Source organism: Lepisosteus oculatus, chromosome 11 (genome assembly GCF_040954835.1).
Source record: "Lepisosteus oculatus isolate fLepOcu1 chromosome 11, fLepOcu1.hap2, whole genome shotgun sequence".
Taxonomy (NCBI): Eukaryota; Metazoa; Chordata; class Actinopteri; order Semionotiformes; family Lepisosteidae; genus Lepisosteus; species Lepisosteus oculatus.
In genome coordinates this window covers 26,044,600-26,116,688 of record NC_090706.1, presented here as the reverse complement: position 1 = coordinate 26,116,688, position 72,089 = coordinate 26,044,600, and the positions used below count along the sequence as shown (strand labels likewise).

Below are 72,089 nucleotides of genomic sequence, written 5' to 3'. Positions count from 1 at the left end.
TATTGTAAAAGGGTGCCGTCCTTCAGATGAGACATAAAACCAAGATCCTGACTCTCTGTGGTCATTTAAAATCCCAGGGTGTCTCTTGAAAAGAATAAAGATGTTACCCAGCCGTCCTGGCCAAATTTCCCATTAGCCTTTACCAGTCAAGTCCTCTTAATAATCCCCATCTATGAACTGGCTTCATCACTCTGTTCTCCTCCCCACTGATAGCTGATGTGTGGTGAGCAAACTGGCGCACTCTGGCTGCTATCACATCATCCAGGTGAGGCCACACATTAGTGGTGGTGGAGGAGAGTCCCCATTACCTGTAAAGCATTTTGAGTGGAATGTCCAGACAAGTGCTATATAAGTGTAAGGAATTATTCTTTTATATTGTTAAACAACATTAATATTGTTATCTTATACTATACACTGTGCAATAAAACAGCATCATTTTTGTCTTGATTCAACTAGGTTAACGTTTTTTTGGGTCTTGACACCATTTCAGTTTGGAGTGAGTTTGTTCTGTTATTTGGCAGGACTCCCAGATACATGTACTGTATATTTAGTACTGTACAGAGAGATACACCTTTCAGTAATAGTATCAGTTATGGTAAGGGTTCTGCATTCTAACACTGAGAAACAGCAATAGTTTTGATTTTAGAGAATAGGTTATGTTTCCTCATAATAATCTCAGCATTATTGTTGCTCTCCTTTGTCACAATTTAATTCTGTTTTATGTTGCGTTCATTTTAAAATATAATACTGTATACCCTTAAACAAGCTTCATTTTTGAAGACTGAAATCCTCGTATTTATGACATATATCATGGGTGTCCTCATCTTCTATGTTTAGCCTCAGATGCACAGAGTTTATTTAGCAAATGCAAAGTCCCCAAGCCACACGACAAATTCTGGTCCGGCAGTGTTGAGAGAGAGTATTCCCCCACTGAGCCTGTGGAGTGGCAGTCCTGTGGGGAGGAACAAACTATGCAGCACATCTCACACAGAGGTCTTTTACTGATCCTCCATCTGTAGAGGCTGGCAAGATATCAGCCAAGACCAGTCCTAAAATGTTACAGATTGGACTACTATTTTCTTAGACAGTGAAAGCTGGGGGTTGTTGGGTAGGGCATGCTGTTGGGTGATGAGATGCTTGTTTATTAAGTCTAGTGATTCCCATTCCCATCTTGAGCCCAGGTGGAGTCTGATTTAACTTCTTGATGGTGAGACTTTTTCCAGACTGGTTTTCTTGAAGGCAGACATGTCCTTTTTGGGTTAAATGTGCCCTCATGTAATGGCAGGTGAGAAGTGTTTTGCACCTTTTTGAGCATTTTGTGGGTTATTGTGAGTCACTGGATGTCTTTCAGAGTGATGTTTGCTAGGTCAAGGAGCCAGGGGAGCGGGGTGGAATGTACAGTAGGGTTCCAGTGATGATACTGTTCGTATTGTGGTTCTCAACTGGATGTGAGTATGAGATGATCTTGATCAGATAGAGGCACAGTGATCTTCTACTGACAAAGACAGTGTGAATATTGAATTCTGAAGCATCATTCCAAGGTAAGTTGGAAAATGATGGTGCTGCAATTTCTGCTTGTTTATCTGTATGTTGAGCGTTTTTGTAGCTTTTGCATTGTGGAAGTGGAATAGACTGGATACTGTTTTGGTGGGACTTGATTTGATTTTCCATATGTTATAATACTGTTCAGATTCTGATACATCCTTATTTAGGACCGGGTCCAAGGTGTTAAATTGGGGTCTTGTGTTGCCAGACAGATGTCTAGCTTCAATATGCCTTAAGAAGGGTTGTGGTCTCTTCATCCAGGCATGGGTTGTAGACAGGTTGGTAGGCTCTTGGGATTGCAGAGCAGGTGACTTTGTACATAGCATCACAGAGCCTGCTGTATGCTACAATAGATCCACATTGATATTTTGCATTGGAATTGTTGGAATGCTGCATTTAAGGGTCTCAATCTACTTTCTCCAATCTGCTAATCTTAGGTTACACCTCATCTTTTTTGGACTGTTGACTATTGGGATGCATAGGCCTGTGTGGATGAGTAAAGAAGAGTGCTGTCTGTGTGGGAAACAATCTAGGACAAGGCTCTGTGTAGCAAAGTGTATTCCATTCGCAGAGCTCACCCAAGACAGGTCAGGAGAATAGTCCCTGTTCTATCTGGCTAAGTAGAATGTCCCCTGTTGTTTGGGGTCATGAGTAAGATCCAGGTCATTTCTTGATGTCCAGTCCAAAAGTACCTCACCATCAGTGTCTGGTGCTGGGTATCCCCAGTCTGGATGATAAGTGTAAAAGTCTCCAACATAGACGGCTGGGAAGGAAAGGCAGCACTTGATATTCCTAGTCTGTAACGGGTTGTTTATAAACGTTGGCTATGTGGAAACCAGCAACCGATATTGTGTCATGGCCATGTTTTGCATGTGGATCTTAGCTTAAGTGGTCATAACCTTTGACTGAGTATCTGCCTGCCTCTTCTGGTCCAATGTGGGTTTCCTGCAGACAGATGATATCAGCAGTGTGTTGGGGAGCAATACATTAAGGTTGCGCTTAGCTGCTGACAAGCCCTTAATATTTAGCTGGAATTCTCAGAAAGCTGGTCCGTTGAGCTTTTTGTTTATCTTCTTGGCCTGGGACTTGGACTAGGATTCTTTGAGACTTCTCTCCTAAAGCTTTTATTAGAATTTAATCTGCTAGTCGGATCACAAGCTTCCCCAGATATGCAGTGTACTGACTGGGGGTTGTAACGAGAACCTGACCCATTGCTCCCCTTTTTAGAGTTATATACAGTATTCTATAATATACAGTATAATTATAAACCAACCGAAATAAAAGCCCTTAACCACTTTGCAAGACTCTAAACAAAAATGTTTCCAACTTCTAGTCTTCTAGCTTTCACTGTAACCAACCTCTCAATGAACCTATTTCTCTGTTAATCAGTCTGATTATTTTCATCTTTATCTGCTGTTGCATGGTGCCTAACATTTTTAAGGCCACTGCCCTATATCTTATTATCCAGATATATATATATAGTTACATATATAATATATAATACAAAACATGATTATAATGAATGAAATATTACCTGAATATACAGAAGTAGAGTTTCAGTTATATAAAGAGTAATTCGAATCTCTTAGAAGCAGGTTTTATTTCAAATTGATACCTGTGCCACTCAAGGCATTGCAACATTCTGGGCAAAATTAATAACAGGATAGCAATCACCCTTTCAAAGCTTTTCTTTCTCATTATATACCACAGAGTTATTGGTCTGTCATATTTTGCAGTCATCCTCTGATTCCATCTTAACACCCCATTACCTCATTATGTCAACAAAACAAATTAAGCTGCCTTTTTAGTGCTGTCATTGCACCTCTTATGAAAATACTTATGCAAGGGTGTATGAAGAGCATAATCGGCAATTGTTAGCATAACCAAGTAACCTTGTTTTAAAGCTACTGTATGTCAGCCCAGGTGGTTTGATTCTCATTTCCATATTCACTGTTAATAAGTATGTCAGACTTACAATAATGGAATATCTTAGCAAGTACGGTATCAGCATTTTATCAAGGCACTTAACAGCAGAACAAAATGCTGTGAAAATAAAAATAAATAGGACTAATAGTGGAATGTTTAACCAGATAACAGAAAAAGCTATATTTTGCAGTGAAAAAGATAAAGAATTTATGAAGAGACATTTTTTCATTGCTCCTTAACCTGACATCTGTCATGGAGGTCGGATTTTGGTTTCCTTTTTCAATCTGAGTTCCCATGTGCATAAGCCAGGAATATCTGCAAAAGCAGCAAAGAAAGAAATAGAGCAAAGTAGATGTATGTGCAATTTCTTGTGTTTGAATCTGATGCTTTAGCAGTAATCCACAGCAGAACAACTGCCCTGAATAATAAACAGTAGCACCCATTATTAAGAATCTCACTAAAGAGAACATGTGTGAATTCAGATGCACTCTTGGATATTTAATCTATAGATTTAGATGTTTATTATTTTTTTTTAAATGTTTCTTCATTTTGCATTTCAACAAGCACTCCTTTTCAGCTATCTATCTGTTTAATATGTTCTGATTCACAAATTAAAAAGCACAAATCTAAGTTCCAGTCAATAGTGTAAATTACTTGTTAGGTACAGTACATTATATATTTGCATTTTAAATAGAGAGCAGGTTTTTTAACTAATTGAGTAGCATTGTTCCAACAAAATACTGTACCAAGTTCAAGCCATGTTATTTCCTTTAAAACACCAGATGCTCTGTTTTTAGTTAGAACTGCTCTGAGTTAGAACTGCCAAAAGTCTGATACAAAAATGTTTTAAAAGTCTACCTACTAGTTCTGACAAACCAGGTAAATGCCTCATCCTGATCCTGTGAAGCAGTGCATTCCCAAACGTGCCAAGGAATAATAACATCCAGCTGTATACAGTAAGCAGGCAGCAGTATGGAGCAGTGGTTAAGGTTCTAGACTTGTACCTGGAAGGTTGTAATTTGTAAGTCCAGCTAAGACACTGCTGTTATACCATTGTGTAAGGTACTGGGTACACCCAGATTGCTCCATTAAAATTCCCAACTGGATACAAATTTCAGCCATATAAATTAATACAGGTGAGTAGCTGTGTCAGCATGCGCAGGCTGCAAAGGAACAAATAATACGTTTATTCCATGCTAAAAAGAGAAGAAAGAAAACACAACGTTTTGGCCGTAGAGCCTTCTTCAGGTGTGAGGGAAATATAAAATAATATACTTGCTTTCAGACTGCAACAGCTACAGTATACCATAAGAAAATCTATAAAAAATTAACCTGTGCATTTATACCATACTAAATGAATGGAAATTATCTGACAGCTTATAGGCCATTGGGGGGGACATGTAGGTAGCTTAAAGATGAAATCATCATCATTATTTGTGGGCCGGGGAATACAGTATCTGAGCAGGCAGAAGAGTGCATAATGGAATTTCTGTAATGGTTTTTCTTCTCCTCGATAGACATGATTGAAGATGACTTGAATGGAGCCACTGTAGTGATCACTAAGAAGACTTAACTGTTTTGTTCAAATCAATTGGCAGGGAAGTCTTTAACACAAGAGTGCTTTAGATGCAGATTGGGGGAAGCCCTATTGCTCAGCAATGCAATGGTGATGTCTTTGAGACACCAGTTTGTTTTTTTTTATTTGCAGACCATCTGGTCTGGTCTGATGATTTGTATTCCTGTGGCCAGTTTAATCACCTGACATGAGTCCAACAGAACATGTGTGGGACCAACTCACTAATGCCATGAATATGAGGCCAGCCAGCCTTTACCAGCTACTGTAGATGCAGTTTCCCATTAAGAACAGCTGGAATATCCCCAAGCAGATGTTGATCAGATCTATACTTTAACAACACCAACACTATGCTAATGTACAGGGAGATCATACCCAATAACATCTTTTTAATGTTTAAAATTGTGAGAGTGTGCAACAGGTAGTTGCTTCATTTTAGTGGTAAAATTAAGAAATTATATCAACATATGATTTACAAAATAATCTATTCATTGAATACTAATTTCAACACTATGAAAATTGTTACAATCGAGCCATCTGTTATGTGTTTAATTCAAAATCACACAAGAGTTCCTTTCAGAGTTAGTAGGTTTATGTAACCTTAATATTCATAGTCTCCTCTAGCTAGAAATGGTTCGTGCCAGTCTGGATTACATTGATCAAATTAAACCCATAATGTACATAGTAATGATTTAATTTAATATTTCACCACAAAAAGATTGTTGAGGTATTTTCACTACTTTGTAGCAGGAGTGATTCACATCTGGCTGAGCATACAATTTCCCTGATGACTGTAATGGCATAAGGGTACTACATAGAAGTAAGCAAGGAATTTATTCTTCATTCTGATTAATACACAATCAACAAGAGACATTTGCTTGTTTTGCTAGTAGTAATACTGTTATGAAAAGTACCAACCTTGTCCCCAGAGCCTGTTTAAGTAGAATATGTATACAATGGATGAAAGCTTATTATGATATGACCAGAATCAGCTGGGGGAAATACTACAGCCAAACAAAATGACTCAGCAGCCTCTGGTAATCATAAGCCTGGTGCATCTGTCAGTCAGCTGCATGCAACACATGGCAGGAAACTAACAACTGTTTACTGGATGCCAATCTTTATAAAATAGAAACTATGGCACACAGTGTGTTAATTCCACTGAATCACAGAAAATAACAGCACCCTGAGTGATGGGTTCATCCAGAGATGTATATTTAGCTGAATTTAGATTACTTCTAAGGAAACATACTGTAATAGCACTGCGACTTTTTGTCATAGTTTTGTTAAAAAAATATTTAAGGACTGGGCAAATCTCTGGTAGATTAAATTTGATAAAGACAAGTGCAGAGAATTACATACAGGGAAATCTAAATAAACTACAATTACAAAATGGGAAATCTTGAAACTTGAAGAGGCTACTTGTGTTTATATTGGCTCACCTAGACAATTAAGGCAAGCAAATAAAAAAGGCAAACAATGTGTTATATCCCCTGTCCCCTGCTCCCGCCTCTCACTCCTCCTCCCTCCCAACCTTTGTTCTCCCGCTACTTTACCTTTGCCTACTGCCCTGTCTCTCTCACACCTGAAGAAGGCTCCACGGCCGAAACGTTGTGTTCTCTTTCTTCTTTTTTTCAGCATGGAATAAACCTATTACTTGTTCCTTTGCAGCCTACGCATGCTGACGCAGCTACCCACCTGAACTACTAATGTGTTACTGTATATAGATTTTAACATATACGACATAATATATATATACACAGTATATAGTTTAAAATAATTTAAATCTAGGGATGTTATGTTAGAATTATATTGCTATTCTGGAATCAGTCCAGAGAAGAGGGACCAGATACTTTCTGCAATTTAAAGGAATGCCCTACACTGACAGGCTGAAGGAACTGAATCTTTTTAGTCTTGAACTGAAAACACTACAAGGAGACTTGATTCAACTATTTAAGTTCCCGCAAAACAATAGCAAACTGGGCCCGGTGGACTTCTTAAAAAACATTTTGGGCCTGTTATGATCTTGTCACTTAGTTGCAGCATGAGTGATACAGTACATATTTTGCAAATGATAGAACGTTATTTGATACTTACAGTATTTGACTTCATGCTACTATTGTAAATATATAGTATTACTACTGGCAAAAGATCCAAATACTTTATAGTCCTATACTATATACTGTAGTACTAAATACATTCTGAGATGTAACCAATTTTGTGTTTTCTGGCCTACAAAATCATACATTAGATAAATGCTGAAAACCATGTAATTATCACATTTTCCCTTTCAGCATGACGGAAAAAATACAATGGAACCAGTTTTGTGCTTTCAGATTTTATTTGTTTTCTGTTGCACCTTACATTTATTCTATGACTGGCTTCATACGGTATATTTCTAATATAAATCAATAGTTATTTCAATAGTTATGTCTTTCAATTATCTCTTTAACTGGGGGAGATGCCAAGGTTTGCAAATTCATAGTATAAATAATGTCATAATAAATACAATCATAAAACAACAATGTAAGACAATAAATACATATCTATTACTCATATAATGATGCTGTGAAAGTTAATAGCCATGTGATATTTACTGTACCTTTATGGTTATGCGTGATACAAAGACCACACAGCTACTGTATGAAGGTATTTTACCAGATTGGTACCAACATAAGAACCAATCTCTTGCAATATCCTTCAAGCAATCATAACAATGTGTTCCAATGCTCTTTGTTTATCATTTTAATCTGCACTTGGGGACTCCGAGTGCCATAGCACTTATGCAATACTGAACTGAATGGAAAAAAAAAATCTCATTAATCTCCCGACAACACTTAATAAACACAGGAGCAGAAGTAATCTGCACAGACCATGTGCTTTAACTTGGAATTTGTCCCAAATATTGTCATTCTTAATAGATTGTGAACAATAAACCTTGATATTGTTTTGGCACTGATTTACCACTGTACATTGAGAATTTACTTTTAAAAAAGTTGCTTTTTCAGAAACATTTCTTCATCGAGGAGGATACATTTTGTCCAAGGGATTAGGTAAACGATGTGCCCTTGATTGGCAGAAGCAGAATAGGTCCCACCTCCCATGTGACAACTCTGGGAACTCATTAAGGAAGAGCACATTCAATAAGATTAGTACTAAGGTTTACCTAAAAGTCAGTCAATAAGTCTGCAGCCACTCTTAACCCTTCATTTAATTAAAATGTCTTTTTTTTTCAAATGTACTCTTTGGTGTGTTTTTTTTTCAGTTCAATATGCTTTGCAGGTTACCATTTTTTTTTAAAAGAAAGTGTAAATAGTACACCTTTATCTTTTTTATTAGACACTTATTTCCTACCTCATATACTGTATCTGTGTGGTTGAAAATGACTTAACATTCTTGTAGTGCAACTTCAATGCTTGTTAAACTGCCATTGCAAACAAACCTCCAAGCAAGATGAATTGACTTGTGTATTCCAAGAATTTGAAGCTTTAGAGAAAACAACGATAGTTTTTTTAATGGATAAGAAACATATATGATCTGTAATGCAAGGCAATGTGAAGTAGAACACTAAAAGCTGATATATTTAAAAGTTTCCAAGTATAGGAATGGTCTGGCATGTACTCTCACTATTGAACCCCCATTATATTGTTTCCATCTTGGAGAATATGACGTGTGCTTGTAATTAAAGATTGAGAGTACAGTAAAATATTGTTGTATTGAAAGACCTCTGAATACAGAAAACATCAATTTAGCAATTCGGTTTTACAACTGCCTTAATCTTTATAATTCTCATACTGTACTACCTTTAAAATGCAACACTTGGAAAATACTGTACCATATGAATGATTTCCTTGTATCAGATACTGTATGTGTCCCAGAGAGATCTGAAGAAAATTGAGCATATGGGGTGTGGGAGGTGACAGGGAGGCTATTCTTATGTGGGGATACACAGTTTTTGTGTACATTTTTAAAAAATGAGGAGAATGTGTATGAGACTTTGAATTTGTGAGAACAGAGTGCCCTTGTGGGTATTGCATCTCATTTTAGCACATAACATATCTCGTTACACATATGACATTTTTTAAATTGCCTCCTTACAATAACTGCCAAGTTATAACTGACTTCGGATAGATAAGTATACATTTTAATTAACTTAACATTTAAGTGGGCTATATTTTCTGAAAATTACAAATTGAACATGGTCCATCAATAACATAGATGCAACAATGCCAATCTGTGCTCCACTAAGTCCACAAAAGCATTTTAAAAAGAAGTTTGAATGCTAATGAGACTTAAAAAAAACAAATCTGTAGCATACCAGGCATAGAAAAAAATAATGTGGAAGCATGACAAAGAAATGAAAATGTATAGTAATATTAGTAATATCTGAATGGAAAGCAATTTTCTCTCTCATTTCTATTGTTTCTTTGCTTCTGGACTAAGTCTCACTCCCTAACAGCACTTAAAATTTTTGGCACATGAAATACACAGCATGCAGCACCTATTTGCTGAATTATTCTGTTTAATCACAGCACCGGTATGTTTTAGATTAGTATCTCTGTATGAAAGAGATATCTGTATATTTTGACTAGAACTGTATATCAGGGCCGATGGCTGCTCAGCTTTAATATAATTGGGCTGAACTATTATTATCTTCTCAAAAGCTTTCCTACTCATTCTTTTGAAGCATAACGATATCCATAACTACAGTATGTTAATTTATTTTTGACATCTGTGGTCTACTGTACATTGCCATGAAATATATTTCTTATTTATGAAACCTATTTATTCAACTGCATAATGCATTTCAGTCCCAATGGGAAGAGCCAAAAGAAACCACTTATTGCTGGAAATGTACATTTTAAATTCTAAATCAAAACTGCCATTGGTTTGTCGTGAATAGTAGTGTTGCCCAGAGACTGGATTTAGCACCCTGTGTGGTATTTGTGTGTGGGGTTCTCTCCAAACACTCCAGTTTCCATCCACTTCATGAAAACATGGCAAGGTTAACATGTGTCTCTAAATTGTTTACTGTATGTGTGCTTATGTGTGTGTGCCCTGCAACAGGCTAACATCTTTTTCAAAGTCTAGTATCTTGAGCCCCTGTGTTTCTAGGAAAGGCTTGGGGTAGCCACAACACTTTACAGGCATACGGAATTTTCTGATAATTAAATAATGTATTGAAAACATATACAGTAAGACATCTTAAAATATCTTATTTTCTAGTTATATCAAATCAGTGATGCAGGTGTTAACATTTTTGTTCCATACATGTTTTATACAGTAAGATGGGAACACTTACTTCCACCAAGCACTGAACAGAAAGTTGGTTGAATGGCACTATCAAATGGGTTCAGGTTATTTACTGTAGGCATTGGCCAAAGTGAGGAAAATTGGCAAAGCTCATTTGTGTGACAACTATAAGACTCATATTAAAGGAAACAACAAACAGGCTCTCTGACCCATGGGTAATCCTCCAACTGCACTGAACATCATTATCGGCTTCAGTCAACAACTCTACTGTATGTGAAGCCAATAATAATAATAATAAAAATAATAATTGCTTACACTTATATAGCACTTTTCTGGACACTCCACTCAAAGCACTTTACAGGTAATGGGGACTCCCCTCCACCACCACCAATGTGCAGCATCCACCTGGATGATGCGACGGCAGCCATAGTGCGCCACAACGCTTACCACACATCAGCTATTAGTGGGGAGGAGAACTAGGAGAACTAGAAGGGGATTATTATTAGGCCAAGATTGGTAAGGGCCAATGGGAAAAAGGTTATACCCCTACTCTTTTCGAGAAATGCTCTGGGATTTTTAATGACCACAGAGAGTCAGGACCTCTGTTTTATGTCTCATCCGAAGGACGGTGCCTGTTTACAGTATGGTGTCCCTGTCACTATACTGGGGTATTAGGACCCACACAGACTGCAGGGTGAGCACTCCCTGCTGGCTCCACTAACACCTCTTCCAATAACAGGTGTACTGGTCAGTCAGATGCTGGGGGTGATCTTTATTTTATGGTGTGGGGAGGTATCTCTAGCAAGTGTATCTATAGCACTTTCGATGGTGATTAAGGACAATCTCATTGTCAGGATCTACATAGACAGTATTCAGTAACCTCATCCCCTTCATTCCTTCTGCAACACTGAGGCATTTCAATTTCCTAGTTCTGTCTGCATGCTGTACAAGGACTGACTTTTTTGTGAGACTGCTGCTGTGTACTGTATGTCCCTGATCTGTGCTCTGCTGAATATCTGAGGGGGCCACCAGACAGATCACCACCATACAGTAATCCTGGTCTTCCTACAACAAATAGGTTTGTGATTCCAAGATGAATGGAATCACATTTCACTGCACCCTGTCCAGAATCTGATATATAAAGGGACAGCATGAGGTCATGATGTACTAGCTGCATCCCTGCATGTGGTTGTCATATATCCTACTACAAAAACATCACTCTGATATTCTCAGTATGTGTCTTCAGAAGTCAGGACTGTTAGAATGATCCAGCATTTAGAACATTAATCTTGATTTTATGTTACCAGGTTTATGTGCTGTGATTCTGTTGCCATTTATTACATTTTATAGTTAATCACATTACAAATTACATATATATTTATGACAATTAATAAGATATACATTCTTTCCCTGCCCGTTTCTCTCCTTCTGACACTACACCTATTGTACACTCCATCTCTGTTTATTAATTCATTCTTCTCCTTCACACCTGGAATTAAACTGCCCCTGGAATTCAGAATTCTTTAGTCTCTGAACACCTCACAGTAACTTCTCAGCTCTCAACTACTTTTTCTTTAATCTCAATAACTCTAATACTGTATGCACTATAAAGTATATCTTTAATTCTCAGTTGGATAATAACATTTGCCTGTTGTACTTATTCTCAAGTAATATGGAACACATGCCAATGTGTTTTTACATTGCTGTTGTTCATCTCTAGTATCTATGTACTGTTTGCTTCATAGTTTTTTGGACTTCTGATTTGTTTGTGTTTTTGTGCACCATTTTGATTGCACTTTCTGTGTCATTGTTATTGTGCTTACCTTTATTATGGGTTTAACGTAATTTTATTATTGCCTGCACTTGCGATTTGTATTTATTTTTCCCCTTTTACCCATATTTACTGCAGAATACTGTTCTGCATCTTCTAAGTAAGCTAGTAAACATAGAAATGCATAAATAATAGCAGATTGGCTGACACAACAGACATTTTCATACGGTATCTATTATGTAAGTGCATTTTCAAGTCTGAGTCTTTCAAGGCATAAATGGCAGTTGTACTAGAATCTGCTTCATTTTTTATTCTATCCTCCCTAAGGTACAATTTTGGGGATTAACAGCAAGGGCATTATGGCACTTTAACCTCAGATGGAAACAAATAATTTGCATTTCGTATTCTCTAAACCAAGTCTTACACAAACATTAATTGTGACATCAATAATTGGAGATATAGTTCATGTGCTACATTTAATAAACACAGTATATTGCCCATTTCCTGTTTTCCTACTTTGACCTTGCTATACACTCCATCACTATCCTTATCCCCAACACAGGCATCTCATTCTGACAAATCTTAGCAGTTCACGAAAGACGTTGTTTTTAGAAGATAAGTTATTCTAAATGAAATGTTTGGATAATGATGTGACACATTTTATGACCAAGAAAAACAAGATGTGACCTAGAGACTTCATTTATAGTCTGGCCGAGTGATAACTGATTTCTAGTTTAAGTAATTTCTTATTGTAGACCAAAGGAGCTGACTATGGTTCTGAAAGTCCTGTCTATAAAAGAACAGGCAAATTTACTGTATAACTCTAAAACAAATGGAAAAAAAGAAGGAACTCTGATTCCTGAGAAAGAGGACGAATAAACAACAGGCTTGTTGTACATGGTTTTTAGTAAACAGCTACAGTATGAACTACAGTACGTAACTGTATGAAATGCGACTTGAAGGTAAAGATGTAGAAGAATGCTAGTCCGTGCGTCACAGGGGATTCGCACACCTTGTCACACGGAATGTTTCAGATGTTAATAACTTTGCATCCCATCAAATGCAGTAATGCATCAGTGAACTGTGAGAGCACATTTTAGCGGAATCCAGTTGTGTGTTATTATATTCAAACATTGCATAACATCGAATTGCAATATGGTATCTTTATAATCGTAAAGCGGAAATGGTCTTTAACTATTAGCTTACTTTGGGGGTTGCGATAATAATGTCGCGTACAGTACATCAGGAAGGAGATACAAGTGGAGAAAATGCAAAATAACGGAACGCAATCAAATAAGTTCATGGTCTGTCTCAAACAAAACATATTATATATTGTATTATTAACGCGCGCAGAATGAAACATTTCAAAGCATCTGATCAGATTTCGAATTTATGTAGTATAAGTACATTTGTATAAAAATCGACAGTGAACGACTACACACCATTCAGATTCAGTTTTATGAAGGGCTGAATTATGAATGCTTCAGTAGTTTTTGTTGAATAATTCCATCATCACATTTAACAATTTGTGTATATATACAGAACTATTTGCTCATCGATTAATTTGCACTTTAAAAACGTTTTCTTCCATTTCATACATCTCATATCCTGTAGAGCCTATACATTACATAGACCGCTGTGATTTGTCACGCTTTCTCGTCGCCAAACCAGTACTTCCCCGGCTGGGTTCGTGCTGCTTCTATCTATATTGAGCACCAAGTTCTCTGCAAAGCATGGAACAATAGCTTAACAGAACCGCCTCTGTGGATTTTTAGTATTTTCTGTTTAAAACCTTGCAACTGAGCACCATTCGTGCATTAAAAAGAGAAGCGAAGTAAGGTTTATTTTTTTTTTGCTGTGCGATGAAACCACGCATGTGTTGATCTGTGCTGCAGCAACGTGCATCAATTCCTCTTTGACCCCAGAGTTAATCTGCATTCAGTCAGAAGCTCCAATATATTTGCTAGCTGCTGGATTTTAAGGTTTTCCTGGGCTGTTGCATTTATGTAATTTTTTTTGCAATTATTTCTTAAGATCTGGGAAGCTTGCTTTGATTTGATCAGGTCTGACTGCTTCCGCAGCACCGCTGCAGATCTCATTTTCAAACCCGAATGCTAATGCAACCTGCTATGTGTGTAATGTATCAGAGAGAAGGTAGACAGTAAATAAAGGGACTCGTCCATCTGCAATAAAGAGAGGAAAAAAGAAGATGGTGATCATGGCTCCTCCAAATTTAACATATAAATATTCGACTGCGGTGACGAAGCCTGTTTACTCTCTGAAGATAATTATATGGGTTTTTCTAATCGCCAATCTTCCTTCCAGGTAAGTAAAAAATACATAAAGGTGTTATTAAATACTGTTCACTCTGTGACCTATTTTAAAAGAAGGTGAAGAATGTACGTGTATTTTATGGTAATTGCTTTTTGTCTTGGATCGTTCTTGAGCTTTCTTAAGACAGTGCAGATGTGTCGCTATGTGAACTGTGATGATTTCAGTATGAAAAGCTACATTTTTGTAAAATCCAGTCGTCACGATCCTGAATTCATTGTGATATAGAGCCACTGTAGTAAAAATGTATTCGGAAACAATAGAATAGGGTTTATTTACAGATGTGTATTTCCATCCAGGCGTTATACCGATATATTGTTTTCGATTATACAGCCTAATATTGATATGAAATGAAGGCTCATTTGACACTCATTTCTTCTGTTAGTGACTGATTATTATAATTTCTTTGTCTAAATTATATGTGAATTTGATCAAAATCACTAGTGCAAAGGGCATTTATCTAAGTTGGCAGACAAATATGTAGATAAGAGATGAAAATATGAGTACTAAGATTTTCTTTTTCTCAAGAATAGCGCACGGCTTTTCTGAAACAAAGCTGTTTTTTACATTGATACAGTAGGCTTAACGTCAGCTTTGTTTCCAAATGAATTGACGAGTGTGCACTTCCTGTGAAACTTCAATGAAATGCCGGTGCTGTGTGTCACCACTTGACCATTTCAAGCGAGAAGCATCTACATAAGTTAGAGTATGGTTATCGATTATGGGTTTCACATAAATGTAAACAGATTAATCATTTATGTTAATATTAATATGTTAATATTTTTAACGGTATAATGTTTGCAATAATCAATTGTTTTGGATGGGATTGTATTCTATTATTATTATTATTATTATTATTATTATTATTATTATTATTATTATTATGCTTTGATACATCGTTTCAGATATGCCAATTAAAGTTTGGCTGTAGGGAGTATTAGTTTTACAACATGAAATATAATCAAACCTGCACCTTTAACAAAAAGAGTAGAGTAGAAAATGAATTTAGCTCAGAATTTTCCGTGTATGCTTTCTATTGACTTATGCATAAAGATAAAATGGTGATGGATCAGTTTTTTTGTTTTATTCAGCTTAACGTAGTGAAAAACGCGGCCATACGGAAAAGCTTGGCCTAGATGAAAAGTGGTAGCAGGACTTGATAGTATCTTTCGCAGCATAAAAATTGTTATAAATGGAAGATTACCACCCGTCACGCAATAACCTAAATGTCAATATATAAATATTCCAGTTCTTTGAAGAATCCTGTAGATCTATACGATTTTTGAATGTGCGCCTCATAAACACACGGACACGTATATTTAAAAAGCAGGCTTTGCAGTTTAATAATTAACATGAAAAAATAATGGCAGAACATTTATAATCTATCCAGGTAACTCTGAAATCTTTGACTCTTTCATGATGTGAGATTTTGCCTTCATTTTCCTCTCTTTAGATATGCTAATATTGATTTTTACAACTGCTGGGTCTAATTGTATGAGATTCAGATTAGCTGTACTTGTGATACAATGAATCACGCACTTATTTTTAGCTCCAAAAAATTAGAACTGGCATCTGAGGCTTCATTAAAAAGTAAAACCCTTTTTTCTAAGATACTGTATGGATCTGTTCAAACTAAGTATCAGTATTTTCAGTGTTATCAATAGAAGCATTATACTGTATATGTTTTGAAAATAGTACTGTATGTAAAGGAACAAGTAATAGGTTTATTACAAACTGAAGGAAAACAACGTTTCGGTTGTGGAGCCTTCTTCAGGTGTCTTACTGTACAATATGTAAGAACTTACTGTATGTAAGTTCTCTTACTGACAAGAAGCCTTTGACATTCAATTGGACAGGTTGCCTGGCTTGAGAAGACAGGTAGAAGATACATTTTAGCTTAGAACATTTATTCGATGAAAAGTATAAAATCTTAGAATAGCTTTTAGAAAATTAATTATACCACATATATTTACAATATAGAGCATGGTCTCTGCTGTTCAGTTTTCAATAACCTTTTAACAAATGTCTGTATTGGCCATGTCAACAAATTTTAGTCATTTGATTTTTGCAGTGTTGTTAAGAATTTTCTTCTAAAATGAATCACCTAAAGTATTTAATTCTTCTCTTCTGTCATATCAATGATCACTTCACAATACTTTTGTGCAACCTTAGGCCAAGACTGTGCATATTACAGTATTTCTTGAATTTTACCTGTGCTAACTGAAATTTAGGAGTCAGGAAGCTGTATACTTATTCTGTATAAGCTTTGTCAGTTGTTGAGGAGGTTTGTTAACAAATATCAACATCCTAGTTATGCTTTAATTTAGGTATGTTTTTTTTCTAATTCTTGGACACTATGTATAGATTTAATCCTTCTTCTAAAGTAGTATTAACTCACTATTTTTTTTTACATTATACTACCCAACTAACAAAAAGTGGTATTTATTACATTTTCACAGGGATGTTGTTAGATTGAGTCTGGTTTGTTTCCACAGACTCGTGTGCTCAAAACTCAAAACTCAAAAAAAAGGGTGTCATGGAATGCAACATTAGTTTCTACTAGTACATTTACATAATTTTAATATGAATTATTTGTAATTTGTAGGATTTTATTTACTGTATTCTTATAAATATGTTGTAAATATGTTTCTGTTTTGGACTTTTATTTTGTGATGGCAGTGAGGTGGGTAGTGCATTCTCCTTACAGCACTTGGATCAGTTCACCAAGGTCTGGAGTTTGCATGTTGCCCCCATATATACTGATAGATATAGACTGGTATCCCATCTATGGTGCAGTCTCACCTTGCACCCTGCAGTTTCAGGATGGGTTATTAACAGGAATTAGCAGCTTAAGGACAAAAGATTGGTAGAATTGAATTATTATTATGGAAAAGCTTCCTTTAATTTAAAGTTTTCTTTAGTTTAATAATTTCTGTAATAGCACAGGTGTAACTGTACTGAATTTGCATATAGCATTGTGGTGTTTTGGTGTGGTATTTTGTAATCATATTAGGCAACAAAGAATAAAAATGCAAATATGGGCATGGATAAGCATAAAAATAATCAAATCCTGAGGTGTAGAAATTAGTTAATAAACTGTAGAAGAATATCGTCAGAGTAAATCAGGTTTAAAATATTTTATTATTTTATTGCAGAGGTTGGGCATATTTCAGAATGGGCTGAAGGCCATAGCTTCATGTGAAAGACTATAGGTGGCATTAGTTCCCAGAGAAAACATATGCTTTCTAATTTTGGAATTGCATTTTCAATGATATGATATCCAAATGACTTGCCAGCAGGACCAAGGTTCATCATGAGAATCTAAATGCTGTCTGGGGTCTTACCTGTGGGTGTTATGTCTGAGGGACAATATAATGAGAATGGCACAGATCCCTTAGCAAGGACAATTAATACATCAAAACACGTTTTTATGCACATTAACTAAAGTACTCCAAGCTTTTATCTTCTAAGTCGAATATCAGTATTACTTAAGCCACAGGACTCGAAAGGTGATTTCAGAACTTTTTTTTCCCTTTTATATGCATGTGTACTCACATCTCCTACCCATTTATTGGAAAATCATAGAAAAGCCTTGATTTGAGGACATGTGCAGGCCATGGCTGGTTCTGATTTAGAGTATTAGCAATTCATGACAGAAACACCCATCTGTGACAGTCTAGAGTGATGTGGTTGGGAGTGTCTAGCTCCCTCCCTAATGGAAATCCTTCTCGGGGAAGGACAGTTTAAAGCTGCAAATAAAATATTGCGAAGGTCTGAATAAATTGAAGTACAAGGAGAAAATTCATTCAAACACAGGGAGAACACACTAGTTGTAGACAGACAGGTGACTAAGGCCAGACTTAAACCCAGCACCCTGCAGCTGTAAGGTAACCACAGTAGTAACCACAACACCACACTTACTCAATGACTTACAGTATAGGAGACAAATACCAAATGTCCCAAAAACATTCTGGTCAGCTGTAATTGAGTCAACTGCATAATTAACTCCTTTACTATGAAGTTGACTCAATTATCCACTGATAACACCAGTAAATCTCATAATGAAATGGATTAGAAAGTCCAAGTAAAAACCCTAGAGTTGGATCCTCAGGGCACTGTGATTCAAAAGTATAAAGGCCTTTACACTTTCATATGAAAACTTTTAATTTAACTTTTTTTTTTAATTCCACTCTTATGGCCCCTGAAAATCAGTCTGGATTGTTCCTTTTCATATACATTTTAATGTTATTATACTTTCATCGCATGTTTTTCTAGGACTTAATGTTTAGGAACGTATTAATGTACTTTGATAAAATCATTTATTTTGATATGTGGGGCATGCATAGTAATTGCTCCAATTGTTAATTCATTGATAAAATTCATACATTATTATATTTGCTTTTCTTCTTTTTAAAAAATAATCCTTTGTTTTAGCCTCTGTGGCCTGGTTTCTTCTTTATTTATTATTCTGAAATTTCATTTTTGGCTCTGCAAGTACATAAGAAAGCCTTAAGGAAATATGTGTAAATATTGCAGGAAAGATTAAGCATTGCATAATATTTACACATATTTAAGTTAAAATAGTCTGCTTAAGTCTGTTATCTATCATGATCAGTGGTCATGAGGTTGATAAGCCCATTTATTGCTGAGAAACATACAGTAGCCACCTCTTCAATGAAACATTAACCTGTGCTAGACGATGTTTTCTTCATCATCTACCAACTATTTAGTCAAGCAACAGATTTAATTTAATTTCCGAGTGAACGTTTTTCTTTCAGCCATACTCCCACCTTAACAGAGCTACTGTACTTGATCTATTGTGTTTTTTACAATGTTTGTTTTTCAATTGAAGATGTCCTGCTTCGTATTGCTTAAATTTTGTAATATCTGGCTAGAATGAAATTATCAATACTAAAAGAATGGATTTAGATCCATGAATAACATGCAGAATACAGAAAAATAGAAAGTCATTAAGGTCTTATTGATCATAAATACCAACATCAAAGAAAAAGAAAAATGTGGCTTTGGTCTAAAATGTCATCATCACAAAACATATTGATTACATCGCAGTCTATTTAAATCTCAAATGATTAAAGAAGTTTTAATTTCAGCTGCTGGAAAACATAGAGCAACTATGTACCTATTAAGACACATTTAAAGCTCACAGCCAGTATGTAAGTCGGTTGTAAATCTTGCTGTAACTCAAAAGATTTTGTTGTTTTGCAGAATTAACCCTGAAAATAACAACAGTTTAACTGGTGCTGAAGAATAATTCTGACCAAGTAACCACTGAAGTTTTTGTTTTTGTAACATACAAATTAAGTGTGATGTGGTAAGAAGTTACCGTATTTGTCCTTCAATCAAACAATATTAAAAAATTGTAATTTACGACTTACAATATCTATACTATGTCTCTAACACAACGGACAAATCATACTCCATTTGTAATGTTTTAAATATCCATGAGGAAAGTAAATAAGGAATAATTAAAGAGTTGCATGAAGTGTATCGATTTTATTATGTACTGTATATTTAACAAAAGAGTCTCTTATTTATTGTTCCATTACATTTGCTGTTTTTTACTTTTGTTATGTACCGTTCCTGCTTGAATTCGTGACTTTGACCTATGGACAATTGACAGTCTACAAAAAAAGGATTCTAAGATAAGATATTAGAACACTTCTTGGTGCTTCACATTTTCGTAGTAACTAAAATGATGCATTACAGTGGCACTCAATTAATAAAGTGTGCACCCTCTATCTGTTAAATTCTGCTTGACTTCAGATGTTTCCCCCTAGTTCTGTGTCCTAAAATTACCTCCAGATACCTGTTTTAGTTTACTTTGATCTTGTCTATTTTTAAATACTTAATTACTGTAGGTCTTCCCTGACCTTTGCTTTTTTATAGAGTTAATTAAATTAGTTCCTTTTACCTGTCCTTACAGGTCTTGCAGCTCATCCTGGGAATTAGTCTAGATCTTATTTGTCTGAGCCCTTTTGGGTTTTCTTATGGAATCCAAACTTAACAACTATATGAATTGCTGGTTGGGTGGATTTATTAAGTAATCTAGTATAGTACATGCATACAACACATGCATGTCTTTACTTTATAAATAGAACAATATTCAATGGAACATGCATACTGTACTTTACCATGTCCTCGACTGGTGGGAACTGACTAAAGTACTGAAGACAACACACTGGATCTTAACATACTATAATGATCCAAGAGAGCAGTTCTCACAAGGGTGACTCATCTCTGGTTTATAGTCATACTCCTCAAACATTGCTTTTCAAAGGCTAATAGTAAATGGCTGTAAAAAATATTTCTATATATTTTATTCTTGCACTGGGCTTTTTACACATTGGTGTGCAGGTTGGGGAAAGACATTTGCTTGCATTTGAAAATCCAGGCTACAACGGAGAAAAGAAAATTGAAAAAAAGATATCAACCTGAAGCACAAAAGAAAGGAAAGAATCTTGCTAATTATGATGGAAAGATAGTTTTGTCATATTCATGGAATTGCCTCCGTTGAAAACAACCTCTTGTGCAGTGCAGATTGAATCCCAAGCACTAAGAATTGATTCTGAAGCAGAAGGCTTAAATATTGATACAATGGAGTTTTAAAAATACAGACATTTAGGGAAGGTGTTTTAATATTTATACATAGATCAGTATGTCCCCTTTGTTTATCTTTGAATTTCAAAATAGTTTTAAAGAAATGCATTTTATGTGGTTATGATTACATTCTATCCATGCAATGATTGGTATTACTAAACAGTCTTTATGTGGGAGGATATTCTGGTATGCACATTTGCAGTACATTATATTAGCAATTATGTCAGAGCAGGTGAAGAAGATGATATTTCAGATAGTGTTGCTTCATTTTCAACACCACTGATTTACCTTAACAACTTTCTCAATATTTACATGACATTGTTGTGATGCATATTTCCTTATGACAACAAATATAAGGATTTAAAGGAAAACTTTCATATGAAATACTGCATAAGAAATTATATTTGCTGTCATTACTTACTATAGTTAGCTATATATGCATAATATGATATAGTAAAGAGAATGATTACCTTCTGCAACTATCATTGGGAAATATTTGTGACTTTTTATTTGATGGTAGATAATATATGTGCTCTAATTTGTATTTGTTTCATACTGTAAGAATGAATATTCCAACAGAAAAGTCTCAAATCACAAGGTAAGGACTAGAAATGTCTCTGGTTCTACTGTTAGTGCTTTATTTTAGGCACACTAAAGGCTCAGTTGATTATGGCAACATGAAAGCCATGCAGGTTATGTGAACAGACTAGAATTTATGAGCTCACAATAAAATAGTTACAGATTATCTTCATTAAAAATTATGCTGTGATCAGGATTCAATTTTTTGAAAATCATTTTTGTCTGTTGACTGGCTGTTGACCTGTTACAACAGGTAATACCTATAGCTAAATGAAAAAAGTGATTTTCAAATCATATAAGAGAAATACACTAACAATGAGAATGTACTGTTCCTTGACCTAAGAGCACTACTTATGTTCTCTCCAGAATGTAATGTAGGTGAATAAGTTTTCTGTTAGGTTGCTTGAACCTGACATGTCAAAACAACATCAGCAACCACATAATATTGTTGACTGGCTGTCTTATGCAGAGCTAAATTTGAAAGCTTGGTGTGTTATGTACAGTACACAGCTTCTTTCTGTACCCTCCAGAATTTGGAAGTGTTTTTATTAATTAATAATCATATCATACACCATTCATATTATCTTTGTGTTAGAATATGCTCAGATCATATGCTTTCTGTATTTGTCAGTAACACTCCTCCATTTTGTTGCTGTTTAGTAGGAACTATCTTTTTGAAACTGCAGTTTAAAGGGCAGTTATTAAAAAAATACAGCCCCCTTGGTAATTTACCAGGAAAAGTGTACATTAGATGAATTGATCCAACCCATATTTGCCACATAAAATCTATTATTACATCAGTAAGAAATCAGTATTCTCTGATACTGCAGTATTCTCCCTTAATGTTCACAAAGCTGGTATAATTATGCTACCTCTAAGCACTCACAAACCATTTTCATGTCTAGTTTGCCTAAGCTTTCCATATTAAAAAACCTTCAACTTATATTTTCACCTGTTATACAACTGGGGATTTTTCTGGAGATATCTGGGTGAAATACTTTGCTTAAGGGTATAACAGCAGTGTCGCAACAAGGATTCAAACCAACGTATGTACCTACAGTACAGTCCAAAACCCGACTGTTGCTTTTCATTGCAGACTCAAATTTACTAATTATATGCTGTATTTGTTTTACTTTATGCTATTTATTTTCATATGTATTGGATTTCTGAAGACAATAAATAAGATTTGGTGATTGTATTCTTTGAATTAATAATACTAGTATGACTCAGGCTCTGCATTTCATTACATTATGCAATGAATGCATTTCTAGTGAATGTAGTACAATTATATATTGTGATGTATTCACTGATTAGTCTATTTTGTTTAACTTTCATGCTTGCTCAAGATGACCACCATCCTTTACAACATAAAGAGGCAATTGTTTTGGGAGGTGTGTCATTTCTAGTGCCAAGGAGTTATAGATTTTGTTATGTCTTGAAAAGAGTAGGCTTCCCAAAATTCTCAAAGTTTAACAGAAAACACATTGCCCAAAACTGTACTTAAATGTGAATTTATGCTACAACTGGACTGTGCTGCATTTTCAGTTGGGATTCTCTACCTCTTCGACAAAGATCCCGTTAGGCCCATTGAGATACAAATTCATGATTAGCATCTAATCTGAAAAAAGCAGATACAGTATATTCTTGTATGAATAGAGTGATGAACATATGATTAAAAGTATAGTTTTGATTTATTAAATTGGGGTTGCTCAAATAAATACTGAATAACTTGTCTATGTTTTGTACTGTAAAATAAGAAAACGCACCAGCCTTTATAAATGTCATATTTATGGATTATGCATTGAATTGCTACTTTATATTGATTATAAAGACAGTACATAACAGAGTTCATATATTTTTTTACTTACTACTCTGATTGTTTGAGATCCATTATGCAGCACATGCTACAATATTGTTCATGATTGTATTAAGAAAAATGGAGTCTGTTTTAATTTACTTTAATTGAAAAATAGTGCAGTGTGGTTATATTTTGGAACAGTTTACTCAGTTATACATGTGCTGCTATATATATTTTACAAGTGCTTCAATATCACACAAAGTTGAAAACTGTTCATTAAAAATATTGTAAACACATTTTTTAATGAACATTTCCTTTGATTAACATTTCTAGATAGATTATGAACACACCTTTCACATAAACAGAAAGATACTGTACACCATTGAAAAGAACCAAAAACAGCAAAAAAAAAGCCTGTACTGTAGCTACAGTACCAACTATGATCCTAACGAGCCATAATCCCACAATAATTTAAAACTAGTAATGGCTTCAATTAAGTACAGTAGCTGTGAGTATGGATGGAATGTGTACTGTAAGTGTTTCTAGTTACTGTACTTACAGTATGTGTAACCTTTCAGGTTACAGAATACATACTAACCATACATACCGTTAGAGATGTTCAAGTAGGTACTGTAACTGTGTCAGTATGTGTAGGCTCCAAAAGAACAGATAAAGATTTATTCCATGCTGAAAGGAAAATAAAAGAGACATAATGTTGTTTCTCTTTTCTTTTCCTTTCAGAATGGAATAAATCTCTACCTGTTCCTTTGCATGGTTAGAGATGTTTTATATGTGTGCTTGCCTGTAGATGTATTTGAAAGTTTGGTTAGGCCAAGAGATAGTTTCAGTTAGTTTAACTTGGTTCCACAGACTGTATATTTGTCACTTTTTGAAAAATTAAGTTTATTCTTACAGTATGTGTTGCTGCAGTAATAGCAATAGGAGGCAGATTTGCATTTTTTTACCCGGGGCTAAATGTACTGTAGTTTATCAAATGTTTATATTGGTAATGGAGTCATTTTGAAATTGATTCCTGAAAAACTCAGAAGTCTTCTTTCTCATTAGGTCTTCTTTATTTTATTAATAATCTCTTTTTTTAGATCTCTCCAAAAAGAAGATGAGGAAGATGAAGATTTAGTGTCCAACAAAACCTGGGTGCTGACTCCAAAAGTATATGAAAGCGATGTCACACACATTTTAAACAGCTTGCTAGATGGATACGACAACAAGCTGAGGCCAGATATAGGAGGTGTGTTTCCGTCTTTGCTTATATTATTATTGGAATGTTACTTGTTGCTGTTAACACCATCACCACCTTCATCAGCGTCATTTGTTATATCTTAAATAAATTGAAGCTTAATGCATCTATTTGTAGCATTTTAAAACAACAATACCACACCTTGGTTAACTAGAAGGCTCAGTTAAGTGTCAAGTCTGTTTTTATTCTCATATGTACAGTATGTGTGCAGGGTTATACTGTATACAGTATATACAGATGTTATGTCAGGTGATAGTATCTTGGTTGTTATTTACACCACTTGATTGTTAAAAAAATATTATTTTGCAGTAAACGTTCTGCTGTACATTGTGGTACAGCATTTTCTCCAGAAGTTTACAAATAAAGGTCAAGGGTGTCGCATGTACTTATTTACTCATAGTCTGGAAACACAGTGATGTCTGCGGTAAATCTGGATTTAGGTACCAAGGCTGCTATATAGAAAATACAAAAGTGCAGCAAGAGACTAGTGTGGAGCCTTATTGAGGAGGCATCTAAGTCTAGGCATCCAATGTATTTTTTTCCCATTTTAATAAATAATATTGCAAGATCATTTAGTGGTGTGTAGTCTTTACTATGAAATGAAGTAAAATATTTTTGAGGTGCAACCTTTTCAATAACATTAAGCTTGCAAACACTGACCCAGAAAAAAAATGATTTAATGGCCTTAACCCTGCTATCAAATTGTTTCTTCTTTGTTTTAATTCAGTTTTATGGCTGTCCTGTCAAAATCTGTTCAATTGCACTGTGTATTGCTGCCTCCCTTATTGCATCATCTATCTCATTTTCCAGTAATGTGCATCACTGGAGCTGAATGAAATGGGAAAAAAAGAAAAAACAAATGCATACCACTACAGTGTGAAATGTTATTATTAGAAAACAAAATACAGACATTATTAAATTTCTGAATAGGTCTGGGCAGAAGAAATAGGCCTTACTTCCTGTTCTTCATCTAGATTTAAATGCACCACTGAAATGGCTTAAACCACCCTGCGGTCAGAGATTATTGACAGGTGGCAGTGAAATGTAAAGCTCTGGAAGCTTCAATCATTCCCTACTTCACTTTCTGTTGCTGTAAGATGCAGGCAGATGAGGTTATGAGAAAAAATGCAAACTAAAAGGAAAAGCTTTAATATACACGACATGGAAGGTTGAGCCACATATACTGTGACTTCTCCAGCTGATGCTGGAGTGGCAGTTTGAAAATGTCATAGAAAGTACATTTGAAGATTGTCCAATCACTGCTTTTCTCCGTCTTACAATTTATACACATTTCTTAATACTGGCGAATACTTAACTGCACTTACTGAATTTTACAGTGTCCATCAGGGCATCGTTTCTGATTCAGTTAATATAACCCCTTAGGCTTGTTCCATGACAAAAAAAAAAAAACAACAACATCTTTTTTCCTTAACCACATACCTCCTCAGAATTGTGATGCTAATTCATAGTGGCATGGCTGACATGACACAGCTCACAGTCTGTCTGACAGAGAATTTTCATCATTTCAATGACATTCCTTATACCAGTCAGACTTAAACAAGCAGGAACAAAACCCCTGAGTGTAGTGGTCACTCTGTTCTATGTCATTGTAAAACTGATCAGTTCTTATAGCCATGCTTTGCTTGAATTTAAAACAGATGAACTAATTAGACTCAAGCTAAGATACTGTATCTTTTCCAGCTGAGCTCTAAATTAATTCTGTTTTCTCACTCCCCTGTACTTTTGCTTATAAAACAAACCATCATTTATGTAGCCACAGCATTCAGTTTACAGAGCATTGTAAACAAGGAGAAAAAGTGCCAAAACATGACAAATGTGGAAGATGCGTTGATTAAATAATACATACAGTCGTGTGAAAAAGAAAGTACTGTACACGCTCTTTCGATTCTATGGTTTTAATATATCAGGACATAACAAAAAATCATCTGGTCCTTACCATGTCCTAGAATTAGGTAAATCTAACCTCAAGTGACAAACAACACATAACAGATTTAAAAAAAAAATAAGCCAACATGCAGAAGTCTTGTGAAAAGCTACGTACACCCCATGATTCAGTAGCTTGTACAACCACCTTTAGCAGCAATAACTTGAAGTAAAGTTTTCTGTATGAGTTTATCAGTCTCTCACATCATTTTGGAGGAATTTTGGCCCACTCTTCTTTGCAACATTGCTTCAGTTCATTGATGTTTGAGGGCATTCGTTTATGCACAGCTCTTATATGGTCCCGCCATTGACTTGGCCACTCCAACAAATTGATTCTTTTCTTTTTCAGCCATTCAGTTGTAGATTTGCTGGTGTGCTTTGGATCATTGTCCTAAAATACTTTGGTATAAAGAGGAGTTCATGGTCGACTTGATGATTGCAAGATGCCCAGGTCCTGTGGCTGCAAAACAAGCCCAAATCATCACCCCTCCACTACCGTGCTTGACAGTTGGTATGAGGTGTTTGTGGTGATACTCTGTGCTTGGTTTTTACCAAACATGGCGTTGTGCATAATGACCAAACATCTCCACTTTGGTCTCGTTTGTCCAAAGGACATTGTTCCAAAAATCTTGTGGTTTGTTCAGATGCAACTTTGCAAACCTTAGCCATGCTGCAACGTTCTTTTTGGAGAGAAGGGGCTTTCTCCTGGCTACCATTCCATGAAAGCCATACTTGTTCAGTCTTTTTCTGATCATACAGTCATGAACTTTAACATTTAACATGTTAACCGAGGCCTGTAGATCCCTACTGTAGATGTAACTCTTGGGTTCTTTGCGATTTCTCTGAGTATTAAAGGGTCTGACCTTGGGGTGAATTTGCTGGGATGCCCACTCCTGGGAAGATTGGCAACTGTCTTGAATGTTCTCCATTTGTAAATAATTCTTCTCACTGTAGAATGATGGATTTCAAATTGTTTGGAAATGACCTTATAACCCTTCCCAGATTGATGAGCAGCAACAATTATTTCTCTGAGTTCATTGCTGATATCTTTTCTCCTTGGCATGGTGTTAACACACACCTGAATGCTCCAGACAACCAAAGTGCCCAAAGTTCTGCTTTTATAGAGGTGGTCACAGTTCCTGATGATCAACTAATTTGATTAGCAGCATCTGGAATGCTGAGAATTACCTTCTTAATTCTTATGGAAGCAGTAAGTAATTTTACCTACATGGTTTCTGCATTTTGGCTTAGTTTTTGTTGAATAAATAATGACATAGTGAAATCTTTTAAGTGTTGTCTATTATCTGAGGCTAGATTTGTCTAATTATAGAAGTTGGTGAGGACCAGATGATTGATATTAATGCCCTGATATGTAAAACCATTGAATTGAAAGAGGGTTTGCTGTCTTTGTCACATGACTGTATGAAGTTATAATTTCAGTCAGTCTTATATTTTTCCTGCGTAAATGTCCAGGTGAATGTACTATAGCCTTTAGATTGCTTACCTAACTGGCCTCCTTCTCATTTGTAACCTTTCTTGAGTTCTTATGTTTTTATGAAAGTTTGTCGTACAATATAACATAACATTGTGCTACTCTTTTTACAGTTAAGCCAACTGTAATCCATACTGACATGTTTGTAAACAGCATTGGTCCCGTAAATGCTATAAATATGGTAAGTAAAGCCTTTCAAATATTACTATTAATAATATATGAACACATTTTGTTTGCTTTATCTAAAGTTAGAATATTTTTGCTTGATATGAATTGTATTGTAATTGTTTTAACTGAATATCATACAAGAATATACAGTAGTATTTCAAACCATACTATATGTACCAATTTCCTGGAAAAAATACTATAGCTGTGGTCTGGATTGCAATTAACACAACTAGAAAATGAACATATTATTCTATATATTATTATGTTATTACTAATAAATAGATATTTTATACAAATAATAATAAAATATATATTCTATTATTTATATTTAGAAAATCAAAAATCATAAATATACCTGAAAGTCTAAAGGTAGGTTAAGTTACTGTACCAGTATGTTTTACAGGATCCATATTATTATTGGAAGATACTGTACTCAATATTTAAAGTTAAAAAATACTTAAAACAGTAAAATGAATACAAACATTTAATATTGATGTTTAAAATTCTATGCCTTGTTAAAGAGGCTTATTCTTAATGAAGAATGTGTATGCGTTGTCTTTAGTAAAATATCTATAGTTATTCCACATTGCACACAGTCATTTCGGGATAGGCTTTGGGTTGTCGTGACTCTTAATGCTATAATTGGCTTTTGGTAATGGTTGAATGGATAGGTGGATCTTCAGTATATGTTGGACTCTATGAAATGATCTTCATGAGAATTCTATTTACAGTCTGGACACACTTGATTTAGAGCTGAAAAGATTAGTAGTGTAGTGTCAGGTGACCAGCTCATTGCTTTGTTCGTATGACTATGGGGTTACAAAACCTATTCCAGTGTTTCAGTGTATTAATTTAATTCCCCTTCAGATACTGTAAATGTTATAGTGTGGAAAAGGCCATCTTAAGTTAAGTCCAAATATACTATTATCATTACAAGGTTAGAGACCCATGACATTAATCCTGTTGCTGTTAATTACTTTGATCCAAGTTTTGCCTTTTAAGCTGTTTGGCCTTTGAAATAATTATAGTAACAAGCATTGTAAAGATATACAAGTACAAAAATACAAAGAAGTACAATGAAGAATCACTATACTGTAGATCCTGTCAGTCAATGCTGTCTTTTGAATGTTGTCTTTTATTGTAAAATTTAGATTTTGGGACATAGAATGTGGTATGGTTTTCCTTTTTTGTCTTTGTGTTTATTCTTAACCTAATACTTACTGTATGTTCTTGCTCTTCCTGAACAGAAAAATAACAGTTTATTTTTGGGTGATCTTACCAGAAATTTTTTAGCAATTGTTAAGCATTCTACATTAATGTACTAGAGTAAAACCACTGTAGATGAATGTATAGATGAATAAGCACCTATTGAACTTTGATTAACCAATTCCCTATCATCTAATGTACTGTATCTACAGTACCCTATGAAAAACCTTTTGTTTCTAATACTATTATTTTTACGGACAACTCAGACTGGGAAATACCAGCAAGTCTCATACAGTACGCTCTTTGCTTTAACAATGCTTATTTGTAGGTTTGAGGAAGCAAAATAAATGTAGTCTAGTCTGTTGTGAAGCTTTTGTGTTTATTTATACTAGCCTTTAAGCAAGTTTTGGTAAAGAATGCAATGCAGCTGTGACATTTGCAATTTAAATATGTTTAATCTAGATAAATGAATCACAGTTTCCTGGAGCGTTGATTGTCTCTCATTTGATTTCATTTGTTCTTCCCTGCTGTCAGACTGGAGAAAATTAAAACAGTAAAGTTAATAAAGAAAAAATGTTTTTACAGTGTTTCTCTGTAGTTAGCAATGCAGTGTCTGCTTTTGTCCTGTGCATGTATTAAATTTACTGTAATGCATTTATATAGTCTCTCAAACGCAAATAGAATATTTAAAATACAGTATGTAACATTAAAGGCACACAGCAGAAAGATGCTCTATTGATAGAGTGGACTTTTGTTCCTTCATCTTAGATGGATTTTAGGTTTCAAATGAGGCTCCACAGGGTGCAGATGAAATCATGAATGTACTGCACCAAGTTCTAAAAATGGAATAAACTTGAATCTATTTCTACTGAATCTGTTTGACTGATAAATCTTACATTTGAGACCCTCTGCTTTATTTCCATTTTTTGTAAAACGAAAATGTTTTGGTTAAGCTCTTGAAAAGTTTAATTTGTTACGTGCATACAAATTAATTGCATTTTTTCTGCACGGAGACTCAAGAGTATATATACAATGTGTTCAAACTTCTTTCTTATTGCTAATGTGCAAATATTGAATGATAGTAAATGCTTTTTGATGAGTTTTAGCATAGTAATTATTAGAGATTATTTTGATGTGTTTCACTGATTGTCTCTGGTTACAAGGCAATTATAAGGTTAAGACAGTGCTTAGGGTCAATGAAGAGGCCTGTTAATTTAAATATATTTTTTTTTATTTTGATGTTTTAAATTGATTAATTTTAAACATTTTAACTGCTGTGGTTTAAAGGCTCAAAATGGTTCACTCCACCGGGTCTGTTTGACAAGGACAAAAGGTTCATGGCCCTCAAAGCTATGCTTTTTAGAAAATGCTGTGTGTGAGTTAGTATTCAAACTCTTCTAGTTTCTCGACAATTCTTGTTTCTGTATAAAAAGGCCATTTTAAATTCAAGTTAAAATAAAAAAAAGATTGGCCCTTGATATATTTGGTGTATTTATCAAATTTGTGGATGAGTTGGGCGTATAGGCTCCCTTTTACCTTTTTTGGGTATATTTTGGTTGAATGATTTGGTTTAGATTTCTTCTTTTTCTTCTTAACAGGAGTATACAATTGATATATTTTTTGCGCAAACCTGGTATGACAGACGGCTGAAATTCAATAGCACAATGAAAGTCCTTCGACTCAACAGTAACATGGTTGGCAAGATTTGGATACCTGACACTTTCTTTCGGAACTCAAAGAAGGCCGATGCTCACTGGATAACAACACCAAACCGCATGCTTAGGATTTGGAATGATGGGAGAATACTGTACACCCTAAGGCAAGCCATCATTTTTTACTTACTGAAAGGATTATGTATGATCACTTACAGTATGGGGCATTTCATGGAATTTACAATTGGCGAAATGAAGCACATATGAGTCTATCAAAAGGTTGCATTTTGCATTTTTAAGAGACATCATCGTGTTTTTTTTTTATGTTTTGGATCCCTATGCTACTTTTTCATAGTGGACTTCCCAGCATCCAAGATAGATATTTTTTCTACATCCACCTTTAGTTAATCTTCCTTTTTGGCAATTGAAATTCAAATCTCAGGAGTTTTACTGAGAGAAGACGATACGACTGTGCTTAATAAGTATTGAAATATTGATTGTTTTTTAAAATGTACCTCATTACAGTAGTGCATAGACAAGACAAAGGTTTAAAATGTAATTTAAAGTCATTGAAATGGGTTATGGTTTATCTGCTTATAAATTTCCTAACTGTAGGTTGACTATTGATGCTGAGTGCCAGCTAAAACTGAACAACTTCCCCATGGATGAACATTCCTGCCCCCTGGAGTTTTCAAGCTGTAAGTTCTGCCATATGCTCATTACATATTCAAATCCAGCTCTGATACACTGTAAATAGAGGAGGTTCTCCATTGTAACACAAATGGTATTCAGATGGATTAAATACTTTGAAATAATGTATCCCCTGTCCATGAGAGTTGAATGAAAAACTGGACTGGCTTTTCCTTGGCCCTATAATTAATGGAATGAGATAGGAAAGACTCACTGGAAGATAGTGGAGGTGGTGGTGGAATGCTAATGTATGGATTTCTGTGTCAGTGTCCAAACCTTTCTGCTCAAAATGCACACTCCTTCCTAAAAGGAAAGTCTGAAAGTTTAAAGTAAGTGTAAATACCAAATAAATTAGAGGGTTTATTGTTTTGATGATAGATATTTTTGGAGAACTAACTGCAGTGTACCTTAAGGTTGTGAGTATATAGAGAACACTGAGTAAAGTGAGAGTATATAGAGAACGCTGTTGTGTCATTTGGAAAATTGTTTAACTCCTCCAAATGTTGTCACAAGAAAACAGTGACATATTTTTAAATTAAATGTATGTACCTGTGTGTAATATATGTATATGTATTCTGAAAGTATCAAGTTGCAGCAGACTAAAGAGCCCAGGGAAAGGTAAAGCTGTCACAAAATTGGCATCTTGAAAAATAATCCAACTTGTATTATGATGTCTACAGGCTCTACAGGGAAAGAATCAATTAGACTTGCGTAAGAAAAGAGTTCAGAGTGAGGGATTCACATTATTAGTAATATTTTGCTTTGTGCTTATCTTTAGATACTTTTTCTTTCATTAAAAAGCACTTTTTAGAAGCAAAGGACTTTAAAACCCTTTCTGAGTGGCAAAAAATCAACAACCTTTCCTAATCCATAAAATGTGCTGAAATATTGTTCATATCACAAGTACGTTTTATCTTTCTTTGCACTCTCCGAATGGACTCCTCGCCTTTGCAGACCTTTCTAATGTTCTTTCAGTCACACTGGTTCTCTTTGCTTGACTGATGTTCTCCACCTCTCCTGCTTTTTTAATTGGAGGCAAGGAAACCATATGCTTGTGTATTATATTTGAAGCTGAAACCTTGACTGGAACTGATCATTCAGTGAGAGTATTCAGACATATTGAAGGACTGTGTAGGTATGGTACAGTAGGTTCTAGCACTGGCAATTATACAAGAAGCTCAAATATATCAGTAAAACAAAAAGTTTTGAATTACGTTTAAAGCAAAGTACAGCCAGCCTGGCTTGTAGGTTTTACAGTTTGTGCTGCTTGGAGGTCTTTGATCTGTCTAGGGTGACTGACATTCACTTTGAGCCAATGTAAATTAAACTTTGCAGAACAATTCTATTATGTATGTTCATGTACACAGATTTAAATATCAATCTTTTGTCTTTACATGCTTTTCCTTTTTTGCATTGTGTGCTGCATGTACAGTAGCATGCTTAGTAAGTGATGGTGATGGGTAAAACATTTCAAGGGTAAAACACTAAAAATGTTTGCTCTGTGGCAACTACAATCTGGAAACGCAGAACATTTGAGTTATTGCAGCATATGCTATATGTGCATGTGCATCATGAACAGTATTTCGGAGTTGTGTCTGAGTGAACCTGTTGTCATCTAGATGGCTACCCCAGAGAAGAAATTGTCTACAAGTGGAAAAGGAGCTCGGTTGAGGTTGGAGACACCCGGTCATGGAGGCTTTACCAGTTTTCTTTTGTTGGGCTGAGAAACACCACAGAAGTTGTGAAGACAGTTTCAGGTAAAGTCAACCCCAGCTTGTGAGAACATGCCTTTACTCCCTAATGTTCCAGCATTTTAAAAATCTCAGAGAGCTACAGTGGTGCACTGCGGTAGAGCAGAAGTTCTATTTTGCATGCAAGTGTGTGAATCTTAAGCCTGCTGACATCTTGGCTACCATCTATGCATTGTAATAATGTTTACCAACATTTGTGGGCATTCTAGTGTACTAATGAACTGCTTTTTTGGGGAATAAAAATTCCTATGATTCTGAGACCATCCAGTATTGCATGGCTTTTTTATTTTTTATTTAATCTGTCAATGCTAGATCACGTTCTTTATGGAACTTTAAAAACATGTTTTTCTTAATATCTTGAAGTATTTCTCAGATGCAATACTGTAAGGTTGCCATTATCATACACATGGCAGCTATCCTCTCAGGGTCTCAGAGAAAGCACTATCTTCAAAAGATGTGTATTTGGCCTGTTTGCCTTAAATTATTATTGATTGAAGTAAAGGATCTTTCTTGGCTATGATCCAAGACCTCTTGGGATTTTCTCAGGCTTTTAGCGAAATCTCAGTACCATGGCTTTTAAAAGCAGAAAACAGTTGCTTAATCACACATCACACAGTAAACACAGTTTCTCCAATCCAGTGGTGTCTTACTTTTAATTGAGTGTTTACCGAATAGACATTAAGTTACTCTGATGCCGTCATTGAGTTTCATACTGTATTAAATAAAAACATTATTCTACTGTCCAGCCACAAATTAAAAGTCCCAAACTTGATGGTAGACTACCTTTTTATTTTTCAGATGCTTCTTCTTATTTTATAAGTTACTGAGTTCATAAACCCACCGCATTCATAAGTGCTCTGTTCGTGCTGGTTCGTGCAGTAGAAAGTGTTTGTTTTCCTTTCTAGCATGAGATGTAGCTCCTTATTTCTAGGGGATGTGCCATCAGTCAACATCCCTCTGGAATGGCACAGGAAAACCGGTCTCATCCATTTGTGCTCCATTTGTGCTGGTTTGTGCCATTGAACGTAGTGTCTGAGGTGCTTTCATTTCCGAGATATAGTGCCTTTTTTTTCCAGGGTGTGTCATCACTCAGCCCTCCTACAACAGCAACAACACTCACATGACTCCACCCAAAAAAGATGACACTATTTCACGGGAACGAAAGCATCTCAGATGCTGTTTTCAATTGCACAAATCGACACAAACACAGCACTAATGAATGTGGCGGATTTCATTGTGCTGTTTGTTGGGGGGAGGAGGGGACAAATTCACAGAGCTCTAAGACTGGTAAAATTTTCAACAATGGCTTGAGTTTACAGAACATGTATTGACATTGCTGTTTGATGTGCCATGACATAAAAAGAGAAATAACAGCCTTGGCCTTCAGCAAGTATGTTGTAAAGGTTATTGATAGAACTGCAGGTTAGTATAGAAACTTGGCTCTCTGATATCAGCAGGGTTCATATTTCATTGTGCTGGAGTGTGGTGAGATCACACTGATAGCTCAGTAGCTCATGCACTACTTTATGTATTTTTAAGAAGGTAGCTGTAAAGCCCATTGAAACATAAGAGGAATATAAAGAATAAATACCCTTCACCAGTGTGATGTAAACGCTGGATTATTTTCTTAAACATGAGTTGAATATATTACAATCAAGAAGGCGATTCTGCATAATCATAAATTGTTGCTCATGGTCCTAGAAATGCTTAACTTTTAAAAGAAGTAATCATACTACATGTGCAGTATTCTTCATTTATTGTCTATACAGTAGTAATGTGCTCTAACAGTAAGGGGTGCGAATGTGAGAATGGAGCTTTTAGGTATATGTCATATTTTTAAATATTGTACAATCACAAAAGTAATATTGGAGCTTGGTTTATGAGCAACCAGTGGTAGTCTGCTCATTCAAAAATAATCTCCTTTTCTAAGAAATAATAGATGATTGTCATTTAACAGATTATATTTATTTGACAAACAGCACTCAACCCATGCTTTTAATGTACAGTATATATAAATTATAAACTATATTTGTAATTACTTTTTTGTTTTAAGGGAAAATGTGATCTACAGCTTACCATCTGTTCTCTCTAGAGATAAGTTAAAGGACACAGATTGTGACTTCTTTGAGTCTACTTGACATTTTAAGAATTGTATTAATTATATTTTTGGTATAATATATTTAATATAATGATATTGTATTTAAATCAAGGTTTCATAAGGTCAACTAGTTTTTAGAGAAATTAACAAAGTAAAGGGCTGGTTAATTTTTCCCTCTATGTCAGTTATTGTGTCAGTTATCTGGTAGAATCTAATGTTAATCTGGTATCTGGTATCTTAAAGATAGAATGCTATACATCTTTGTTATTAATTGTTTGCAAAATTCTGTGATGTTCTGATAGATGTTTGGATGGCAAAACACATTACGCCAAACAGGTTTTTTTTTTTGCTTTGACTGAAGTTGTTCATATGTTTTTGTTTTTTATCCTGCATCTTTATGGGTAGCAGTCTAGTTCACAGTGCTTAATTACATTCTCAAGATTGTCTCTATTAAAAAAGATTGATGGCAGTAGACGTTAGGCTCCTGCAAAACATATGACTCAATTTGTTCCAAAGCAGTCCACTTAAGTGACAAAAAGCACATGAGCAGTATCATGCCTGCCACTGGGTAGTTCTAACAACTCTCCCAGATGAGCATCAATACTATATAAGGGGAAGAATATTAGTCATAAGACAGGTATTTGGTACAGCCACATGAAGTTGCTACATGATTAGTTTCACAGCTACAGCATGGGTGGATAGAATCTCTTGAGGATATCAAATGGTAAAAAAGATTGTAGAGAACAGTTCAATCTTTAATTTCTATATACTTTTCTGTTGTTTTTTTTACATTTGTAACATAACATAACGTAACTTTATCGTCCGTATACAATTTCTTGCATTAGGAATTTGCCTTTTCGCATACCCCAGCTTGCACTCCATGAGATACAGACACAAAGACAAGGAGAGAAGCTTGGGGTCAGAGCGGAGGATCAGCCATTGTACAGAGCTCCTGGAGCAGTTGGGGTTAAGGACCTTGCTCAGGGGCCCAACAGAGTAGGATTCCTCTGCCGGCTGTGGGATTTGAACTGGCAACCTTCCAGTCACAGGCACAGATCCTTAGCCACAGTTTTCTACTTGTCACCGCAATAATGATACATAAGATGAGGATGTTCAGCCCATATAGTCTGCTGGTGGGTTAGAAGCCACTGTAATTGATTGGAGGATGTCATACAGCTGTTTTTAAAAGCTATCAACAATATGACTAGGTAGCTTGGTCCATACTATCTCAACTCCTCATGTAAAAAACTGCCTCCTGTCTTTGGGTTTAAATGCTCCTCCAGTTTCTACTTATACCATAGTACTTGTCCAGATTTGAATCCTATCTAAATATTTTAATTTTATTTTTCACTTATGCTGCGTTTGCTGTGCTTCAGATTTTGGTATTGTGAAAGATCTATGTCATGGACATGAAAACACCACTTCAACACAGATGTAAGACGAAGTTCCAAGCTTTTATTGCACACTTTGCTGAATAGCCAAAACAAGTATTCCTCAAAACAAACATCTAACCAGAAGCTTTCACTGCACCAATACACATGCTACTCTTGAAAATAGTCTCCCTACAGTATATCCCCATGACACATCCAAAACCACCTAATATTAGAATGTGCACACCCAATCATACTTGGTTATATAATTTGGGAACCCATTACACAGTTTTGTAATGGTACTGTATCTACTGTACATCTTTACAGTTCTCCAAGATTCATAGAAATGTAAGTTCTTCCATGGTAGACTAAAAGAACCCATTCTGCAAACATGACTGGTTACAGGAACTACTTTAGCATCTGTATCAAGGCTCTCCATCTCAATTGTTACAATTCCTAGTGTCTTCTGTTTTTTTTGTTCCATCCACATTTTCATTTACATTGTTTAATTATTTCATTAAATGCATAACTGTAATGCTTGTAATCTGAGTTGATTTTTAGAAAACTGGGCACACAGTGGCATAGTGGTTAGTATTGCTGCTTCACATAACTGGGGCCCTGGGTTCAGTTCCTGGAGTGTACTCTGCAAGAACTTTGTGTGTTCGCCCCGTGTTCATGTGGGTTTCCTCCTGGTCTCCTCCCATAGGCCCACAGTACTGCTATTATAAAACATGCCCTGCTATAAGTACAGTATATCTGTATTTGTCTCTGTGTGTCTTTGTGTGCCCTGCAGTGGACTGATATCCCATCCAGGATGTATCCATCCTTGTCCCTGTTGCTTGCCAGGATAGGCTCTGCCCCCCAACATGACCCAATACTGGATAAAGCAGTTTAGAAAAGAATGGATGTTCCTTTAATTAAGGGAATGTCATGTAATCAACTACAAAAGAAGAAAAAAAACTATGTTTAAAATTATTAGGTTAATTGTTTAATTGACTGCTCTGGTTGGAAAACCAGAAGACATCTGGCATTCCAGGAATTGGGCTGGATTTAATTAAATTGTCAATTCTTTTTTGGTTATGCTATAGATGACCTAGATATAGATCGAGATATAGATGACCATATCATTAGTTATTAATACATTCATTAAGCACAAATGGAAAGAAAAAAAACGTAATCCTGTGGCCTGTACATTCCTTTTTAGACCTAAACATGGCACACCTCTGGTGCAAGCAGATCTGTCAAATAACGAATCTGTCATAATATCTGCTGTTTTTTTAATGCATATGGTAACTCACTTGCTGTCTTGTTAACACCTTATCACGGAGCTTGGAGACCTGTCACTTGTTCTAACTGACAAGTACCATTCGACAGATTCTGTGTTATTAATCATGGAACTGCACACTGTGTGTGGATCTACTTCTCACTTCAAAAGCTCATTGACTGACAATTAAAACTGTTCCCCAAACAACATGCGCATACTGCACATACTGTACACACTATCATTCACAATATACAAAAATGCAGAATAAAAGGTTACTCTTGAGCCTTAAGATTCTGTACCTTCCAAAAGCTTCTAAAGTGATTAAATAAAACATCAAATGCACTGTTATAGATGACCTCTGTTTTACTATTATAAAATATAATAGCAACACAAATGAAATAAACATTTAGCATTCAAGGTCTTTTCCTAGTACAATCAAAGACTACTCCTTCTTGAAAATCTAGCTTTGTAAAGTTAGACAAGATTCTCTCTTGGGGAATTTTAGCTACAGTATATCAGTTTTGTACCAATACTTCCTTTATAAAGTATTTTGAGCATTATTTTCCAACAATCATTCAGCTTTTTTTGTTTGCTATTTGGAAGAAAGTCGCTTCTTGGAAGAAACCAGGGTATGAGTTTCAACAGTATGGCTGGGTAACTTGTTTCAGACTCCCCAAACCTTTTGTATAGAGAGCTGCTTTCTCTTCTTAGATTAAATTCTCCTTCCTCTTTGTTACAATTTGTGTCCTCTGGTTTCTGTTGAAGTACTGTTTTTCCCTGTTTTTAAGTATTTTGAATACTTAGAATTTACAGCTCATTGGACTATTTCTCTGGGTCTTGATCCTTTTCAAATTCTTTTAAAAGTGCTCAGTTCTTTAAATAACCTATTAAACCCTTTGCACTGCTTCTCTTCTGCTATTCTAATCTATAAATATTGTGATAATTTGTATTCCAGTAGCATTGGAAGAACTATGAGGAAAGTAATAAAAGATGGACATGGTCTTTTTGAATCAGGAATTTTAGATTTCTTTTCTACTTGTTACTGTTTTTTAAAGTACCTACCTCATTCATATTACTTCAGTGAACTTTTCTCAGAATGAAATTGCTTTGATACCCATCATTACTTGGGCTGAAAGCCAGAAGAGTACACACACAGTATATTCTTTATACTGTACTCTATGTTTAATGCATTTGCCATCCTAAATTACCAGTGATGATGTTAATTGGTCTGCCATCTCACTTAACAGATTGACAATAAATGTTAGTTATACTCCATGGGAACTGGAAAATGTTTCTCAACTTTATTTATAGAGACATTGGGGGTAATGCAGAAATATAGCCCTAAATAAAATAGCCGTCAGAAAAGCATTTGTTTTAGAAAAAAAGAGTAGGATACTCTTTTCATAACTAAGAATTGGGAAGTCCCTAAAAACAGTCATGAAAAATGAAGAGGTTTTTTTGGTTAGTTAGTGTATGATTACTGAGCTCTCTCTGCCTTTCAAATGTCTTCTGTAATCAGAGATTGTCTTTTGAAATGCAGATTATCTTATTTTCTCGATACATCCGGGATTAAGAAGCATTCATCGGCATTCAGATTATTCCCAGAAGATAAGCTTCTCATAAACCAGTTAAAACTGTCTTGCAGTTTCTCAAATTGGAAAATATATATATATACTGCAGTCACATTTTGTCACATACTTTATAGTTACATTTGTGGACCAATGGGTAAATTCTGTTTTACTTGTGAACCTTTCCTCAACTATAATGGTCAGTTTGTTCAGAATGTACCTCAGATGGCCTTATTTATTGTCTGAATGACCAAGCCTTCAGATTGCCCATTCACTGTGATCAATGTGACTGCGTATATCTGTACTATTCCTTCTTCCTTTTATATTCTTTCTACTTCTTTTTTTCCCCTTTTCCCTCCTTCACATTCCTTAATTACTGCCTAGTACAGAATCTCTTTAATTACCTTTTATTCTAAAAATAACACATTATTTTCTTCTGTATTTTAAGGTATTTTTCTGCCTTAAATAATAAATATAAAGAGCGTATAAAGAGCTTCACAGGCGTAGCTGGTGTAGCAGCCTTATGTAGGTTTGGATCTGTCACAGCCATGTACAGTAATATTTTAACTGTAAATGAGAAATGGATGATTCTACTCATTTTAAGAATATATTTTAAGAATATATATATCTCAAATATAAAGAAATAGAAAGGTCTCAAATATAGAGACCTTCCAGCCTAATTTACCATATAACATAAATGTATTTTTCTTTAAGAAAGCATTTAACATGACTATCTCAGTGATGGTATTATTTTATGAAATGCATCCTGTCAACTACCACTGTATTCAATCCAAAAGTGAACAAAAGAAAGTCTTTTTTGTATCGTACAGCATTTAGACTGCCACTATTAAACACATACAGTATACACGTAAGGCATAAGTATTTATACTGTACATTTCATTGGCATTATCCCACTGTCGAGTATCAGTTTCGGGCTAGAGCTAAAAAGTAGCAATGAATATTATGTTGGTTTACTGTATTTACAGTATTATATTATTATTATTGCTTTTTAGGCTTTGAAGTGAAAGCTCCAAGGCTTGTGAAATAGCCATGCTTGTTACTTTATTACTTTACTGGGACAAAGGCAACTTTGGTGACAAGTCCAAACTTTGATTCTTTCGTACCACAGATGCCCCATATTTGAAAGAAGATCTGAAACAAACAACCAGGCAAAAGATGTTTAATGAGATCTTTCTTAAGACCTCATACATTTTATGGACTGTTGTGGTACACCAGTGGACACTTATCACTATGGGTAGCTTTGCTAGGTTTCTGATGCTATGAAAAAGCATGTTTCTTCAAGATCTATGAAGGTGGTGTTACTATTAAACTTGCTTGTAAATTAATATTCTAAACTCCATTTTTAATATCAAATTCCTCATTCTGGATTACAGTCTTCTGGGAGAGATACAGCTTGTGATGAAGATTAAATTCACAGTAATGGAACTATTGAGATATAAACTATCCATTCCAAGTCTGTCACAGGTACAATTACGGTATATAAAAACTTGTTTATTGTATTCCATATATTTCTGAAAGAAAACATGTGCACTCATTTATGGACTATAGCTTGTTCACGCATGATGGAGTCCTGATCTAAAATATAATAACTAGAAAAAACTAAATGGTCCAAGATGAAAAAACATATTTGTCTTCGTTAATAATCTTTTGACAATACTCTAAATAAGGTTTGGGTCTTGTAGTTTTTAGTGATTGTTTAGAGAAAAATTTGATTTATTCAGCATAAAATATTAGGTTCTTTATTTATAAAAAATCTTCCCTTTACATTTTTTGAAGGAAGAAAAAATACTTGTTTTGAAGCACCTATTTTACACCTACGCCATTTTTTCATAGAAACATATTGCTTGTATTTTAGCTACCGACAGAAGAGATCTTCCAAATGATGCAGTCACTGAGCTTTAATGAGAGACAGAGCTATACATTCCACTTTCAAGACCAGACAAGGAACTGGATAATTAGGCTTGTCCACTCACACTTCTCTCTCGTCTTAAAAACTGACACATACTGATAATCTGTTTAACCACAGATAAAGTGAAATGTGGGAAGCAGTCTTGGGAATACTTACTCAAAGAAAGTGAGCAAGAGTCTCTGACAGCTGCTTGAAACTGCATTTATTTCCAGCAGTGATCTATAAATACTGCTAATAAAACTTGAGTGATTAATGTGTCTGTTTTTTTTCTTGTTGGTGTCGTTCTACTATGATATAGTTATGGTTCTCATACAGAGGTTATCATTATTGACTGTAGTAAAAGTAAAATGTCTTTCCCGTAATGCATTTTTGTGAAAAGGATTAAATGTCATCCACTTTGAAACAGTGTTCTACTACAATCACAAAGGCTACTTTTTAGAGTAAATAATGTTACTGAACATGAAATTTAAGAATAAAAATAATTTCCCTTCGGGATCAATAAAGTTTTATCTAAGACTGCCATGTTTGCCATGTAATGCCATGTTTGGTTAGGGCCAAAGAGAAATTTGGCCAGGATACCAGGGTTACACCCCTACTCTTTACGAGAAACGCCGTGGGATTTTTTATGACCGCAGAGAGTCGGGACCTCGGTTTTACTGTATGTCTCACATGAATGATGGCGCAGTATAGTATCCCCACCACTATACTGGGGCATTAGGACCCCTGCTGGCCCCACTAACACCTCTTCCAACAGCAACCTTAGTTTTTCCCAGGAAGTCTTTTTGATCCAGGTACTGACAAGGCTCACACCTGCTTAGCTTCAGTGGGTTGCCAGTTGTGAGTTGCAGGGTGATATGACTGCTGGAGTATATGTATGGGCATATACTGTATCTGCTGAAAAGTAAATGAGTTGTAAGTTGTACTGCTTTTTTCTTTTGATTCATAATGAGTATGTAAATAAATAATCTTACTTCAGTTTAGTGTTATTATTATTTGAACATAAACGTCCTGTATTAGGCTTTGCATTGCCAAAAGATATAAATGACTAAGAATGGGCGCAGATTTAAAGTCACACTTAGTAAGAAAAAAACATTTGAGAACTTCATGATAGAGTATTTTACTACCTTATAACAAAAGAAGTACTTACAAATGTTTTTCCCTGCCAACCTTTTCATAGTCCCGTCTTGCCAAAAAAATAATTGTGTTACAGTAAAAAGCATGTGACGGTTCTTAGAAAAAAAATTCCCTTTTTATTAATAAGCATCTGCCCTCACAGACTTGTTTCTCTCTCAAATGCTATTTCATCCATTGCTATATCAGGAAGAGATGTCATGTTCATTTATCACCTGTGTTTGGCCATTTATATATAGATATATAGAGACATACACGCACAAATACATGTTTGCCTCCACAATTTATGTCCCCTACTGGATAAAAGCTTAAGTCATTATGTGGAGTGGGAGCTATTACTCTTTTTAGATACAGTACATCCACTGGCTTCTGGCAAACTGCTGGAGTGCTATAGGAGAGATGTCTACAGCACGGCAATAGGCCCTGTAGGAAATACTCAATATTATTAATTGCAACGAACAATACAGCATGTCTGCAGTCTTGCTGACGAGGCTGAATAAGTGCATTAACCTGCCATTTCAGTTGGCAAGGGCTCTTTGTGCATTTATACAGGCTCCAGTAATTTAGTGTTGATGAAAACAGATGTTTTGTTATAGCTCTGCATGAAAATTACACTAGTTTCTCTGGCATCAATATAGCAAGGAAGAGGATATGAAATGTAGTTTTTATTTATTTAGTATTGAATTCTGAAAGTCATATTAAAATTGTTTGGGCTTTTAAGGAAATCCAGAGAAGCAACCTACACGCCGTGCACTTGTGCTGGCATCCAAATGTTTTAAATTCTCCTTTTAGGTTTTAAAAAAGGTATTTAATTTAATCCCTTTTTCATTACTTACATTTGTCTTATTTAACACCATTCTCTCTCTTAAACTGGGATCTCATTATGTTTCCAGGCTCACTCTACAGCTGCATGACAGTAGCAACACAGCTGTAGCCAATGTCATTTTATGTCACTCACACCATTATCATTAAAGAACACACATTGCTCATCAATGTGATCAAAGTCGTCAGATGTGTGAACTGAGGTATACCCCTAACCAACTGAACAACTTGAACAACTTTGCTGCCTAGATGCAGAATTATTTTCTTGCAGAACTTTTAGTTCTTCCCCTTTACAAAGGACCCGAGTGTGCGCATTGGAGTAAGAACAGACATCTGGAATAAAAGTGTGAGCGTTAAGGTCAACACTTACAGCAAATAGAACGCTCATGTACACTGCTTTAATTATGACAGGAGGTTGAGCGGCTGGTTTGATTGTGATTTATTGTAGAGCCGATTGTTCTTATTTTCTTTCCACTGCATTCTGTCTTTCTTTCAGGAGATTATGTTGTGTTGACAGTCTTCTTTGAGCTAAGCAGGAGGATGGGCTACTTTACCATTCAAACCTACATTCCCTGCACTCTAATTGTTGTGCTTTCCTGGGTATCCTTCTGGATTAATAAGGATGCAGTACCAGCCCGAACATCCTTAGGTAAACCATTGTGCTATGCCTGTTTTTCTTTGATGTTTTGCCAAATACTTCATTTTTTACAATCAATGAACTACATCCAAACAAACCTACAATAGACATCAGTGGAATTTATGAACTGAGTTGCTGGTAATTAATCTTTCTTTTAATGATGCTGGAATACCACTGGTGTGAGATGACCCTCTTTCAGAACAAAGCCTTGATGATTTATAATAAAGTCAGCCTTGATTGAGCTCTCTCTGGTAAATATGTTTTATGCATATTTTAATTAGACATTAATATGCAACACAGCAGGAGTTGCTTGTTCAGCATTTAAATGCTAGTGTACCCTTAGCCGAAGGCAAAGCTGCTTAATGGAATTTAAGGGGTTTCAAGATTCCGAAACCCATATTGGTTTCCAAAGGGAACTTTCTTCAAAGAACTTTAGCATCCCTGTAGCCCAAAGGATCTTAACCCTTTACTAGAACTGTCTCAAGTTTTCAAATATTCTTTAAAAATACAAGCCATTAGCTTAATTATTTTTTCTCAGGTAATAACAATGAGAGCCTTCAGTTTGGTATCCAATTTTAATGTGCTTTTCATTTTTCTTCTACTCTGGCAAACATAAATTGGTAGTCGCATGACATTTTCAATAACATATTTTGCCGAGTAAAATATAGTTTTCCTTTGAAAAGAAAAAAAATTGTCATTGTTTTCTGAAAGCTAGAAAAATATATCTGCACTGTTATGTCATGGTTTCTGTAATGTTTTTGAGTTCTTCTGTCACCTTATGAGTTTGGTTGTTGTTTTTCTATCCGTTTCATCTTCATTTTAAATTTGTCTTTGCTTAATAATTTTGGTATTAACTGACAGAAGACATCAGCATTGATTAAAAATAGCGTAATTTCCTTCTGAAGATTGTAGGGGAGTAAATGACTGTTATCATGGAGGATTAATGACTGTGACATAATTTTTAATCCTTAGTGCTATCAGGCAGACTCAAATCACACAATGACATGAATATTACGGCATGAATTCTGGTTGCTGGTGTTGCATTCACAATTCCTCCATTAAAAACAAATCAAGTTTTAGGAAATGATCTTGGATGTTCCATGACAAAAATCATCCTTTTTAACTAAGTGTCAAATTGAACAAATGCTATCCAAAAAAGGAATTTGTCCTAACTGTTTGTCCACTGCCTCACTGAATTGCATTTGCTGTCTAATGGGGAGATCACTTTCTCTTAAAAAAAAAAAAAAACTGATATGGCCATGTACTCTCTTTTACACATTACCATGTAAACACCAGATGGCCTCCAGTAATTCCTCTTGGGTTTACCTTTACGTGACTGAAACACGGATCAAGACAACCACAGCAGTTGGTCAGTTTACCCCTTAGGGAAAATCCCAGGCTGTAACCTTTTTCAAACACAAATCCCCCATCCTTTTCATTCTGTTTGTCTAATGCATGCAAATGTTGTATGCAGTGATAGGCATATATTGTGTAATGTTAATTTGTGTTTTAAATCTTCCTAACTTTTTCACTATAGCAATTTTGACTGAATATGTCACTTGATCACATTGTTTTAGAAGCATCTCATACAGTACATAAGCAGCTCAGTGATCCATCCGTCCATTTTGTAATCACTTCTGCCAGTACAGGGCCACGGGGGAGCCAGAGCCTATCCCAGCAAGCAATGGGCACAAAGCAGGATAGACACTAAATGTGACACATACAAGTACACACTCACAGCCAATTAACCTGTATGTTTTTTAACTGTAGGAGTAAACCAGAACAACAGGAAGAGACCTATGTGACCACAGGGAGAACATATAAACTCCACCCTAATAGCACCCCAGGTCCAGAACTGAACCCAGAATCCCAGCGCTGTGAGGCAGCAATGCTAACCACTGCACCACTCTTGACACCCTCAGCTCAGTGATTTCAGGTTAAAAAGAGTTGTCCCAAGATTAATGAAGTCTGATAAGGTTATTGGAGACATTAGAAATGACCAATCCTTTAGTTTCCATCTATATGTCATTATTTAAAAAGTACAAGCTATTTTCTGAGGCAGCTACAGTAATATCAGTTGTACTCATGCCATCTTCTAAGCTCTCTTCAGACTCCCTAAGGACGTGTAATTGAAATTTCGCCCTGTTTATGTATAACCTTCATTGGAATTTAACTGGAACTGTTTGTCCATTCACAGGTATCACGACTGTTCTGACAATGACCACTCTGAGTACCATTGCTCGCAAGTCCCTGCCCAAAGTTTCCTATGTGACTGCGATGGATTTGTTTGTGTCTGTTTGCTTTATTTTCGTATTTGCTGCCTTGATTGAATATGGAACGCTGCACTACTTTGTCAGCAACAGAAAACCAAGCAAAGACAAAGACAAGAAGAAAAAAAATCCCGTGAGTACCCAAGTGTAGTAATATTAAGTACGTGTACACTGTACATGTTGATATTTCTAAAACTATATAAGAAATTAAAATGGAAAACAAAAAAATTACAGAATGTTGAATAAGAAAGTATTTGAAGTATATATATAAATATAATGTATTTGTGTGTTATACTGTATAAACAATTTAGAGGCATACTGTAAATACAAATGTCATACATTTTATATACAGTATTTTACATACTGAGAGTATTGAGTAAGTCTCTTAACAGTAACACAATGATGCTATATAAATTATTATCATGTAATGACATTTGAGACAGTGCAATTTTAACCTGGTATTTTAAAAGCAATGTCTTTTTTTCTTTAAAAAAACTGCTTTAAATGGAACAAATGTGAAATTGTCATATTTACTGCTTTCTAATATTATTGAATTTGATTTTTTCATTAAGACAGGTTTTCTACTTTTTAGCTATTAAAATGATAATATATTTAGAAATTAATTGAACAAAGTTGCTTATAATGTTTGTGAAATACTGCTTTTGACAAGAAACATAAACTGTATTCAATATAAGGTTTTATTATTTAGGGAGTGTCAAGAAAGTTGGTCCAATTAGAATTCCTTTTAATACAGTTACAGTAAAATTATTGTAGATTCAATGTAAGCCCAGCATGTCTAATTCAATGTTTTTGTAGTGTTTTGTAATTCATCATATAATATCTGTTTCCCTTAACTGCAAATCAAAGTCTAAAGGTCTGAACAGTGATGGAGGTCTGGTACTATCTATGTTTTCCCATCATGAGCACCTTCTTTTTTGAGCCAGTATCTGCCTCTGCTGATTTTTCATTTCCCAGGCCATAAAAATGATGTGACTGACGTGGGATGCTCTGTGAATCTCTAAAGAACCCCCTGTCAAAAAACTCTTTTTTAAACCATGGTCAGAAGTAAAAATAAAGTTGTTCGTATTATTTTCCATTTTTTTAACACAGAAATGATATTGCTCTTTTTTATTTTGTCAGTATGAATGTGTCAGAACATTTTCTTCTCATACAGTATAAAGAGTGAAGCATTTCCAACCATTCTTGTTTACAAAAATGTCTGAACTACAGTATATCTTTAACATAGAAATATTGTGTTAGCGATACCAAGTTGATTAAACCATAACCAGAACTAGGTTTACTATATTTCTTTCCACTCAAAACCAAGCAAAGATTCTGTGGCAAAAAGAAAAACAGGTTTACTTCACCTGTATATAGTTAACAGAATTACAGTGCACAAAACAAGACTGAAGGAGTCATAGCAAAGCTGTTTAAGTTATGAAGTAAGACTTCAAAGTAAACTTTGATTAGATTCCAGTGTACCTGTTACATTTACCTCGTGATCATGTGCAATCCTTACTTTTCACCTTCTGTTGACTTCTTAATCCAGAAATAACTGTTGTCTTTAAGTTTTGTTTGTTTTACATCTGTTCTCTTTTTGTTTTCTTGTAACATTTTCTTTGTTTCCTGTTTGGATAAAAGCTCCTTCGGCTGTTTTCTTCAAAGGTATATTGCTTGTGTCTGGAAAAAAAAACTGACTGCATGTGTCTGCTGCATTCAGCTGCTTTAGCCAAGCACACACTCCACTTCTTTTTATAAGCTGTATTTTAGAAGCTTTAAAATGACTAACGACAAAGTATCTAAAGACAATAAAAGCATGATTTCTCTATTGGTAATGTGGAAAAAGCTTCCAGTTTGAGTTAATTCAGCAGTTCTTAATCTTATTATGGCATCATTTATAATTAAACATAGAATTGGTCAACATACTGTAGTACTTATTGGATCCTTTTGGTAAAAGGTAAAAGTATTTTATTTAATCACTACATGGATCCTCCACTATTCCATATTTTGCCACAAGCAGTGACAGCACTTGCTCTATAGCTCATCTTAAAGCATACCTGTCTGTGTCTTTTGGAGGCTCTAAAACTGATCCTTTCTGCACAGTCAGCAGAGCATTAACAGATTGAAATAGACAACCATACAAAGTGCTGAATCCCAACTTTTCTCGATTGCATGTTTAGCTTAGGTCACCTTTCAAAAATCGAGTGTACAACCTTTAGTCGGAGTCCACAATCAAAGTATCTGGGGAAGTAAAAAATGTATATTTGTTACATATTTTTAAATATCCAGAAATTACAAATTAATGAATCCTTTCCCATGCAGCTAAATGAACATTGTATTTAAAGACTGCCCATAGTGAAAATGTGACATTTATTCAGAATGACCTGAAAGGAACTAATTCCAGCATTCACTTTGTAGTGTTTTTCAAAAACATTCCAGCAGTCTTTGAATCAGGTTACATGAGTAGGTAGAGTGTCTTGTCTTCACTGCTGCTACATTCTGAAGGTTGTCTACTTTCATCCGGTTAAAGCTGCAGATTATGCTGTGTTGTTTGTGAATACAGTACATGCAGCTGGTCTGTTTGTGCTATGTGCTTGGTTTTTCACACGCTTTCTGTGTAACCCTTTGAGAACTGATTTGTGTGATATCTGTTGTGCAGAAGCAACTTGAAATCCCAGGATGTGTTTTAAATCAGAGTGCTAAAGAAATCCTAAGTAAATAAACACATGAAGATTTTAACTGGGATGTGATGTTTAGTTTTCAAAGGGAGTTTAAGTGCACCTTGAGCTAGTGCTGGGCATAATGAAGAGAAGTATAAAACATTTTTATCCTGTGTAAATGTTAGGAATCAATTCTGACTGTTGGGTGCTCACTAAATGAAATCCTATTGTATTTGTCATGAAAATTAAACATTCACAATTCTATGTAAGACAAATATTTTTAAAAATAATCAATATACATTTATTTTCATTATGCATTATATGAAGCAAAAGGGATCCAAATGGCATTCACTTTGAAACAGTTTATTTGTGAGGATAATATCCAGCCTGTAAAACACTCTCAATCTGAAATACTGGGTTTTTTGAGTAACAGATCATCATCTTTCTCGCAGTTCTCATAGCAGCCAAGATTAGGAATGTGTAATAGAACAAGATGCTGGTAGAATTTGTGTTTTGGTGCACCATTGCCTGAGATGGAGATGGTAATTTTAGTGCATTAAATCCTTCAATGGTCTTGAGTGTCTTTGTGAGGTTTTGTGAGTACAATTGTGAAAACATTTACATTTTCTGAAGATAATTGAGTACCTGTATAAAGTAGCCTGCATTACTTGTTCAGCATCTGTTTTGTATTGAAGTGATGTCTACTTTGTAAAACTAAAATCTTCTTGTAGTGGATAACTCTCAGGACAGTGATATACAGAATTGGTTTTATTTCTGCAGCTGTGTAGAGGCAAAGCTTCCAAAAACTGACAGTTTTATAACGTGTTGCAGCTACCACAGCATGATAGCTACAGAGTACAACTTTCCTATGGCTTATATACAGTACATTACTTGTTGGCCACAATCTCTGCAAAGGCCATATTTCTTAGTTAAGTGAATGAGACCTATATCTGATAATCTTCCAACATCTCTGACCTGACCACTGATTTTCACTGGCCTACTATATGTTGTGATGCCTTTGGTGCCTGGTCCTGCTGTCTAGTTGAGTCAGACAGTTGTCTTTTATTCTTTCTTTGGCAAGTTATAAATTTAAATCTCTATGTCCTACCCTACATCAGTATCCTTTATAAATGCCTTCAAAATGTAACTAAGCAGTTGTGTCAATCAAACTAATTTATGGAGGACTATTTCAGTTCTCCACCTGTAACAAATGCATACAGTTAAATGCATAATACAGAAAATGGGGCTTATCAGGTGATTAGACAAAAGAGTGGATGGAAAACATTCATCTTGAAAAAATGTAATGAAATGTAAAGCATTCATGAAACATTAAGAATTGCTAATGTTGCTTAGCAACTAATCTTGAGGGTTTAATTTGAAAGAGGCTAAAAATATTAATGGATGTGCAAAGTTGAAATGTTAGGAAATACAGAAAGAACAATTCACTCACGCCAATTCATGATGTCCGGATTACAAGTGTTAATTCTCTTGAAACGTTAACCTCCAAGGTGTACAGATTGATGAGATGGTGTGATGCCAGTTTCTTCATTTTACTGTATACCAGCCTTAACAATTAAAACCACAGAGGAAACCATGCCTAAGTGTTATACTGTAGTTAGTGCAGTTGTGAAGCATACTATTGTCAGTTTTTCTGATTTGTTATCTAGCACTTAAAAATGTGTAGAAGGGTTGCCCAGCACTAGAGCAAACATCCACTTGCTAAAGAAAAGAAAAGTAAATATTTCTTTTCAGCTCAAAAGACCCAAAGGTGTAATTTGCATCACTTGCTGTGAAAGGGAAAATAATCACCATGTAAGTTGTAAACGTCTTGAAATAAGCATCTTTTTTCTTTTACCTGGTTCATGTTTACCATTCACAAGTTAGGGTGCAAATTGCATTTTGAAGGGGGGGGGAGATAGATGAGAAAAGAACGCCCGCTTTTGAAGAAGACACTGACAGTAATCTTTTCTCTCTTTGCGAAATTAAACAGACGCCCACTGTGGATATTCGTCCTCGCTCTGCGACAGCCATTCAGATGAACAATGCCACGCACCTCCAGGAGAGAGATGAGGAGTATGGCTACGAGTGTCTAGACGGCAAGGACTGCACCAGCTTCTTCTGCTGTTTCGAAGATTGTCGGTCAGGAGCCTGGCGACATGGTCGATTGCACATCCGCGTCTCTAAAATAGACTCCTATGCTCGTATTTTCTTCCCTACTGCTTTTGGTTTGTTTAACCTAGTATACTGGGTCTCATATCTCTATCTTTAGATTGAATATGTAGCTGGCCTTAATGCACAATTACAAGACCGTATCTTTTTTGGCCTACTGAAAATGAACGCAACAAAAAGGCTTGCCATCTGTATTTGTTTTTCTTTTTTTATGTGTCATTTTTTTAAGAAGCATCGGTTCAGATTGATTAAGCAAAAGTTGTAGCATATTCCAACAGAAAGGTTAGTGAATGGGTTTTTGTTCTTAAAATGAACCAAAAAATAGAGAGGACTACAGTGAGTTTCTGGGACATTTTACAGTCACAGCTGGACTGTTGTGCAGTCCTATGAATACCTTGATGTCTTGGGGTTTAGAGTATTGTAACCTGAATTGAGGGTTGCAAGAACTAAAACAGAGGCAGCACTGTTTTGTATCATGATACAGCTCTAACATGATAGCCAAGAGATTTTTCTTTGGGGTTTTAAGCATACTTTAATGGGATTTTTCCTATCCCAGATACCCCTTCTCAAAGGTGCTGAAGCAAATTAGTCCAGACAGTGGCCATGGTATGCACATAACAATGTTCATAAAACCAGTTTCAGAAGTCAGCAGACAAGTTCTGGCTGTCAGACTGATTATTGCATATACAGTAGGGTTTACTGCATTTTTTAAAATGTGACCATTTCTTAAGAGAATGGTTGCACTAGAACAGAAAAGAGAACTCTAAAACAGTAAGAAGATGTTTTCAAAAACATTTAATCATTCACTGTCTTGATTTGTTTGTATAATGAAGCCGGGTGTCAATTCGTATCTATGATCCCACTGTGTTTCTGAACACTATGGCTTCTGAAATAGTATTTCTGATTGAAACAATGTATTGCACGATAATGAATGAATAACCATACATCACTGAAGAGGAAGAGAAAATGGATATAATATGTATACCACTTAAGTAATGTGAATGAGCACTTTAAAAGTGTGATGCACATTTACACAGCAAGTGTATTTAAAAAATTTGAATTTGAATCACAGAATCATAGGAACAGTGTTGCTGTTAAATGTATTGAAGAGGCTAGAAAAACATATGGTCTCAGATCAATTGTAAAAACACAAATGTAAATATTTGAATATACTGTAGTGGATTACATTTATTGCATGCATCCATGAGGCCAAAAATGAAAATATGTATTACGGTCTTATTCTGTTGTCTATGAAAAAACACTGTAAATGATGGACTTAATTTTCTTTTCTTTTTTTTTAAGAAAAGGAGAAGATTTAATTGGAAAAAAACTTAAAATGCTCAGCTATCCCATGTGCATGAGATCTACGCTGGGATTAAAGCCAGCTGTAGATGGAGAGAGATCATATTTCGACTGCTTAAAGTGGTAAAGCAAAACAATTTGTAGACAGCATCACATAGAAGTGAGGGTACTTCTCTTGTAGTCTGTGTTTTTATGTTTGCTTTCCAGTATTTCAAGGAAATTCCGAATATTATCCTGGTGCATCAAATCATATTTTTGGTCTGTTACTGCATAGAGATAAAGAGAATGTTGTTGGGTTTTTTTTACAACAAAAAATAAATGATAAAGTTCCCTGTATTCAGTTTGTGTCCTTCAAATGAACTTGCCACAAGCATGTTCTTTTTTGCCTTCATCTTTCAACATGCAGAATTGAAGATCATTCACTGTGGCATGTTGCATATCAATGCATCACATACACGTTGCATGTCTCTACTTTAAGGGATTGAGTGAATGGCCATAGGTGGCCTGTGTACCTTAGCAACAAAATAATAGAAAGATAAACTGTCATATTACTCCTGCCCAGAAACAGAAATTACATATTGCAAGGACAGTTAAGTTTTAGAACATAAGAACCTAAGAGGGGTTACACCATGATGAAGCCATTGGGTCCATCTAACACATCTGGTAGTTAGAAACTAATTAATCTAATTAATCAAATGATCTCATCTAGCCGTATGAAGGAAAACAGCATGGCTGGGTAGGTTGTTCCATACATTCACAACCTGTTCACGTGTAATATCTGTCTCTGTCTGCTTTGTTGTTTTTTTATACATCATTCCCCCATATGAAATCTAGTCAATTTTGTTGGTTTTATTGGTACAGTATATGAAAATATCTGCAGGAAACAGGATGGATATATTTACCTTATCTTCCTGAGGAAAATACCATGGAAAAACAATCACAGAACTACATAGTATATCACTGTAAATAAGGGAACACAAGTGTTGGGCAAATATATTTTTTTTCTAAAGAAATGTAGTTTTTAAGTAATTATTTTCCTGGACAATTTTGGAGTTTATTATACCTTCAGTCACATTTCCTAAGATTATTGCAGGGTGAGAGAACGCTTAAAATCAAAAAGGCATAAATATTAGTGCCTTTGTTGTGCATTTCCGCAACTGTTTTCACCTTTCGACTGCAAATTCAAATTTAAACAATATATCCCTAAAAATGACAGGAAACAATGTGTAGGTTACAAAGAAACCGGTTTCTCATATTAGGATTTTTATGGAAGGTTTTTGTATTTCCACAGAAAATAGATGTGTATACTCAATGTATAGATTTTACTTTTATAATATTCACAGAGGTATTGGAATAGAAAATGTCCTGGATCACTTAACTCTAGATATATTTTTTGTTGCTTGATAAGAAATCTTATTATATTTTGTATTTTGTAATGTTGTAGTCTGCATGGGAAATACTGTTTGCACATGGACCAGTTTTTCATCATTTTGTTTAAAAAGCATTTGTTTTGCAGTGTGTTCTGTCAGCAAACAATTAACCAAAACACTCTTGTGTTCGTACTGTATAGAACTGTTTAATATGGAAGTTACGTCCATCCTTACTTAGGTCTTTGTTAATGAAATCTCTAGCAATGTGTAGGTCCATGGCTGTATACTGTATGACTTCATCTGTGTGATGGCTTTTGAAGAATTCTTGGCATGATGTCACTACCTTATGCATGAGACCCAGTCCAAGAGACTACATTTCAAGACTTGCTTAAACTGTACCTCATGTACAGTGCCATTTTTTGCACCATATATTCCTAAAAATGTGTCGGATCATCTTTAGAAAACTAACTTAAATCTTACACAAATTCTGTAGTAACCAAGTAATTATGAGGAAGGAAACTTCACCAGGAAACATTCTCCCTGGCTTTCACTGTTGGCCCTTTATAGTATATCAATGTCCTTTATATTACAATTCCATTGTTCACTCTTTAACCCAGGAATGTCCTGTCTTAAAAAATATATTTTTTTCAGAATCTCAGCTAAAGAGTGTCTTCTGTACTGATGTTTGTAAATAGTTAAGTGTATTCTAGCTTGTTTCAGCCATTATTGCTTTATGTTTTTCAGAACATAGGGGATTATAAGCATAAAGGGTAGATCCTAAAGTGGGATTTTACGCGTAAAGGGTAGATCCTAAAGTGCCAAAATCTAATGTATTTGTGATGATGTTTGCTGATGGAGTATCGCACACTTTCAGTGGACAAAATTGAGCCTTTGCATTTGCAAATTAAATTGGCTTGTGAAGTTTTCAAAGCATTAAGTGTGGAGCACATGTAAATAATTTCTACTGTTACAGATATTATTGTCAGAAGAAAAAAATATATAGAACATATCTCACTGTCATTACAGTGTTGGGCAATTAGTTAAAAAAAGAAAAGACTAATTCTGAATCTGAATATGTTAGCTGTTTGCTATCAATGTATAATTCTTGAACAGTCTATAAAAGGACACTGATAAATGATTGTTCAGGTCTTCATTGTAATTGTATGTACTTAAAAAAACCTTTTCATAAGGGAACTGCACACAACTGTTGAATTTTACAATAAAATTATTGCATTTAACAAAACCTGTTTTGGTGAACTTGGACTCATGCTAAAGGGCTTTGTTCTTTTGTTGTGTACTGTATATATACAGTATATATACAGTATGTCACCAGTACAATTACATATCTGCAATGCATTTTATATCATTGCTTAATATACAGTAAAAGACAAACAATCTGGAAATATACGCTGGAATAAAATAGTACTACAACACTTACAGAAGGAGATGTCTTTGCAAATTTTAAACAGTCCACTTTAACACAATGATCTGTGATCCCACTAGCATACAGTATAATGCTACTGTAAGTAGTATAATGATACACTTCATATCAGTGTCCATTACATTTTTTTATAATCACAGCTGAACCAAAGAGTGGTAGTGCATTGTTAGGATAACCATAACTTTAAAGAGGAGTAAATTGTGTATTTTAAGCCTTGGTAAGAGGATATCAAAACATCTGGGCAAATTCACTTTAATAAATCTGAACAAGGGTATTTCATATGCATACATTACTGGTACTGTTTGTCTTTGAAATGCCAGGCTTTTGATGTTTTAGCATAGAGCTCTAGAAAATGCACTCTGCTGGCACAAACATGTCCCCTACACAAAGAAGCAGCTGGAGGGGCAGGAATGGCAGTAGAGTCCCCTGGCGAATACAGGATGTGGTATCAAAGGTAACATTTCATCTGCTGAGGTGCAGTCTCTTCAGAGAAAACCTGAGAGTGCAAAGGCCTTTCATAAATTATGCAATGTTGTGCTAGTTTTCATATTATTATGTGGATACCTTCCTGAATTGACTTTTGTGTCACTTCTATGAATAAGTAACATGTTGTTACAGTAGTTTTATCACACAAATGAAGGAAAATGACAGATGTTGCAAACAAATAGCACTTTTATTTGGGAATAATGTAATTGCTTTGTATTTCTATCATTATCCAATTTAATATATGAAATAATGTGCATAATTCATTTATGCGTAAAAATACATTTCCAAGATATGGCACAGTTTAAAATTGAATGTGTTTGTATTTAAATTCCTTGGAGCATCCTGGAAAGTAATCAGGGCCTGAATACAAATTCCTTGAAAGTAACGAGACATCAGTATGCACAGGCCATTGGAAAGTGGGCATATGGTGAAGCCATTCATTCCCTGAGCATTTTAAGAAAAATAAAACCAATTAAACATGTTATTCAGACATAGGACCATAAAAATAATGTGAAATAAACCACTCAACACAGCTGTTAGACCGTAGGGGCATGTACAGTATACAAGACATTGCAAACCTTGTGTCAAGTGGTCTGGAAAATATAACAATAAATACAGTATAAGTAAATATAAGTTTGTTCCTTCTGTAAATAATAATTGAACTCTTCTTTTATTCAGTTGTAAATGTGTTAATTACATAATGTATCTCAACAGCTACAGTGTTTACTCCATTCTACATTCTATTCCAACTTCATGCCCTGTTTGATGATTACCAAAATTTACTTTTGATTTGACCTTTCTATGATGCTAAAACCTAAATACATGCATATCTATTAATGCATAAATGAATAAAAATGTACTGTATGTCTGTTATAGTTAAGATCTTTAGGGATCTCTTGGGTTTGAAGATGGCTATCTGTGCAGTGATTTTGGATACATAATCCCAGTATAGTTATACTTGCCTACAGAAACAATTTGCACGCAATTAAGGAAGTGTTTTATGTGTTGGATCCTCTGTGAGTTTTGAGAATATACTGTACTGTATGAGTCATGCAGCTTAAAACTGAGAACCATGTCAAAGAAATGCAGGTCTTGGTATCAAATGCAGCAAAACTGTATCTTCATATTAAGTATTATCAAAATGATAAGTAGATTAGATGTATCACTACTTTCAATTGTAAATGCATACATAAGCGACTAAACCATCATGAAGTTAGTCAAGGGGTAGTGACAGAAGTGATAAAACAAAAATGAAGCGCAAAACAAGTGTCCATTTACTAAGCGCTCTCGTGCAAGAAAAATAATAAAAAATGAAGACAAGAAGTAGCAAAACTGTAGCTTTACAAGCAATTTACCACTAAAAGTTAAAAATTACCAGAAATAAAAACTATGTTGTGGTACAACACATAGACAAGGTTACACTGACTAGATGTGTACAAACACAACGATCAGACAATATTAATGGCTACATCATGGGTAACAGGTTACATACAGTATCTTAAGCCGCACCCCCATTTATTCTTGTATTCTTGATGTACAGGTAAGACTCAGTTTAAACCATTGGTGAGTCAGGATATGTAACCCAACACAAAATGGTGGAGCAGATGGGATACAGTGTTATACAATGTAATTATATTATTACAATTCATAATAGTTCAAGTAACAACATTAATTATTTGTAATGAGAAGAATGAAAATATACCAAATAAAATGTCCTAGTAGATGATTGTGAGCCCATGCATCAACAGAAGCAAACAGGTGAGTTAACAAAGAATGATTATGAAAGACCACATAAGAATCCATTCAACAAAGGCATGACACAGCCCTTCATCACAATAAGAACACATAAGAAGGGTTATAAAGGACAGCAGACGAGTTGCTCCATCTCATTTATTAGTGATATGTGAAGTTATTAAATATACAGTACGCTGTATATATTAAATATGTGAAGTGGGACCTTGACAAGCTGCATACATTTTCTCAGAATCAACTACAAGCAACATAGGGATCGGTGGGGATAATCAGAGATGGTGTACTGTATTAACTGTCCAGAACAGGGTAATGAAGCAAACACTCTAGGGTTGCTCCTGTGACAGACTCCCCCAGACAATTCAGTCCTGTACTAGCTCCTGTTATCGCTCCTGTACAAAAGCAACAACTCTCACCCTCTAATATGTCTCTGGACCAACACTGTGTGGTTTCTTTCTTTAACACATGGGTCACTGACAAGCATATTGCAAGTATACATAGGTGACTATGGCACATCACCTAGTATGTGCCCAGCATTAGTATTGTGGCTCATGACTGGGACCAGTCCCTTCCCCTTTGTTGACCATCTTATAACGTCCATAGCTCCTCCATGACCAAGGGAGGCTTCCATCTATTCTAACAACACATGGTTGGTACACTTAGACTGCTGGCATGAACCACTCATCAGCTGGGCAGTTTCTCCCCAGGGCAAGGAGGTTGTGTCCTCCACAGAATGCTTCCTTTCCCTTTGTTCACTAGACCTGTAACTGAACCTCATGTGTCACCGGATTCTGTTTCCTCTATTACTTTTCATGAAGAGAGCATTCTCACATTTACCTTAGTCCACCACTTTAGAAAACTACACATACTGTACAATATCCATTGACAGGGCTTGTAGAAACTTTGGGCCACATACATTTTAATTGAACCTGTAGACCAACCCAGCCTTCCTCCCCAAAGGGATATTGCCTGTTGTTGTGAGCAGACTATGAAGCATGAAGCATGCTCTGTCTAAACAGTGCCTTGTACTGGAAGGCCTCTAAAATGAATAGACATTTACTTTTAAGAGTGTAGAAGACCTCAAAGGCCCTAACAGGGCATCCAACGAGGAACACTGTGCAGTGATCCCTTAGGCCTCACTTCGCACATTTTACACAGTGTTGCCAGCTTCACAAGACTCCTGCTGGGGTCCACAGTGCTGCACACAGCCTACTGTTTTTCCAGTGACCAGGCAAAATCTGACAAATCTGTGCTCTCTTTGTTAAAAAACTATGGGTCCCCAAAGGATTATAAGTGCTTCACATCACTGTGCTGCTTTACAATTTAAAGCCAACAGTTTCACTGTCAGATTAGCAGCTTTGTCAAAATGTTAAGAGTTCTTTAAGGGTGATGTACAGTACATTGACCTTTATTAATAATATTTTGAGATTATATTTAAATGGCAGTGTGAAAAGCATATACATGTTGTATGTAAAATACATAAAAGTGTGTTTTCCATTTATTATACTGTAAATTATTTTGATGTGAATACCTCAATTGTCAAACTATATTGTATACTGTATACAAAACATACTGTACACTGTGCTTGACAGTATGTCCTCTTTGGAATTGTAAATCAATATATGACTAGGATACTTAAAAACATTGTTTTTACAACATTTTATTGATGTAAAATATTAAAATGACTAATGGTTTTAATTCACCTGATACCCTGTAAAAGGAAATCGAATTCATTACATTGATAGCCTCTGAAGATGGAAGAAATTCCATCGAAAGATTTAAAGTGTACTGTATATAATAAACTTCTTTTACAATCTTACCAGTCATTAATGATGGAAAATGACATCCGTTATGCATTATTTAAGGTAGCATGCACGGTAAAGCTCATTAATTTGTATCTTTAAAGAAGCAGAAAGTCTACAAGACATGTAGCAGCCTTATCTCAATGTTCTGCCACATATTGCAGTTCATTTAATATCCTCAGATCTTTGGGGCATGATGTAGGAGTTTAACGACTGAAGAATTTGGGGCAATCAAGGAGTTTGGAGAGTTTTGTCCTCCATTTTTTTGAATTAATAAAGAGATTCAGCACTTCTGGTGAGTGCCAGTTAAACCCTGCAGGCTCTTACTAAAACTCCACTCAGATACCAATAATTTGAATTAGACTTGGCAATGGAGGAGGCATTTTTTGCAGTACTTTTAAAAATGTCAATTGGGAAAATATTAAAAAAAGAAGATTTGATAAGGGACAAAGAACTGGTGCGTTCATGCATGGAGTTCAGGGCATCTTTAATAAAATAAATATAAATATGTAAAAATTGTATTCTTCCACTGCAGCCTTCATCATTAGCAGCTGTAGCCATGACGCATAGTGACGATGATGACTTAAAAGAAAGAGTGAAAACAATTCTAAGGATGCCATTCTTTTTAAAATATCTGCTGCAGAGCTTAGTATTATCTCCATGAGAATCACACTCAGATAAATTGGAAAGTTTAACGACAGTGTCATCAATCATACAGAGATGTATGCACTACAAATGTCATAGGTGTCATAGGTGGTGTTTGTAAATGTGTCTGTTTAAGGTGAGCTCAAAATATGGGTTGTGTTACAAAGTTTAGGACTTGCATGTACAGTAAATGGACAGTCAAGATTAATTTTCTCAAGCTTTTGTCAGACTATCTCCAGACTTACGGGGGACTTATAGTGGAAACAGGATCTGCTTCGTCTAGTTCAACCTTTATTCCCTAGTAAACATGACTGTGCAAGCTGCTACTGAACATATTCAGTTCAATCTTCTGTTTTATTTATGTCTAAAAAGTTAATACTGAAAAAAGCAAGATTAAATAATCTTCTAAATGTTCAGACTTAAGGAAAAGAGGGAATGATTTACAGTAGTGCTGATTTAGTGTTTCAAAGGCACTAAGTGTAACAAAGTTACATGTCACAGTCAGTCATGTGTAATTAATCAAAATCAAACCAAAACATTTAATCAGTATACAACATCTATATACATTATTAAAAAAAAACACACATGCTAAAATTTGCCAATAAGTTTCTTTTGATGCTAAGAATGTAAAGAGTGAAACTGCTTTAAATGTACCATAATGGAGAGAATTGGAAGATATACTGTACATAATGCCACCTGAGTGACATTGTTTCCAAAATTGAAGTAATTTTAGTTTGAGTAAGGATGGCACAGCAGAATATTGCTGTGTCATAGTGCAGGGGCAATGGGTCCAATTCCAGACCTGGGGTTTTTTTTTTTTTGGAACTCATTGTGCTCCTCTTATTCACATGCATTTCCTCCAGAAAACTTATTCCTGTGTTTGATTATGTTTTAAATTGAAACCGGGTGCTCCCCACCGTACAAAGACATACTGTATAAGATCACTTTATTAGCCGTATACGATTTCTTGCATTAGAAATTCATCTTTTTGCATACTCCAGCTTGCTCTCCATTAATCACAGACAGGGAGAGAAGCTTGGGGTCAGAACACAGGGTCAGCCATTGTACAGCACCCCTGGAGCAGTTGGGGTTAAGGGTTTTGCTCAGATGCCCGACAGAGTAAGATTCCTCTGAGTAAGATTCCTCTGCCAGCCACAGGATTTGAACCAGCAACCTTCCAGTTACAGGAACAGATCCTTAGACACAGTGCCACCACTCCACCCCATTGGAAGGTTAATTGGCTTCTAGGAAAATCAGCACTGATATGAGGGTATGTGCATGTCTATTCTGTGATGGACTGGTGTCCCATCCAGGGTGTACCCTGTCTTGCGCCCGTTGATTGTAAGGATAGGCACTGGCTCCCCCTCGACCCTGAATTGGATGAAAAAATTCAATGGATGCACAGTTTGTGTAGATGGTTACTGTAGATATTGAGTATTCATACAAGAAAAATATCTGTTGTTGAAAAAGATGCAAAATTGTTATATAAATTGCAATCAATAGAGAAAAGGACAGTTGGCTGATGGAAACCCTTTCTCTCTCACTATATTATCAATGTAGTGAGATAATATAAAGGCGCTTTTATATAATATAAAGGTGCTTGTAAAGGCGCTTGAATTGGCGGATGTGGAAGGACAGGATCCCATAAGCATCACCACCAACAGAAGGAAAGGATAGATCAGATGCTGCACCAGGTTCTGCATCTCAACACTGACATCCATGTTTCATTTTACACAGTACTGTAAGTATTCAAATGGCCCCAGTTTATCAGTCTTCATAATATAATATGGCAAAGTGTTCCAAGTATTCAAGCAGCAATCACGAGCATATACTGTATTAATTGTGTACTAGCACGCTAATAAAGGTACAGAACTAAACAATATACTCATTGACATTATTGTGTTTTATTGAAACAGCTCTGTTTTATTTATTGACAAATAAATTAGCATTTTCTCCATGCTTGTAATTGCAAAATGTGTTCGTGGTTTCATATTATTAGTCCAAATATTAGATTTTTTGTTAACTTTAAATCAGTATGCTTTACTGTATACTCTTCTTCACCTTCTTTAGGTACTGTATCTGAAGTCATTAACACTGTATTTTATATAGCTTGAGGGATGTGCATCTTGCATTTGCAGTATATGTGCAGTATTTGCACATACTGTTACTGTAGTATATACTGACACATATTAAAACACAGAAAATGCCATTGGTTTCAATCCTAATTTGTTGTGTTTTTAATGACTCTTGGTACTGTATATGCGTAAAGACAGTTATAAATTCCTAAGAGGAATTTAGTTCTCAGTTCAGGAGGCTGTGTATTTATTTGATTAATGAAATTCTTGTATCAATGTAAAATGAATAATTTACTTTGGATATCAGCACATCTTATTCTAGACAATAATCTGTGGCCTAAATAACTTCCAAAGGTTCCAAAGCATTGAACAATATTCATCCGTGTAAAGCGTGTTCAATAACGTCAAAAAGTGGATATTAAACAAAACCTCCAGGTCTGCTGGCTTGACTTCTTCTGTTGAGCTTCCCTTGATCCTGAAAGTAACTAGAAAGAAGCTCAGTAAATCACTGTTTGATCCCTGTTCTATTAAGGTTTGTTTACAGTAATTGATGTGATAGAGGTCTTTTCAATATGCAATGAGACAGCGATCCTGGATAAAGCCTTTTTATAAAGAGCCTCAGTGCACTTGTGAAGGATTCTGGGATGTTGGAGAATCAGTATTTTAAAATAGTTAGCATATTTTAGACATGATGCCTGGAAATTATGCCTGTATTTGGTGAATTTTGTTTCTCCGAGAGACATCTTTAGAAACCCCTGACCACTTCAGGTAAGGGCAGCTATTCTGTTTTTATTTCTCAGGCCACAGTTTCTGTGATCCAACTGAATACATTACCTGTAATTCCATCCATCCCCACTCAAATAATGATAGAGGAAAATGGTTATGCTATTGTAAGTAGCAAACCTTATAACACTCCATTCATCCTGTTTCATGTGCATCAAATTGGGCTGATGATTTTTTAGTTTTCTGTTTTGTTTTGCCATTAAAATGTACTCATATTATCGTTCTAGGATGAGGTTTTAATTGTACCATAAACCCACATTTGAACTCTTCCTCCAACAAACCAAGGCCCTCATCCAAATCAGTAGGCTGTTTTCTTTTCCCCACTTATACAAGATCATACACTTGTTTTCCATAGTGCACTGTACTTTTAAGCAAACCAGCTATTTTTTGTAGACAATAAAATACTAACTTCTGTTAGGTTCTGGACCTAATATGGTTCAGTGATATTGGACAGCATCCATTTGATAATAGAACTGATGATTCCCAACAAAACACTAACATTGGCTCCCTGGTGCCTCAGCTTCAAGTTATTGTCACTGAAGGATTTTCTCCTGACTCTTGACTCCAGCACAACTCCAGGGATCTTCTTGGCCACACTATTAAATAATCTTAAGTTAAGTCATTGATGCTCTATTTGAGCCCAGTTGTAGGATGAAATATTAAATATCTACAGTAGGTTTTAGAAACCACACAAGCAACACATGCTTGTCCTATGTCTGTAAGGATCGGCATCTGCAACAATGTGCAGATCATGTATTGCAAATTTACGGCTTGCAAAGCCAGTGCTGGCCTTAAATGCTACTATCTAATTAACAGCTATCTATTAGCATAATGGATTTACTGAGCATATCTGTTTGATAAAATGTCTATGCATTTACAATAAAAATGTTTTTGGCATTTTCTTGCTAAATTCCTAATTTAATAAGATTGTTATTTTTAATACACTTTACCTGGATGAAAACAAGATGTGCAGAAGAACACTGCTTGCCCACTGGAAAAAGTTCCATGGCAAAGACTATCTGTACATACAGTACAGATGGATTTAATCTAAATCTGATGGGCTCTGGCTTTTTATTGATTACTTATTTTTCTTATTGTTTATTCTGTCAATAACATTTCAAAGTAAGTAAAAGACGTTTACATTTAAAATGCTGTTTACTATCTAGAATTCAAAATTACAAATTGCTATCATTAAGTCAATTCAACAGATGAATTATTTTTAGCTTCTTAATAGCTCTGTGGATTTGTAATGCAGCCCATGCAGGGACCTCTGATACCGATTTTTTTAGGGGAATATGCTGTAGTACTTACAGTTTGCTGTGCCAAAAAAAGTTTGTGAACCCCTAAGGATTTTCTCATATATGAAATTTGATTTAGATCTGAATCTTTAATTCCAATAACAGAAAAGGTTTACCTGATAAAATATCCATGTGTGACAAAGTATGTGAACCTTTATATTCAGTAACCGGTGGCTTTCCATAATCAGCAATGATGGCAACCCAAACATTCCTCTGACAATGAATGAGTCTGTCACATACTGTAAGTTTGCTAGATACGTTCCTGAGGGTGCACACTCAGGGCTTGACTAGTAACTGCTATTACTTATTTTCATATACATTCACATACATAAACATACCTAATTTCAGATACATTTATATACAGTACTTAAACACAGGTATGAGTTAGTACTATGTTGTGAATGGAGAGCGCTCTCAAAATGAATGTTACTCACTGTTTGTTTGGTGTAAGTCATTCCGGGTTGAGTCAGCATATGGTGGACACAGAAGGCCAAACCTAATCCCAGTTCTCAAGGGTTATTTAAGGAAATGGGAAAACCCACTTTGAATTAGAGAAATTGTTTGTTCCAGGGGGGAGGGGCTTACAAGCTAATTAAGCTGGCTCCTCAGTCTCATATCAAGAGAGAGAGAGAGAGAGAGACCTACCTGTCAACACCTACCACAATGGTACAGTGATGATACAGGGCAGTGAGGCCGCTCTGGAGCTTTTCGAGGAAAAGTTCACAGACCTTAAAACACAGGCCGACCTGGAGAAACCTCCCCCAGAAACAGGAGAGAGACCCAGCAGCCTGATGCCCGCCACACCGGAGAGTTCAGCTCCACCTGACTCGGAGCCCACAAACACAGCCTCAGCCACAGAACAGCCCAGCAAAAGTGTAGCCCTCGGCAACACGGAAACACACCACCCGGACACACACAGCCCACACCAACCCCCCTGTGACCACAGCACAGTGCGCCTCCTGAGAGAGAAACTCTCTGCTCTGGAGCTGGACTTCACTGAGTTCAAGGAGCTGATGCTGGGGAGACTCACAGAGGGGCAGACAGCACAACAGCTAAGAGACGAGGTTAACAAACACAGGAATGAATGTAAAACCTCCAACAAACAGCTCAGGGCACAGATGGAGGAGCTGCTGCGGGACAACAGTAAGCTGCAGTCGGAAGTAGCAGAGCTGAGAGAGGAGCTGCAGCTCGCGGAGAGGACAAGCAAGACTCTCAAAGACCAGCTGAGGAAACTCACTACTTCCCACTGCAGCCCTGACTGCAACAGAACAGCCCTGAGACCCAGAACACACAACTCACAACACCCACCACCAACCCGCAAAGACACACCCACCTCCACACAACCTGACACCCCTACAACCCCCACCACCAACTCCCACTTACCCAGTACCCCCACCGTAGCAAACACCACACCCACTGCACCCCCTGGCACCCCAAATCCCCTCACAACTCTACTGCCCAAAAGCACATCCACCTTGCCGAACACTCAGGGTGACCCACACACACACCCGGCCCCACCCAACTCCTCCACCTCACACACTCCACCCCCCCAAGCAGCCCCCCGCCCGGCAGCACAGCGCCCCTCCAGCAGACTGGACACCAGAGGCAGACGCATGGAAGTAGCCCTTCTCATCGACTCCAACGGGAGGTACATCGATGAGCACAGGCTCTTCCCGGGATTACAAACAGCAAAGCTCTGGTGTCCGACGACAGAGAAGGCCCTGCAGCTGCTGTCCAGGTCGGTACTGGGAGCCCCTCAGCACATCATCATCCACACCGGCACCAACGACTTGAGGACCCAGAGGGAGCAGGTGGCCCAGTCCATCAGGAGAGTGGCAGAGAGGGCCATACAGGAGTTCCCTCGCGCCCGAATTGTCATCTCCACCCTGCTCCCGAGACAGGACGAGCAGCACCACACCATCCAGAGAATCAATGCCGAGATCTCACGGTGCTGCGCCTTGCTCCCAAACGTCTATCTGGCCCATCACTCCACCCTTGGACCACAGCATCTACACGACCATAAACACCTCAAAAAACAGACCATTGGACTCTTCACAAAAACTCTGAAAGACACCACACTGGGCAGACACCCAAACAGCATCCCAGAGAGAAACAGGAGGACTACAAGAGGAACGCCCCAGCACCCACACCCCCAACCCAGACCAGCTCAACCCACAAAGAACAGAACCAGCACCACCCTACAGCCCTCCAACCCAGACCAACGACCGAACAGGACCAGAACCAGCGCCCCACCCCATGCCCCTCACCCAGACCAGCAGCTGAACCGGACCAGAACCACAACCCCTCCCCACCCAGCACAACAACAGAGCCGGACCGAGCCCCTCCTGCACAGCTACGCCGCAGCCCTGGCCAGACCAGCGGTCCCGAGTGGTTTGGAGCTGGGAGAAATCCGGCAGCTCCTGAACCTCATCTGCACCCGGCTTATGAGCTGAACTTCCATCACCCACAGCGACAGACAAAAACCCAGCACAATACTTGTTTCTGTTGATGATGTAAATGTCCGACACAAATTTGATACAGTTCCAGAAAACAATAACAAATTGCAAAGATAATTCAAACGATGACAATGAGATCTCTAAAGATAAGTATGTGGAACATTCAGGGTCTGGGCTCGTCAGCATTTGGGCTGAAGAGCACTGATCCTGAATTTATCAAGGATGTAAAGGAGACAGACATCATGATCCTACAGGAGACATGGTGTCGGGGAGACTTGGCTACCCACTGTCCCCCAGGCTACAAGGAGATCATGGTGCCCTCTGTCAAAAAACCCCAAATCACCCGGGGCAGAGACTCTGGGGGGATCATTGTGTGGTACAGAGCGGAGCTCAGTCACTCCATACAATTAGTAAAGAAAGAAGAGTCACGAGTTTGGCTTAAAATCAAAAGAAATACCATTTGTACAGAAAACGAGGTTTTCCTGTGTGCTGTCTACATCCCGCCCTCAGAATCCCCCTACTACAGTGAGGGAATTCTCCCCAGTCTCCACACGGAGATCGGTCACTTCCAGGGCCAGGGAAACGTGCTGCTCTGTGGTGACCTCAACGCACGAACAGGCACACTGGCAGACTTCACCAGCACACAGGGAAATACTCACATATTCGGACAATCCCCTCTGTACCACACACCGGTCACCTCACACAGGTGCAGCCATGACACCACGGTCAACAGCACCGGGCGCGAGCTGCTGCAGCTCTGTCAAGGGCTGGGCCTGTACATCGTCAACGGCAGGACTAGAGGGGACTCTCTAGGCAGGTTCACCTACAGCTCAGCTCTGGGCAGCAGTGTGGTGGACTACGCCATCACCGACCTGGACCCCTCCTGTATCAGTGCCTTCACTGTCAGGCCACAAACTCCCCTCTCCGACCACAGCCAGATCACACTCTACATGAAGAGAACACACCAACACAGAGACACACTGACACAGCCCAGCCAGCTGTATGACCTCAACCAGGCATACAGATGGGACACAGACAGCCTAGACAGATACCAAACTGCACTGGGCCATGAGGAAATTCAGACACTGATGGACACATTCCTAAACACTCCGTATCAAACCAACAAATTAGGCATAAACTTGGCCACACAAAAACTAAATCACCTATTCCACAAACTAGCATCAAAATCTAAGCTAAAAACAACTACATCAAAAAACTACCAAAAAACAAAAGCAAAAGAAAAGTGGTTTGATACGGAGTGCAAAAACATCAGAAATGCACTACGAAAAGTCTCAAATGAAAAACACAGACAACCACACAACACAGATCTGCGACTCAGGTACTGTGACATGGTAAAACTTTACAAACACACGCTGAAAAAGAAAAGAAACACATACATAGACAAACAACTTGCAGAAATTGAGGAGTCACTAAATCAGAATTGTTTCTGGGAGAAGTGGAACAACTTAAACAAATCAAAACCAGAAGAATTGGCCATCCAAAATGGAACAATCTGGCAAACATACTTTGAAAATCTCTATGAAAAGCTCCCAAATACAAATCAATCAGACCAAAACACCATTTATGAAAAACTCAAAATTTTGGAATTGGCTATCAAAGACAACCAAAACCCCTTAGACTCCCCAATCACTGAGCAGGAGCTACTGGACAAACTCCAGGCCCTCAGACCACGCAAAGCCTGTGGCCATGATGGAGTCATAAATGAAATGCTGAGACACAGCAGCCCAAAGTTGCAACAAGCCCTGCTCAAACTCCTCAATCTCATCATGACAGCCGGATGTTTCCCCGAGGCCTGGAACCAAGGACTGATCACGCCCATCTATAAGAGTGGAGATAAACTCGATCCCAACAACTACCGGGGCATCTGTGTGAACAGTAACCTGGGGAAGGTATTCTGCAGTATCCTAAATACACGAATACTGGCCTTCCTTACCGAACACAATGTCCTGAGTAAAAGTCAGATTGGCTTCTTGCCAGATCACCGCACATCTGATCACATTTACACCCTACACACACTGATAGACAAACACGTCCACCAAAAACACAAAGGAAAAATTTTTGCCTGCTTTGTCGATTTCAAAAAAGCATTTGACTCGATTTGGCATGAGAGATTGTTTTATAAACTACTCCAAAGTGGCATAGGGGGCAAAGTGTACGACATCATTAAATCAATGTATTCAGAGAGCAAATGTGCAGTGAAAATTGGAAACAAAAGGACTAAATTCTTCACCCAAGACCGCGGGGTGAGACAGGGCTGCAGCCTGAGCCCAACACTGTTCAATATCTATATCAATGAATTAGCAGGAATGTTGGAGCAGTCTGCAGCTCCTGGTCTTACACTACACGACACAGAAATCAAGTTCCTGCTCTACGCAGATGACCTGGTCCTGCTGTCGCCCACAGAACAGGGGCTGCAGCAGAACCTGGCACTGCTGGAGCAGTACTGTCAGACCTGGGCACTGACAGTCAATCTGGACAAGACCAGAGTTATGGTTTTCCAGAAGAAAGCCAGACCTCAGGGAAACAGGTACAAATTCACACTGAACAACAACACATTGGAGCACACATCCAGCTACACATATCTCGGTCTCACCATCAGCTCTTCCGGGAGTTTTGACCTGGCAGTGAAGGCACTGAGGGAGAAGGCACTCAGGGCTTTCTACGCAATAAGAAGGAGGCTCTTCAACATCAACCCACCAACAAGAATCTGGCTCCAAATATTTGAAAGTGTAATCCAACCCATTGCCCTATACGGCAGTGAAGTTTGGGGTCCCCTCACAGACCAGGATTACACCCAATGGGACAAACACCCCACAGAAACTCTGCACATGGAGATCTGTAGAATCATCCTCCGTGTGCAGAGAAAAACTCCTAACAACGGGTGCAGGGCCGAACTAGGCCAGTACCCACTATTGATAAACATACAGAAAAGAATATTAAAGTATTGGCTACACCTAAAAAACAGCGACCAAAATTCCTACCACCACAAAGCCCTGCTGAGCCAAGAGCTGAGCCCAAAACAGAGCCCCCTGAGCCAGCTGGTCCTGAGGCTCACCGACCTGAGCCACACCAACACTAACCAGCCTCAGGACAGCACTGCTAGAGCACCACAACCCAGACTCAACCACATCACACCACAGATCAAACAGCAATATCTCACACACTGGGACACACACACACAAACACAACATAAACTGGAATGCTACAGAACCTTAAACAGACAATACACACTAGCTGAATATTTGACCAAAATAAAAAATAACAAACAGAAACAGACCCTGACGAAGTACAGGCTCAGCGACCACAACCTGGCCATAGAAACTGGGCGACACAGGCAGACCTGGCTGCCCAGAGAGGACAGGCTGTGCTCCCACTGCCAGCAGGGAGAAATAGAGACAGAGGTGCACTTCCTACTGCACTGTGACAGATACTCTGGGATTAGAGAAACATTCTTCCCGAAATTCAGAAATCTAATCCCAGAGTTCCCACACCTGCCAAAACCACAACAGGTCCCAATCCTACTGGGAGAGGGAGGAGGGAACTCAGTTGATCTGGCAGCCCAGTATGTGATCTCCTGTCACAGCCTGAGGAACAGTGAGTCCGTCTCCCAATAATGCTCCAGCCGCCTACAGTATATGTCAATATTATATAATATGTCTTTGTTGTAAATGTCTGTAACATGTCTGTAGATTTTATTTTACTTCTATTTTTTGTTTTGTTCTATGTTAATTTTATTATTTTTATTTGCTTTGGCAACACTGATTGTACCCATCAGTCATGCTAATAAAGCACCTTGAATTGAATTGAATTGAATTGAGAGAGAGAGAGAGAGAGAGAGAGAGAGAGAGAGAGAGAGAGAGAGAGAGAGAATTTACCTTTATTGGAATATTTAGATATTTAGTGCAGTAAATAGACTGCACTTGTTTTGCTTGGGTGCTTTTACGGCGGAGCCAGTCTGAGATAAAACAGACCTACTTTGGCCTTGCTCAGGCCAATGTGTCATCTAATCTTATATCTCCAAAGGCTTTTGCTTTTGCTTATCTCAGTCTGAGATAAAACAGACCTACTTTGGCCTTTCTCAGGCCATGTGTCATCTAATCTTATATCTCCAAAGGCTTTTGCTTAGATTGTACTATAACTTCTCGCAGCTGCCCTCAATACACTGAAATTATTGATCAGTCTGACATCCTACTTTCTTATCTTGAAACTGTGTTTGGAGTTTCTGACACTGTTCTCAAATGGTTCAAGTCTTATCTCACTGATCGCTGTCACTTTGTCTCTCTTAATGGGCATAGGTCTGAAATTGGTCTTATTAAGTCTGGTGTTCCTCAGGGCTCAGTACTGGGCCCCTTGCTCTTCAGCATTTACAGTCAGATTTTAAAATCACATGGCCTCAGCTATCATTTCTACGCTGATGATACTCAAATATACATCCATACCAAACCTGAAACTGATGTGGCTGTCTCTATTCTATCTAATTTAACTTCGTAAAAACAGTCTAAATTGAAAAACCTCGGAGTGATATTCGATTCTGTATTAGCATTCGACTCACATGTGCAGCACATTGTCAAGAAATATCGCTCGACTACGCCCTATGCTATTACTAAATGTGGCTGAAAAGCTGATCAACACATTTGTGTTCTCTCAAATTGACTACTGTAATGCTCTACTCGCTGGGGTATCTAAATCTACTTTGAACAAACTGCAGTTTGTCCAAAATTCAGCAGCCAGAATTCTGACCAGGTCTAGTGCAAGCGATCACATTACTCCTATCCTGGAGTCCTTGCACTGGCTTCTGGTCAAATTCAGTGTTGACTTTAAAATCCTCATGCTCACCTATAAGGCTCTGCATGGCTTGGCACCTCAATACCTGTCTGAACTATTATCGCCCTACTCCCCACTTTGCAACCTTTGTTCTTCAAATTCTGGTCTCCTTACTGTCCCCCAAGCCCGTCTACATTGTAGGGGTGACAGGGCCTTCTCCTGTTATGCCTCCAAGCTCTGGAACTCTCTGCCCAAGAATATCAGAGTCACCTTCCCTAAACTCATCCAAATCCCGACTCAAAACCTTTTTCTTTAGAAGAGCCTTTACTTAACTGTACCATTCTTCACCCCTCTGCTTTTCTTAATACCACCATCCTCAGTCTCCTCTGTATATTGTAATTGTTTTATCTCATATATTCTTTT

At 36.6% G+C, this 72,089-nt stretch overlaps 1 protein-coding gene across 1 annotated transcript; it reads left to right on the top strand.

The window, feature by feature from the left end:
* Positions 1-13,563: 13,563 nt before the first annotated feature.
* gabrg2 (gamma-aminobutyric acid type A receptor subunit gamma2) lies at positions 13,564-53,112 on the top strand. The gene is made up of 10 exons (XM_006631814.3): positions 13,564-14,393; positions 24,495-24,643; positions 28,202-28,269; positions 31,061-31,281; positions 31,730-31,812; positions 33,424-33,561; positions 44,235-44,387; positions 46,573-46,778; positions 48,287-48,310; positions 51,296-53,112. The coding sequence occupies exons 1-10, from the start codon at positions 14,278-14,280 to the stop codon at positions 51,572-51,574; spliced, it is 1,437 nt and encodes a 478-aa protein (XP_006631877.2). The 5' UTR covers positions 13,564-14,277; the 3' UTR covers positions 51,575-53,112.
* Positions 53,113-72,089: the final 18,977 nt, after the last annotated feature.

What these genes read in the sequence shown, in the direction of transcription:
- gabrg2 (XM_006631814.3), top strand. Translation starts at nt 14,278, where the DNA reads ATGGTGATCATGGCTCCTCCAAATTTAACATATAAATATTCGACTGCG. An exon ending in GCTGAGGCCAGATATAGGAG is followed by an intron (nt 24,644 to 28,201) that starts GTGTGTTTCCGT and finishes CTCTTTTTACAG; the next exon opens with TTAAGCCAACTGTAATCCAT. An exon ending in ACCAGCCCGAACATCCTTAG is followed by an intron (nt 44,388 to 46,572) that starts GTAAACCATTGT and finishes GTCCATTCACAG; the next exon opens with GTATCACGACTGTTCTGACA.